This window comes from Castanea sativa, chromosome 2 (genome assembly GCF_040712315.1).
Source record: "Castanea sativa cultivar Marrone di Chiusa Pesio chromosome 2, ASM4071231v1".
In the NCBI taxonomy this organism is placed as follows: Eukaryota; Viridiplantae; Streptophyta; class Magnoliopsida; order Fagales; family Fagaceae; genus Castanea; species Castanea sativa.
In genome coordinates, this window is record NC_134014.1 from 12,806,100 (window position 1) to 12,877,541 (window position 71,442).

General features: G+C 36.6%; 6 protein-coding genes and 1 pseudogene across 11 annotated transcripts in view; 2 read left to right on the forward strand and 5 right to left on the reverse strand.

Moving 5' to 3' along the window:
- Positions 1-5,625, reverse strand: part of LOC142624720 (uncharacterized) — a 10,054-nt gene extending 4,429 nt beyond the window's left edge. Inside the window, exons 1-8 of one of the 4 annotated variants that reach the window (XR_012842367.1) lie at positions 4,858-5,625; positions 4,182-4,399; positions 3,829-3,955; positions 3,419-3,487; positions 3,197-3,319; positions 3,013-3,114; positions 2,713-2,927; positions 1-2,116 (exon numbers count right to left, since the gene is read on the reverse strand). The exon at positions 1-2,116 is cut by the window's left edge and continues 214 nt beyond it. Coding sequence is in view for 3 of the 4 variants with exons in the window: in XM_075798441.1 (XP_075654556.1) it covers positions 289-2,116; positions 2,713-2,927; positions 3,013-3,114; positions 3,197-3,319; positions 3,419-3,487; positions 3,829-3,955; positions 4,182-4,399; positions 4,858-5,427 (3,252 nt within the window). In the remaining variant the exon portion in view is untranslated. The remainder of the gene's footprint in view (positions 2,117-2,712; positions 2,928-3,012; positions 3,115-3,196; positions 3,320-3,418; positions 3,488-3,828; positions 3,956-4,181; positions 4,400-4,857) is intronic. The other 3 variants (XM_075798442.1, XM_075798443.1, XM_075798441.1) reach the window with 3 other exon arrangements.
- A 3,525-nt stretch (positions 5,626-9,150) lies between these two features.
- Positions 9,151-11,185, reverse strand: LOC142624899 (LEAF RUST 10 DISEASE-RESISTANCE LOCUS RECEPTOR-LIKE PROTEIN KINASE-like 2.8). Its single transcript, XM_075798629.1, has 3 exons — positions 10,459-11,185; positions 9,367-9,408; positions 9,151-9,269 (listed from the first exon to the last, which is right to left on the reverse strand). Exons 1-3 carry the CDS (start codon positions 11,183-11,185, stop codon positions 9,151-9,153), a joined length of 888 nt encoding a protein of 295 aa, XP_075654744.1.
- Positions 11,186-25,081: 13,896 nt separating this feature from the next.
- Positions 25,082-27,667, reverse strand: LOC142626346 (receptor-like protein kinase ANXUR1). Its single transcript, XM_075800168.1, has one exon. The coding sequence runs from the start codon at positions 27,665-27,667 to the stop codon at positions 25,082-25,084; it is 2,586 nt and encodes an 861-aa protein (XP_075656283.1).
- Positions 27,668-30,215: 2,548 nt separating this feature from the next.
- LOC142624068 (dirigent protein 11-like) lies at positions 30,216-30,773 on the forward strand. Its single transcript, XM_075797571.1, has one exon. It carries the CDS (start codon positions 30,216-30,218, stop codon positions 30,771-30,773), a length of 558 nt encoding a protein of 185 aa, XP_075653686.1.
- Positions 30,774-31,755: 982 nt separating this feature from the next.
- On the forward strand, positions 31,756-36,431 carry LOC142623467 (uncharacterized). The gene is made up of 13 exons (XM_075796892.1): positions 31,756-31,835; positions 31,911-32,056; positions 33,318-33,366; positions 33,454-33,600; positions 34,113-34,249; positions 34,347-34,416; positions 34,620-34,710; positions 35,100-35,169; positions 35,303-35,398; positions 35,523-35,622; positions 35,718-35,804; positions 35,897-35,988; positions 36,077-36,431. The coding sequence occupies exons 1-13, from the start codon at positions 31,784-31,786 to the stop codon at positions 36,212-36,214; spliced, it is 1,275 nt and encodes a 424-aa protein (XP_075653007.1). The 5' UTR covers positions 31,756-31,783; the 3' UTR covers positions 36,215-36,431.
- A 41-nt stretch (positions 36,432-36,472) lies between these two features.
- LOC142626582 (U2 spliceosomal RNA) lies at positions 36,473-36,698 on the reverse strand (annotated as a pseudogene).
- A 23,392-nt stretch (positions 36,699-60,090) lies between these two features.
- LOC142626078 (vesicle transport protein GOT1-like) lies at positions 60,091-65,264 on the reverse strand. Of its 3 annotated transcripts, none has more exons than XM_075799853.1 (9): positions 64,960-65,117; positions 64,695-64,755; positions 64,524-64,585; positions 62,935-63,026; positions 62,711-62,791; positions 62,465-62,562; positions 62,299-62,380; positions 60,872-60,951; positions 60,091-60,548 (listed from the first exon to the last, which is right to left on the reverse strand). In XM_075799853.1, exons 3-8 carry the CDS (start codon positions 64,552-64,554, stop codon positions 60,913-60,915), a joined length of 423 nt encoding a protein of 140 aa, XP_075655968.1. In that variant the 5' UTR covers positions 64,555-64,585; positions 64,695-64,755; positions 64,960-65,117; the 3' UTR covers positions 60,091-60,548; positions 60,872-60,912. The 3 variants fall into 3 exon arrangements, with proteins under 3 accessions (XP_075655968.1, XP_075655969.1, XP_075655967.1); XM_075799854.1 differs by lacking the exon at positions 60,091-60,548 and adding an exon at positions 60,633-60,718 and having other exon boundaries at positions 64,960-65,099; XM_075799852.1 differs by lacking the exon at positions 60,091-60,548 and having other exon boundaries at positions 60,633-60,951; positions 64,960-65,264.
- Positions 65,265-71,442: the final 6,178 nt, after the last annotated feature.

A 71,442-nucleotide genomic window follows, 5' to 3' on the forward strand; every position in this document is an offset into this window, starting at 1 on the left:
TTCTTTTCATGCCTCAGGCAGTGAACCTGAGATGCTTGTAAGCTTGGCCCAGTCAAGCCATGCTGACACTCGAGCACATGAAGACATGCACAAATGGTTAAAAAGCTTAACAACGGAAAATCATATGGAAAAATGAAAGTAATATATAACAAGGGGGAAACAAGGTAGAGTGAACATGCAATGAGATAGCATTAACCAATATAAACAAGACTTGCCCAACATATGTGGATCACTCATATATTCAAGTACAGTGATACAAGGTTTTGACCTAGATTTCCCCAACTTTACCTTTCCATCCCCAACAACAAAGTTAACTGAATCCCTGCACCTCAGCACTGCCTGCTCATGCTCATCTCTATTTATAATCTCAGAACTTCTATTAATACAGTTGGTGCTACTTCCTTTTTTTATCATTTTGACTTTATCTCGCTGTATTTGCATTTCATCATTAAGCACCCTATCATGTGCAGATCCATATCTTGCACGAATCTTTTCGTGCCTAGAGATTTTTTCATAGGAAAGGGATGCCTCTTCTGAATACATTTTGGCATCTTGATGCCTTAAGATTAATTCATCCTTGGTCCAGTGAAGGACTCTAGATCGCCAGCTATATCGTCTCAGCCCCAGATGGCCCTGATCATCAGGATATACTATACGATCTTCTACATCATCAGCATCATTATAATTATCAAGCCAACCACCGTCCCTAACTTCCCCAGCGCATATATGTCTTCTACGTCTCCCGAATCTTTCACTTAATCTTGAGTCATATGCATTATTTCTTGGAGACATGTTATCATGCTGATATCTTCCAGCTGAATAAGATTCTCTGTAAAACTGAGAATCTACTGAGTCACGATCCATCAGTCTCCCATAGCCATCTTCGGTTTCCCCATACCAAGGGTTATCCAAGTCTAGGGTGGGACTGTCACCATACCTACCCCTTCTGCCAGAGCTTTTCAATTCTCCCCTACCATATGGTATTTGTCTTTCATATTTTTCATCCATAGAATCCCTATTGCTGTCAGCAAATGAAGCAGATCTCTTATATTTTTCTGGCACAAAGTTATCTTCATGTTTATAATCAAGCCAATGAGAATGGTTTGTTCTCTTCCTAAGTTGGGGTTCGCCATGCTTGCTTCTCCAGAAAGTATCCCTTTCTTCAACACTGCAAGAAGAATACCTTGAATGCAACTGCGACTCGCTATAAGTGAGATGATTAAAGTAATCAGTAGAGTGTCCTTCCCCATAATAATACCAATCTCTATCCCTGTCTTCACTATATTCTCTAGGACTTCTTTGTTCATGACAGTAATCCCTTTCATCCCATTTTTTTCTAACATACGAATCAATCTCATTTCTCAATCTGTAATTACCTCTTGAATAAGGAGGTTTTCTGTAAACTCTCTCATTGTCGTTGCCCATAAACGTTTCACCACTATAACGGCTGGAAAGCTCTTTTTCCCTATGATATGGAATATATTCTCGGTCTTGAAATCCAAAACCTTGATTCCTTTCCTTCCATCTGCTACATTTAACCAAGTCATCCCTGTCACATAGGTCCTCTGCGACCAACAAGGGGGAGGCAACATTATTATCTGCAGTGTGAATTTTAGGTTTAGCAACACTGTTATCTCTCCTACTGCGATGCTCCTGTTCCTCTCGAATGGAACCTTTATTTCTTGAATTGCCATCACCTGATTTTGATTTGATGTTGCCGCTTCTAAAGTTCTTGTCACAAGATGTGAGAGACTCTGGTAATTCAGCACTAGAATTCAGTGATGACTTTCTAAAAGGACTCTGAGTCTTCTCAGTATCAACATAAACACTATTTCTGGAACCTTCGGAATCACTTCCATAACAGGACGAGTCCAGGCTAAGCTGACCACGATCGTCAAATGATAGTTCTGTTTCCATCATACAAGGATCTGCACCGCAGAAATTCCTGCCAACCTTACCCTGTGTTTCGCTAACTGTTTCCATTACTTCAGTGACTCCTGAAGGGCCAACCTTCAGCTTTTGATGGTGATGCCCATTCGCATCAGGGATCTTTTCATCTTCAAGATTATCAGAGCTCAGATTCATTGGGTTATATGCAATCGCCCGCTGGGAACACCTGATTATACAAAGCAAAAATACTCATCCAATTGGTGGCTTCTGGGGAGGAAAAAAGACTTTAAAGTACGAAATGAGGCTCAAGGCACTAAGTAAACTATTATTAACTGAAAAATTTATAAGAAGCATCACCACAGCAACAAAAATACTTTAAAGAAAAGTAGTTCTACAATGTAATTTCAAATTGACTTTGAAGATATCTACAATTCACATGCATTTTTTAAGATTTACATATCCAAGTTGCTATCTTCATAATCTGGTTGAAAGCAAGCATCCACAGCAGCATGGCATATCCATTATGTTCGTAAAGCATATAATAAAAAGTACGCATATTAATGCTTACACAATTGTGATTCATGGGATTCAAAATTGGGAAATCTAAGCGTCCTACAAAATTATTACACCGTGGTAGGTCCACAGACAACGTCTTATAATTGCACCACAATGTCAGATATTGACAGCCTTGTCCCAGCCAAGTCAACATAGACAGATGAAATTCATATAGATGTATTTCTAGAATAGACATATATGACTAAATTCCTAGTATAGACAGGGCTATCAGGATTCAGGAGACCAACATATAAATATAATCCAAACCTTTTCAGAGCAGAAGGCCTGTCTGATCTTCTGATATTGCCTTCCAGAGATTCTACAGATGGTTTATCTCCACCGGCATTACCAGAACAGTGAATATCCCTGCTATGTCCATCAGAATCTCCCTTTTCAGATGCCTCATGTACAGGGCTATCTTTATGGTATTCTTCCTCCTTGCCAAAACCAGAGGAATCCTCAATGGGGCCCTGCACAGTAATCTGCTCCCAAACATGCTATAAGTAATCAGACAATGGAATATAGCTGATGCATAAGCATTAGGTCAAATTCAAAATGACAGCTAACCTGTATCACAACATCAGAATCCCGAGTACGTGCACGCCTTAAATCTGTAGACGGCTGGCGTTCGCTAGTGCTGTCTTCAACCAGAATTGCTCTACCTCTTGGCTGAAAAAATCAGAAGTCAATAAGTAATCATTTCCAAAAAAGAAATTTGGGGGAGGGGAGTAACTTTTTAATTTCAATATACCATTTCAAACTGTCTCACTTTGTTTGATGAAGGTGAAACTATCCTCTGCAATCCAACTTGGTAGCTTTCCTCCACCATCGGATTCTGGCGTCCTCTCTCATGCTCAGTTTCAGCTTCATGAGCCTATTCTCATAAAAGCAAGAGATGACAGGAACCTCAATATTCGATATATCTTAACAACTTGTCTGATATAAAAATTCACCTAGAAAATTTAAATCCTACCTGGTTAGTTTTTGACGACTCATATACAGGGATCCCAGTCTGCAGGAATGCTTGCTGCCGAATTTGCTCCTGCAATGCATGTCAATGATTCTAATTATCAGGGTCTGTGAGGAGAATCTAATGAAAACCAATTGAAAACTTATTTATCCAAAAAAAAAAAAAACCAACTGGGAACTTGTGCATAAGCATAGTTCCGCCAACAACATATCAGACATATCATAAGAAGTTCCAGATAAAAAATCCTACCAGCCAGCAATAAATATATTATTTTATGCCAGAATCCAGACTTAGGGAGCCTTTTTTATTATTGGTAAGTTACACATGCCCAATCTGGGGATAAATCAAATTGGCAAGGCACATATTATACAAGGCGAATTGAGCACATCAAGCGTGTAATTGAAGTTCTTTACCAGAGATTTGCAGTACTGCTTCCAAGTGTCTTCATTGAAACCAAAATTGAAGAAATCTGTAATATCTACTCCAGGAAACCTCCATGGCTTATCCTCAAATGTATCAATATTTATATCAAGTATAGTCCTGGAAGGAAGAAAAAATGCAGGATTTTTTTATCAAGACACTATGGAATATTCTAATATGCAAATTCAAAGAGATTAGTAAAGGTCTGCTTCTCAATCAATTATTTAAATGGGGCCTTGAGAAAAATGGGAGGCACCACCAACATTAATGACCATGGGAACACAATACATGCTATATGGCACTAAGAATCAGGTTTCTGAAGAACCAACATCATAGTGAAACTAACCTATACCAAGGAAGGGAGAAACCATATCCACTTTGACCCACAACCGAATTGGCTGTAGCACGAACTTGAGCAACCTGACTTGCGATTGAGCCTTTGTGCTGGTTGCATGTAGTATCATCCTGGTCACCTCTATTCAACGTGGAAGGATAGGAAGCCATTCCCACAGATCCATTCCCTTTTATATTGCTTGGAAATACTGATCCATGAGGTCTCATGTACTACACAAGAGCACTCCAATTAAAAAATGATCATGAGTTGTTTAAGGATTAAACAGTTCTCTCAGTTACACAAATATTATTACTCATAACAATAGATACAGAGAAATAGATAATAGGCTTTCATGTGGGGAATATGAAATTATAACTTTAAGAATGATCATCAAAAATTACAATGCCATTAGTAATTGCATCATTTTAGAATAAGATTACCCAAAAAAGAAACTATAAACACCTTTGATGTCTTTTTCACTGATTATGTAATAGCATTAACTCATTATTAAAGCAAAACGCACATGAGTCTAAACAGTTGGTACTACTGAACTGAATTAGTTATTATTCTATGTCTCTATCTAATTCAAAAACCATAGCACTACTCCACATTGTAACAGATAAATTAAACTTGCAGATTTCAAATTTTACTTCATTCAAAGAACAATTCCACAAATAGACAAAACTACCTTGTACTGTGGATAATGCGAATTATACCCACCCCTCACACCATTTCCTCTCTCCCCATTAAAGCCCGGCTCCAATCCATCACTGGATTGATTGCCCCGCTTCTGAATCTTACTGGGCCCACTTCCCTCCTCAACTACAACAAAATCATTCTTAACATCATCATCATCATCATCATCATCATCCTCATCCTCATCATCACCATAACCACCACCACCACCTCCTACAACCCCTCCATTCCCACCATTCTTACAATCCTCATCGTTCAAAACTATATTCAAATCATCCTCACTATCACTATCACTCCCACTATCCATATTCAACTCCGAACCCATTGTTTTCTGTGCCGAACCGTTGTGGACCTCATCAGATATCTGCGAATTGGAACCCAGACCCTGGTTAGGGTTAGGTTTATTGGTAACACTGTTATCTTGTTGTTGTTGTTGTTCTTCTTCTTCTTCCATGGGTTCAATGTACGAATTGGCAAGGCCTGGAATGGCATTGATGGCTGAACTCGCTTGAATTTCAACATCGGTGTAAAGATCACCGAAATCATCGCCGAACTCTTCCATTTCAGTTTAAACCCTGGGAAAAATCAAAGTGAAATTGTTTTCCGTATAGTTTTGGGTAAGGAAAGAATAGCCTCCATGTGTTTGTGTTTTTTTCCAAATGGAAAATAGGAAATCTCAGAGGCTGAGAATCATAGTTGGGGTTTATAGATAATGAGATGCCCTAAAACCCCGAAAAATAAAAATGCATTAAAACCCCAAACAGGGTTTCGGATCTTAAACCCTAGCATAGCCAATGGTTGATTTTATTTAATTTTTATTTAATTTTATTTTTGAGATAGAGAGGGTTTTGACTCTTGAGGGACAAGCTTGGTGATTTTTTTGACATGGCCTTTTTTTTTTTTTTTTTTTTAAGTCTTATTTTTATTAATTGAAAAGTTGTCAATCTCATTGGACTTGTTTGGTAGTAGTGTTTAAGTATTATTATTCAGTTTTAAGTGTTGTGAAAATATGTGCTCTAATGTTATAAAAATACGTGTCGAAAGTATTATTGTTATTTAAACAGTGAAAACTATTGTTTAAATAACGTTGCCAAACAGCTCTTGAATGAATAAAAAACATTTTAAATTCAACAACATTAGGACACAGATTCAGAGATTATTGAATTTTCTTTTAAAAATGTTAGAAAGTTTATTTAAAAACTTAAGAGGAATTGTCTAATAAAATAGCGGCAAGACAAGAGGATAAGTGGGTGAGTCCTCTAATCCAACAAGAAGTTATTTTTACCTATAAATTTAATTAGGTTAGTCTTTTAGGGGCCGTTTGGATGCTTTTTTTTGGTCACTCAATTTTCGTCACTCAATTTCCATCACTCATCACTTTAAAATACCATACCTGTTTGGCACCATCACTTATCACTTTAAAATACCATACCTGTTTGGCACCATCACTCACTTCTCATCACTTAATATTTTTCACATTGTTTGTGGGTCCCATACCTGTCACTCGGTGCAGTTTTTTGCTTCTTTTTTTTTTTTTCAATACCAAGATCACCTGAACCCAGTGAAAAAAAAAAAAACCCATAAACCCGAACCCAGTGAAAGAAGGGAAAAAAGAAGAAGGAAGAACTGAAGAGCGAAGACCGAACCCAGTGATAGAAGAAGGGGAAAAAAAAAGAAAAAAAAAAAAGGAAGAACTGTGAAGATCGAACCCAGTGAAAGAAGAAGGAAAAAAGAAAAGAAAAGGAAGAACTGTGAAGACCAAACCCAATGAAAAAAAAAAACTGAAGAGTGAACACCGAACCCAGTGAAAGAAGAAGGAAAAAAAAAGTCAGTTGGTCAAAAGGTGCGGCTGAGTTATGACTAGTGGGTCCCTCATGTGTGTTTAATTAAAAAAAATGTCATTGAGTTATGAGTTATGGAAACTGAAAACAGCCAAAATGTGTTTTCAGTTTCCATAACTCATAACTCAAAAATCACAGAACTGATTGATGGAAACAAAGTTATAGTACTCTCAAACGGACTTCTCGCTATGGATCCCACCATTTTTGAGTTATGAGATATGAAAACAGAGTTATGAGTTATGAAAATTGATGATCCAAACAATCCCTTACGCTCTGTTTGTTTCAATGGAAAACCTTGTGTAAAGATAGTTTTTCTTATTTTCTAATGTTTGGTAGCATAAAAAAATATGAGTCAAAGGAAAACTATCTTTGGTCAATATAAAAAGTATGGCTTATTTTTAGAGATTATTTTCCATTAAATTTTTTTGGAAAACAATTCTATCTCACAGCAAGCTAAATAAGGGAAGTTAAAATGTTATTTTTCAACTTATTTAAAGTTGTTACCAAACATTGGAAAATGAGATAGTTTTATAGAAAATGTTTTTTTAGAAAATGACTCATTTTTTAGAAAACATCATTATTGAAACAAACAGAGCGTTAGTATCTTGAAATTTTGGATTTTATCTGAAAAATTCATCTTAATTGTTTGGGTAAAATAATAATAAAAACTATCTTTAAGGTTTAGGCTAATCCTAGGTATTACCAAATTTTTTCAAAAATATCAATTGTACTTCATTTCCTTCTACATCTTTAGTTGCTATTTATTAGCCATTGGCTACCAAGACACTTCTTTAGGCATATAAGAGCATTCAAAGTAAAATTGCAGATCATTGTAGCTTAAATTTAAATTCTTTTTAGTTTACCTCCTTTGCTGTACAATACAATTTTAGAGCATTGGTTGCTAAATTGACTAAAAAGTGATTTAGCAACCTTAGAGCATTCACAGTAAAATATCTAAAAAATTTAGCTTTTAACAATTTAAAATACTATTTTATCTATTTTAACAACTCACTTTATAATACACCCTACAACAAAGGTTTTTTTTTTTTAATTAACATTCAACACATTAAAATAATATAAATAACACAATAAAAATAATATATCTAACACAATAGATAACAATCACAACACTGTTACCGCCGCTACTGCCACTAAGGCAGCCACAACCCACTGTAAAACAAAACCCCGCCACAACCAAAACAACAACCACCATAAAACTCATTAAAAACAGAGCAACATAGCCAAAAAATCCAAACAAAAAAAACCAAGCAACTCCACCAAGAAATCCACCATTATAGTCACTCCCGTTGAGAAAAGCCCAGCACCAAACCAAGAAACCCACTAGCACCAAACCAAGAAAAATACACTTAACCAAACCCAAAAAACATAGCAACTCAGACCTAGAAAACACAACCAAAACCCACTACCATCGGCAACCCAAACCCACGAATCCACTAGCACTGTCAACCCCACTAGCAACCCACTATAGCAAGAAGGTATACCCAAAAAATCTAGGTTTACCTCTTTTGTTGTGGGGTGTATTTTTGGTCTTTTAGTTGCTAAAATGACTATTTAGTCATTTTAGCAACTTATTGTGAATGCTCTTATCGAGATGTTCTCATAATTATAGTATAGTCACTATGCTCTCATACATTTATTTTCAGTTTTTCTATCGGCTAAAATGTCCATTTTTTCCTGGTCATGTCCAATATTGGCCTGTATGTTTCCAAAGAGGCATCTTGAATTGGTTCACTAATTGGTACAAAAAATACTGACCGTACAGCCCGTTAAAAAATCGGCAACTTTCGTACATGCTCAAATTCCCCCAAATTTCAAAGAAAAAAAAAAGACAAAAATGAAAAATCATGAAGATTGGGCTCAAAAAATATTTTGTAGGTTTAGGCCGTGACTTCTCCCCCTGGCTTTAGGGGTTTGGGCTATTGGGTTTAATGGGTTGGCTGCTAATCTGGGACTTGGGTTGTGTTTGAAATGGGCTTTGTAAAAATGGGCTCGAGCACTTTGAATTCTGGTTTGACGCTTCACTTATTTTCTTCTCCGGAGTGTCCCTCTCCGCCGAGCTATTTGTTGACTAGGTTGTGATGATGAGGCTAAAAGGAAGAGAGAGGGTCCTATATTAACTACAACAGCAGCAACTTACACAAGATACAAAATGGAAATTGCAAGGCAGAGTGGAGTCATATATATGAGATGAGTTGTGACTTTGCAATAAGTAAATTATGTAATATGACACAATGGTTCTAGCATGAAAATTGAGACATTGAAAGCAGTTTATGATAATATTATGGTGCAAATCATGGAATTATGGAACCTCAAATTAATATTAATTTATGGATTCGAATCAAAATTTTCAAAAGATTCAGACAATACCACTGAGTCACGATTCAACAATCGTATTATGTGAATTGAGTTAAAAAAAACAAGTCTTATTTTCCACTGCTTGGTATTCGATCAAAAACTGGTTTGTACACTGCTACTTTCTTTTTATTGATGAAGTAGAATAGTGTTGCCGCAACAATAATGAGACCGCCAAAAATCACAGCACCTGCAAGAGGATGCACATGGAGGATATTAGCAACCAGAATCGAAGCATTGGGGATGGGTTTTTTTATTTATTTAAATTTTAAAGAAGCATTGCTTACCAATTGCAACAAAATTCGGTTCAAACCTGATCATAACACCACCTGAAACATTACAAACAATCGTTACATAACATGAATCAGTCTAAGTCGATATAAACTAAATAATGAAATAACGGAAGGGGACATAGTAAATTGAGTGTAAACAATGCATCACAAATTGTTTGCATCACGAATACATGCAAGCAGTTTGCATTTATGATCAAAGATTGACATTAAGTACATTTCTTTTTTTTTCTTTTTTTTTTCTTTGAAAATGAATTGTTAAGTACATTTCAAACCTTAAAAATTTTAATATGTTTCATTCAAACTTTTAAAATATTTCATTTACAGCTTAAAACTTTTGAACAAAAAAAAAAAAAAAAAAACTTTTAAACCTTCTAACATCACAAATGCTCTTAATGTGAAGGTCATGCAACACAATCCAGTTTAAATGAAATTTATTCTTTATTTCAAACTATAAGATTTAAATGAAACTATATATCATAAGTTTAAGTGAAACTTATCTAATAAAAAATCATCAGATTGTTATGGACTTTTTTTTTTTTTTTTTTGAGGAAAAGATTGTTATGGACCTTCTTCTCAAAAAAAGAAAAAAGAAAAAAAAAAAGATTGTTATGGACCTATGGTGTGATATTAGTTATGGGCATTTTTTCTTTGAAGTTTGAATAAATTATCCTTCTGCAGGATTAAGTTTGAATAATTTATCCTTCTTTCATTTCTAAATATTATTTTTTATTATTTCAGTCCTTAAAATTTGACATTTTTACCAATTGATTAATCCATCTATTATTATTTATCTATAAAATTATTATAAAAAGTAAAGTTTTTTTTGTAGTGGTACTCGATTATATAATATATTATAAATATATATAAAAAAATTTATATATTACTTTTGTATACATGTATTCTAATATGTATAACTGCTTCGTAAAAAAAATCCATCCAATGTCAAGATAAAAAAAAAGTACTTAAGACTAAAAAAAGTGTGAAGAGGGGGGGGGGGGGGGGGGGGCGCGGGTTCTAATTTAGTTTTTTCTTTCTTTTTCCCTTTTTTTTTTTTTTTTAAAATATGCAAATGAAAAGAGCAATTACCGTTGACACGACATTTAGTTGAATCTTGTCCATCCTTGCAAATGCAAGAGAAATTTTGATGTTGACCGCTGCTAACTCCACAGAATCCACCGCTGGCTTCACATGACTCACATGCACCATCTGATTTCCATGTCAGCTTAAACCCATCTCGTAGGGCTTGGCCAATCAACCCTCTAGCCAAAACTCCATCTACCTCCTTTGCAATAACTGGGACAGTGACAATGGACTCGCAATATGCATTCCAATCAAACTCTGGTTCTGCTCCCACCATGAACACGAATGAGCGCTTAGTACCATAGTCAAGACACGTTATAGGAGGATGTGAAGGTGGGTATAACGTGCAGTTATAAAAGAAACGTAACATAGTGTTGCCTAAAGTATAGTTCAACAAAGAATAGGTGCTTAGGTTAAGATCATGAGGTATTCTTGGACAATTTGTGTCTTTAACTTCGAGGTAGTTGAGGGTGAGGGTGTGATCAGAGTAGTTGATTGCTTTAATACTGTAGAAGGTGTTAGAGAGATGGAGGGTTGTTGGGTTTTTATTATTGCATGAGAGGTTAAAGCCAGGGTATCCACAATAATGTTGAAACATTTGGTTTTGGTGCCAGAATGGGTAGCCAATGGTGACACCATTGCCACAGTCAAAAGATGGACAAGTAGCATTGATGTAGGTGAAGAGGAGGTTGATGAAGAAAAGAGAAGGAAGATAGTGTACCATAGAAGCCATGAATGACCTTGGCATACTGTGTTTGTTAGGGGATTTTGGCAGTTTAGCATTTGATCTCAGAGAGACAAAAGTGGGCTTTAACAAATTTGATCTAGGCTGTTAGTCCATTATTTGATATTCTTTGTTTTGTTTCTTTGATTGGATTGTAATAATATTAGAGAGAGGGTCCAAAACTGAAGTCAACGGAGTAAGTAGCTAACCAAGAAAAAGTCATTTTATTTTTAGAATAAATCATTTGTTTATAGCATTTTTCTTTTTTAATTATTGCTAAGACATCTGTTTATAGCAGTTGGTGATCAGAAGATTATAATTTTTATCATGAAGCATGTGTCTTCGTCGGGGTCAATCATCAATCCTACTCGTACAATATAGCTTAGCTTAACTTTGAATTTTTTTTGGGTGTTGTCTATTATACGCGAACTATAACTCTTAAAGTCACAATTTAAGTCATACTTTTAGTTAATTTTTGGGATGCATAAAATGGTTTATGTGTAATAAGTATTAACGAAAGTCTTGAGCACTTCATATTAAGATCAAGATTTAAGGGTGATGCATGTTACATTTTACGATACCCGAATTTCCTCGGTCTTGACGAAGACAAAACCCCAATCTTTCCTTTCCAAATTATCAACACCCTATATCAAGTCCAATGACCAAAAATTAGTGCAAGTTCCAAATCCATTTCAATACCCAAATGCAAATCCAACATCAGTGATTGATTGACTGACATATGCCACCTAGAGGCAGCAGCCCTAAAATCACTTCATACCACATCTGACTCATTGGTAATCAACTCCCTATTGGCCAACACGACCACTAACCCCTACCATTTTAATATAAATTTAAGAAATTGTGTATCACTTTTCGCGTTACCCAAACCTTATTGGCTTGTTTGGATTGAAGGAGAAGGATGAAAAGTATAATAGAGTAAATTTGGCTCAAAATTAACTTATTTTTAGCAAGATTTACTCTATTCTACTCCCTCTCCTCTCTCTCCATCCAAACGGGCCCTATAGCTTAATTACTAATTTATGGTGTTTTCAAAATTCAGGTCCAAATCTCTCCACAATGTCAATTATATATTTCTTATCCAAAAAATAAATATCAATTATATATATTTTTATTTATAAAAGTTAAAAATTATCAATTATAAATAAATTTTGCTAATATATATTTTAAGGGTACATAATAATTAATTATTTTTAAAAATAAATGGCTAGCTACCCATCAACCAAACCTATTATAAATAAAGGGGAAAAAAAAAAAAGAAAGAAAGAAAAGAAGAAGAAAATTATCTGTCACTTGCGGAAGCCAGGTCCCCAAATCAGGGACCAAATAAGCAAGTCTCTGTACGATGCATGTGACCAAGAGCCGCCAGTCACATTATAGTTTTTATGGTAAATTGGAATCCCTTTTTTACCATTGGAAGCATTAGTTTCAGACCCTGTTCTTCCCAAATTGGCCAAATTAAACTTATCATTTTACATTAAAGTCCAGGAAACTGTCTGATTTTTTACAAGGGCCTCGTAGTCCAACTAAAATATTTTAGCCAACGAACGTACGTACTTACTTCAGTTTTGTCGGAATATCGTACGTTATGCGCAACCCAGCCATGGGTATGCACCATGCATTATTGGCATGCGCATGGGGTTCAAAGTCCACGGCCACTGAAATGGCTAATCTCGGCAGTGCAGGGTCGAAGTTGTACAAACTACACAGTACACACACCTGTTATTTTAGTCCCTATAGGCTATAGCTGGCTAGGTATCAGGAATCAGGATAGGTTTTGCCTCCATGCATGTGATTCATCACGTGGGACAAAAAGAATACTCTATAATAAATAGGGTTAGTTTTAGATTTTTTTTTTCTTGTCAACATTATACGGTACGTGTACCATTCATAATTTTGTATTAAATGTGTATATATACTCTTCATTCTTGTAACATTTTAAAATGTTCAAATATTAATAACTATTTTCTCTATAAAATTCATTAATATTTTAAAATTATGCATAGAACATAATTTTATTAATTGAATATTTAAACGATATCTGATTAATATAATATTTGGTGTGCATATTAAAATAATGAAAGATTATAAAGGATTTGTGAATATATTACACTAATGAAACTTGATTATATATGTAACATTTTTATTCAAATGCAAAATCATTTTTAACTGTTTTAGCTTTTCACCGTTGCATTTTATGATTCACTAACCCCAACTCCATAACTAGTCACATGCCATTTTTTTTCTTTTACTCTTTTCTTATAAAGAAACCAATGTTTAAAATGAACAATGAAAAAGTTTAGAAAATCAAATACATGACATACTACAATTGATGGAGTATAAAAAAGAAACACTAAAGGAAAGGTTTTTCTCCAAAGAAAAACCCTTCAAACTCATTCTATATCTTTTTATTAAATGTGAATTTTGAAAATCTAACTATTAAATTGCATGCTTTTATTATATCTTTTATACTTGCAAAATTTTAAGAAGATTAAAGATCAATATTTGTTAGCTGCAATGTTCTGAACAAATTCTGAAATTAGGACTCCGCCACCCTTGCTATGTCATATTTAGATGTAACCCACTGGCCATTCTCATTCAAAAAACCGTGGATGTGATTTTTCCTTCTTTGTTGGCTTGTTTTTTGATGGAAGTATTTAGTATGTTTATCCCCCGCCGGTAGCCAAATAGACCTGGACCTCTGCCTCCAAAATAATTCTTTTTGGAATAGCAAGGAATTTATATCACTCCTCACCTTTTGTATCACCTCCCAATTTTCGGCCCTATCCATTGAATTCAAAACTTCCAATTCTTTATATTTTTCATCAATCTTTGTTTTTGAGTTACCCAAGGTTCTACTCCACTCCACCAAAGCCCCACTACAATTTTTTAATTTTCTCAAATAGCTTGTACATTGGGCTACCCGTGGGATTCCATCCATTCCACACTTCATGTATAATGTTGGCACATGTTGGGTGTGATGCCCATTGTTCCTCAAATCGGTTTGGCTTTTTTCTTTGTCTAGCAACCTGTGGGTCTCCCTCAGTGGTAAGTAGAATGGGATTGACGTCAGAGTATGCTGCTTGGAGATGGTGCTCTTTGCTATGAGGGAATAAATCTCGCCATTCAATATTTGCACATGCTCGATCCAAACTCTCTTGAACAAACTCATTACCAGGCCTGTTGTTTCTCCAAGTGAAAATATTCCCATTGAATCCAAGATCAATTAGCCCACAGTGGAATAAAGCACTCTGGAAACTCCTCCATTCGTCGAAGAGACCGAGGGACTCGCCCTTGCTTTTCATCCAATGATAGTATTTTATTGTAATCCCCCAAGCACAACCAAGGCAGAGAGTCTCTAGAATGGAGTTGCCTCAAGTACCCCTAAGACTCATGTTTCCGATGCTCCTCTAGTCTCCCATAAAATCCAATTAATCGCCATGGTAAAGAGCTACCATTCATTATATGAGCGTCTATATGATTTTGAGAATAGGTTTGCACATGTAGGTCAACCCTTGCTTTCCATAACATTGCCAGGCCACCCACTCGACGAACACACGAAACTGCTAACATGGAATCATAGTGTAATTCCGTATGAATATTCCTCATCTCATCCAGAGTTTATTTTGTCTCCATGAGAAAAAAAACGTCGGGAGCTTTTTCCCTCACCAAGTGAGAGAGGACAATGCCTGTGTGGAGGTTCCCAAGCCGCCAGTAGTTCCAGTTTAGGACGATCATTGTGCTCGGCAGGGCTGATCAATAGCCTTTACCGTTTTGCTTTTTGGATTTTTGATCTATATCTTAGGTTGCTTGTTGCTGCCTTCATCTTCACTTTCATGTCCATGTTTCTTTCCCATATTCCCACTAGTTTTTTTCTATGTCATTGCTGCCCATGTGATCCCTGTTAATTCTATTCCACTTAGGGACTTTTGCTCTAAGAGCTTTAGTGCCCTCACGTGTCCCCTTTCTTCTTCCAAAAATCTTGGCATATAGTAGGGAACGATGTTACCAATACTGTCATATCAGTGTTACATTCTAGTCACTTTATTCATAATATGAACTATACCCACAATGTCCTCATACCAAAGATAAATGAATCTAAAAATGTATTTGATTATCGCCCCATTAGCCTAGGAAATGTTGTATCCTAAATTGTCTCTAAAGTTTTAGTGGACTGACTAAAACTTATTCTACTAAATTTAATATCAGAATCACACAGTTCTTTTGTTCCTAACCAATTGATTACTGATAATACCACGGTAGCTTTTGAGGTGTTACATAGAATGCGGAATAAAAGAATAGGAAAGAAAGGGAAGATGTTAATTAAACTAGACATCAGCAAGGCCTATGACCGTGTGGAGTGGGCTTTTCTTAGGAAGATCATGCTTAAATTGGGGCTTGATGAAGGATGGGTTCAACTAGCCATGGCAACTGTGCAGACCGCAACATACTCAGTGCTCATAAATAGGGTACCACAAGGATACATCTCTCCATCTCGTGGTATCAAACAAGGTGATCCACTCTCCCCATACCTCTTCCTATTGTGCACAGAAGACCTTTCTTCTCTAATAAAAAAGGCAACAGAAAGACAACAATTACATGGCATTCTATCATGTATAAATGGAGTGTGCATCTCTCGTCTGTTGTTTGCGGACGATAGCTTCGTCTTTTGTCTAGCAACAATGGAAGAAGGGCGGCATCTCTTAGAAATCCTTGAAAGATATGAAGTAGCATCGGGACAAGCAATAAATGGATGGAAAACTTCCATCTTTTTTAGCAGAAACACAAGACAATCAGTTAGAGAGGATATCTAGGCTCTTTTTGGGGCTAGGGTCATGGAGGATTGTGAGACTTATCTTGGCTTTCCTATGGTTGGTGGAAAAATCAAAGGTTAACCCGTTTAAAGGCCTTCAAGAAAAAATAACAAAAAGAGTGATGGAGTAGAAGGAAAATTTTATTTCTAAAACAAGAAGGGAGATCCTTATTAAAATAGTGGCTCAAGAAATATCTACCTACATTATGAGAATTTTTAAAATCCCTAAGGCCTTATGTGACACAATAAATTCAACACTTGCAAAATATTTGTGGGGCCAAACAAAGGATGAGAAGAAAATACACTTAATTAACTGGAGGAAGTTGTGCAATCCAAAAGATAGAGGTGGGATGGGATTTAGGGATGCCCAAGCTTTCAATTTAGCATTGCTAGCAAAGCAAGCTAGGAGGCTGATTCACAACACCCATTCACTATTTTTATGGGTGTACAAATCAATGCATTTTCCTAACAATTCTTTTAAGGATGCTGAATTGGGGAGCAATCCTTCTTATGTATGGAGGAGCCTTTTGGCTGCTTGGGAAATTCTTTGGGAAGGGTCCAGGTGGAGAGTGGGGGATGGTAATACTATTGGGGTAACCACACGTAAGTGGCTCTCTCACAGGCCGGACTTCTTGGGGGAGCAGTAGATGGGACTAAAGGTAAAAGTCCTGATAGACAGCAACGCAATGCAATGGGATCGGGAGAAGATTTTTGATCTCTTCGCACAAAAGATACGAATAGAAATTATGTCCATCTCTTTGCAATAAAATATAGTGGGTCGGGATGTATTGGTCTGGAAAGAAAATCAGTCTCAATTGTTCTCAATGAAATCTGCCTATCGTGTCGTTATTAGGATGAAGGAGCAGACACGGATTGAGCTCTCCACAACAAACACTGAAAGGCTTATATGGAGGAAGATATGGAAGTTGAATGTACCTCCAAAATTCAAGATGTTTCTTTGGCGTGCTTGGGCAAACGTCCTACCAACCAGGGAAAACTTAAATAGGCAAAGAGTTGGGCAAAATCTGTTGCCAACAACTCGAATCAGTTGGACACCTGCTGTGGGAGTGGCCGCTAGCACAAAATGTGTGGGCACTCTGTTGTGGTGGACTCCAAAAATGCCAGAACAACCTATGTGATTTTTTCCTACTGTTTCAGACCTTGCTTGATAGATTATCAAAGTCTGATTTGGAAAGGTGGGCAGTGACATCGTGGGCAATCTGGAGTGCGTGGAATAAATTCTATTTTGAGAGGACCCAATCTCATCCCAAGGATATTTTGAATGGGGCTATCGGTTACCTGCAAGAATTCCAAAAGCTGCTGAAGGCACAACAGAGCACATGAAGCTAGCTGCAACAAACCTCGGCTTGATTGGACTGTGTTTATGTTATTAATGTATGGTAGTCTCACCCTTTGTTTTGGCAGTGGCTGAACAGGGTATACATTGTTACGGTGTAAATGGTTTTGGATTTTCAATTTCAATAAAGTTCTATCTTTTATCTCAAAAAAAAGAAAAAAAAAAAAAGACTAATAACTATGTCATCAATGAAATTTTTAAATTTCAAGTTTTTGTGGTATAAAATTATGGATAAAAAATAAGTTTATTGATCGAATAGTAAATAATATTCGATTTGGACAAAGTTTGACATGTGTGTTAAGAATATAAAGAAAATACATTTCAACGGTTAGATTTTCAAAATTCACATTCAATAAAAAATATGGGAAAAATTACAACTTACTCACCTGTGGTTTGACTGAAATTTAAGTTGTCTACCTGTGATTTGAAATTTGACACTTCACCCACCTGAAGTTAGTTCAATTAGATTTTCTTAACCCATATCTATTAAAAACATGGATAAATATGTGATTTTTCTTTACTTTTATATTTCTCTCATCCAAAAACACAAAAACCATAAAATACAAGATCAAAAAGAATTCAACAGAATACTTTGCATCATGAGATTTCAAACCACAAGTAAGCAACTTAAATTTCAGTCAAATCTTAGGTGGGTAAAGTGTCAAATTTTAAATCACATGTAGGTAACTTAAATTTCAGTCAAATCACAAGTAGATAAGTTGTAATTTGACAATTTGCTCAAAGATATATGAAAAGTTTGAAGAATTTTTTTCCAAACTAATTTGGAAAAAACCTTTTCCAAGACTATAAGTAGAATTATAGATTTCTCTCCTATGCATGTTTTTAGTTATTTTTAAGTGGGAAATTTGGGTATGTTTAAGTAATCATATATTGTATGATTAGACTAATGATCAGATTAGTTAAAATACTTAAGCTTTGATAACAGAAATATTATAAGACACCTCAAGGATGTACTATAGATATTGGTTCATCCGGTAGACATTAACATGTATATTTGGTTTTATTTCAATCTCTCAATATTTATCATTACTATAGAAAATTTTAGTCATACAATAAATCCAATATGGATACACTATATAATGTAATATAAACGTGTTCGTAATATATATATTGTTCAAGATTAATAAATTTGGTTTGATCCTGATTGAACCAATTTTGTTTCTGTGAAGCTCCTGCCTAGGGAAAAAACCAATTATGATAGCAATACAAGAAGCTGTTTTTTTATTTTTTATTTTATTTTAAATGTGAGGTTGGCTATCTCTCTCTAAAAAAAAAAAATTGGAAGAAGTGAGGTTGGCCTGAAATCATCTTTCTTGTTCGGTGGCTTAGATTTGAAATGCATGCCTGCAATTCATAAATCCAACTCACATGGGATAAGATAAGTCTCTTTTTTCTTGAAAATCTAGGTTGCTAAATATAGGAATACGACTATATGTTGCACAGTATGATGCAACAATTCGAGGCTGAAAGTTGAGGTTGAGCTTCACCATAAAATAAAATAAAAAGAAGTTGAAGTTGAGCAACCGATACAAAAATAATATGAACCAACTACCTTATGCTCACACACACATCAACTAGATTCCCTTTATAAAAGGCAAAGAGAGCCTGAAACATTGCATTAAAAAGAGAGCATTCAGCAAAGCAACATGTTCTATTGTTCCAATTGTATAAAAATCGTGGCTTTGCCCTTATGGCAATGCAACATGACTAGGAAGTAGGAACTGTTTGCTTTTGATAATGAGAAAACCTTAAAGGTTTTTGATTCTAAAGAAAGAGCTACCTTCCTTTCTTGCCTTGGCTATTTTTTTAAGTTCCCTTGGGATGCATGAACCCGGATCTTGCTCACTTTGTGCAACCTTTTGTCAACACAAACACATATGATATTATAAGCTTGTTTTATTGATCTAGTGGACAAAGTGATACTATGGTCACACTTAGATAAAATATGCCAACTTAAATTGCCTCTCACCCATTTTTTTTTTATATAGCAAAAAGAAGAAGCTTGTTTTATTTTATTTTAAAAAATAAACCGTACAACTCCTTTAGAAAGGTGGAAAAAGCTCATTATGGAAGAATGAGAGGAATAAATGTAAGTGAATGTATTGGTGCAATCCCCAAGCTTATCCCAAAAGAAGTTCTTTAGCCCCAAACTAGTTTAGACACTTGAAAAACCAACATCCAACCCTTTCCTTAACAATGTGGGATGTCATGAAACGTTAATGTATTTAGATATTTTATGTTGATGGGTGAAAAAAGAAGAAGATAATTAATGTAAATTGCATGTAAATATAATTTGATTTATCTGAATGTACCAGTATCCTTACCTTTACCAAACCGGCAATGAGTGATTTTACCTTTCGTAAATATCGGAAATAAGTCTATAGACGTAGGCTTAGTCAAATAAGGAAAATTTTCCTTCTTTCGATAGTGCAGGAGGCTATTCCTACAAATTTCTACAGTTGGGCAGTTTGATATGCTACCAATGCTACACTGTACACCATTCTATTGCAGCTCAGAAGTCATGGACCTTTGTCGTTTCTCAAGATGCTGGTTCTAAGGCCTTGAGATGAGAAGACAAGGAAGCAGGTCACTCAGTGGCACAGAGAGAGAGAGAGAGAGAGAGAGAGAGAGAGGTCACTGGAATGTGGAATAAGAAATTAGGATTAAGAGCTGAGCACTTGAGCGTGTGTGTATGTGTGTGTGTGTGTGTGTTTTTTTTTCTCAACTTTTGATATATTTGTTTTGATTGGAGCATTTGATATATTGGATCATCACTTTTATTATACATCGATTAATAAGATATGTCAACAAAATATGAAAATTGTTGTGTCCAGATACACCATACTTACTATTTTTGTTTTTTGGCCAAGAAATTGGCTTCACATTCTTGGTTATGAGCTGCAAAGACGGACGTGTACATTAAGGGACACTATTCAGCAGAAATAAAAATAAAAAACTAGTTAGGGACACAATGCTCTTTGACTGTGATTCTGTGAGTAGAATTAGTTTGCTTTGAAGTTAGGATCTTTGTGTGTCGGCATATTGTGTGCCAAAATTTTCATGTTTTTGAACATTTAATTTCTTTGTAAATTGTATTTTGGGGTTTCCCAAAAAAAAAAAAAAAGTATTTGTGAGTCAATTTATAATTGTGTTGAGGCTTCAAGAGCTGAAATTGAATTGGAGTTGAACAAAATGAAATTTTGGTTGAGATAGCCTGTAATTCGTTTTTAAATAGCAGTTGTGATAGCAATAACGTGGACACTTGATCTTGCAAAATGGTCAAAACTGGATAGAATTCAGTTATGAATTCTCCTTTTGTTCTAGCCTTTGCCCATCCTATGTATACCGTATTTTCTACAAAATTAAACTCTAATTCTCATATGAAGTGTTAGAGAAAACCTAGCAAATTAATTCTCTTTACATTTTCCTTCTCAAAATAGCTATATTCCATGAGATGAGATTAGGACCATCACACTTATCATCACACTAGTTGAAATGTGAGTGTTGATTAGGGCCACTACAGATAGCCAAGAAGAGTTGGAGATTGCAATTGAAGCTCAATTGTAGATCTAAGAGTTAGAGTAGAGAAAGGACTTGCAAAGTTAGCTGCAAGCAAGAGTTTAGACTTTGGAGGGTTTGAGTACATAGTTACTACTTGACTTGGAGGGTTTTGTAAGTAACATGTACCATGTTATCTATTCTAGTTGTTCATTTTGGCAATGAGGCTGCAAAGAGGCTTTTATGTCTGACACTCGGGTTTTCTTTTTCGATTTGATTACACATCCATGTGTTATAACTGTGTCTAATGTGTGTTTGGGTTTACAATTGTGTTTTTATAAGCCATTATCCATGCTTATATTAATTGGTTAACCACTTGTATAATTTAACTTAATTGTTAGATTAGCCTAAAAAAAAAAAGTTGGTCATACTTTCTACTTTATTAGGTTGCCGAATTTCTTATTGATAATTGTAATTTTCAGGGAGAGTAGGAGGGTAATATTTAATGGTTGGATGATGTGAAATAGCTTTTGCTTTTGTGCATTTAATGGCTGCTGTCTTTTGTCTTGGAAACAATTAAAACAGAGAGAAATTGGATGAACGAGACTGATAGGATGAAACTGGTGGTGGCCCTCACTCTCCCTAGCCTTTCTTGAAGAACTTTGTTTAAAAGGAACCACCACACAATTCTTGTACATATACCACTAGGGGTCACCAATAACATAGAGTACTCCATACCCACCAACCCTCTCACTTTTTCTTTGTTGTTATTGATTGATTTTCACCAAGCAAAATGACAGTGGCAGAAGTGGAAAATGAGCAGTCAAACTGCCAAACTCTGAGAATTATTACACTCTCTAACTCAAAAACCATCATGGTCTCTTGTCATGTGTTCTTCCTCCACTTGATCATGCTCATCATTGTATTTTGCAGTCTTGGGATACATTCAGGTGATAAGAAATTTCTCTGCTTTGTTTCTAGTTCCCTTTTGAGCTTTGTTTTTAGGCCAGTCTTTTTTCCCCCCTCAAAATTTGAGGAAGAGTTTACATGCCTTTATAATCTTCTGCAGCAGCTTCTAGTAATGAGTTCATACATTCATCTCATGGAGATAAAAACCATTCAAGCTGCAGAACACTTTTGCTACATGGTAAAGATTCCATGTCTATGACACCATTGTGGACTATAGTTTGTTGTTTATAACTTATATTCATCCGTGCAATTTTTTTTTTTTTGGGGTTAAACTTTTGAATTGACTCATGTATGATATATATACTTCCCCAACCCTGTATATTAATTACTTTTGTTTTCTTATTCATGAGGCACTTGCACAAACAGAGATATAAGCATCTCGCAAAGCAGAGATTCCACATCTGGAATCCCTCAGTACATAGTCCAGATTGTCAACACCTGTGTTTCTGGATGTGCCCCTTCAGATATTCATCTCCACTGTGGTTGGTTTGCCTCTGCAAGGATAATAAATCCAAGAACCTTCAAGAGGCTCTCTTATGATGATTGCTTGGTTAACGGTGGAAAGCCTTTGAAGACTAGCCAAGTCATCAGATTTACTTACTCAAACTCCTTCATGTACCCGCTTGCATTCAAGGCTGCCAAGTTCTGCTGAACCCCAAAACAAGTCCAAATGAGGCATGAAATAATAGAAACAATTGCACCATGCATGATTGAAAAAAAAAAAAAAAATCCAAAAAAAATTTCATGAACCTTACCATTGTAACAGCCTTTTCACAACCTAGCGTTAACTCTTTTTAGAACTCTACAAATCCTTGTTGGGTTCCTTCAATAATATCTTATTTTGATAATCGTTGCTGTCAAAAGTGTTATAGCTAGCATCCCCATGATATACCTTGAAAGTTCCATTACTGGGAATTTAGTCTTCCCTAGTCAAAAGCTACTGTTTATGTACCTGCATGGCAGACAGAAGGTCTGAAACTCGGTGCTTCATTTGCAGTCCGTGTGCTATCAGTGCTGTCTCTCTCTCTTCTCAAGGCCTTAGAACCTAGCCTTTTCACTTTTGTTTCCTTTTGCCAGAGAGAGAGAGAGATAGAATTTTGTCTTTTCTACTTTATTTTTCTTCTAGAGCTGAAAATGGGGGGGTCTCTTTGCTAAATAGGATGATTGGAGCAATAGGGCGAGTGTGTCAGCCGTGCCTGGTTTGTGGGGAAGAATTCACAAAATATTGAATTAAAGCTGCGGCATTGAACTTTACTCTCTCTCTCTCTCTCTGTGCAGTTGGCAGAAGAGGTTGGATGTTAGCATCAAGGCTCACAGCTCAAGAGCAGAAATTGAAGAAACCAAGCACACCAGAGGAATACCCTGGTTGTGATCTTGAAGATTCCTTTTTGTTCTTTCATATGTATGCGAGTAGAGACTAGAGAGTAATCCTATTGTCCATAAGAAAATACAAAAAAAAGATAGTGAGTTAACTTTTTTTTAATCTAGGTCTGCATCTTTTTGGCTGTCTGATGCCTTGGTTATCTATAAATATTCATACCTCCAAAGGGGTGTGCTGTCATTTTCTGCATAATGGTATTGGCATTGAAGAGCAGCACATGGTTGGAATCAGGACTAGAATGCATATGATCTAGGAATAGAAAGCCTCTGCATATTGGGTTCCCAAATGAGCTTCATGATTTATCCCTGTTTTTCAATCTAAAGTCTAAACCATTGAATCTGAGAACTTCCACTGTTGACAAACAGTGCAGAATTTTAGGAAACATTTTTCACAGACTTTTTTTTCATAATTGAAATGTGTCATTTTATAATAAAAGTAGTATCAATAATAAATTCATATGAAAATGATAACAGATTATGTCGACAATTGTGAAAAATGTTGGCATTTTTCAAAATTTTCACTGTCTTCTACTTAGCATAATGTGATTGAATCTTATAAAATGGATGTGACTTCTATCATGATTTACCATTTCAACATTTTGTGAAAATTTTTGTATCTTGCAATTACTCTTTTTATCAAGACTTGAAGTCACGTTTTCAGTGCATGTAAATCTGTATGCAACAAGTATTTTCCATTTATCAATGCTTGAGCAGTACTGGCCTACCTTTTTTTGACGAGAAAGTGAGCACTGGCCTACCTGATTGGATTGTATGAGCCTCTCCATAAATATACCAAGATGGTCAGCAATATAATTAAGATGTTGGGATACCTGCGGCAGTCCCAGGACGAATGCATCACGATATGTATGTGCCTTTTTTTTCTTTTTTTTGCTGAATGATATGTATGTACCTGTTAACCTATATCCTTTCTGCGTAAACAACTAAACATGTCATAATTTATGTATCCAAATTCATAATTAGGGCCAATGTGCTTCAGTCCCATCACATATTATTCCTTACTGTGCACATATTCGCACGGGGGCACGCATGTTCAATAAATTGTATTACAATGCCAATACTTTATGATGATGCCCAGTACTATGCAGTTTATTGGGGACCTAGGAAGCAAATATTTATCCCTGTTCCCTGTATTTTCTAACATGTTTGGCACGCTATGCATGTGTGGACCTCTCAGTCAGATCAAGCTTTGATTCCAACTTGGAGGACTATCAGTTGTAAAGGCTCAAATAATGTAGCAAGTGAGTCAGCAATGTATCTATTTGGTTCAGCTTATTTTCATCCATAAATAGAATGCACAACTTCTTAAAGTACAAATCCAGGTTCACCTTTAGCCACCAGTAGAAGGCATCACTTTATCCAAAAGCTTAAGCTCATGAGTTTGTACCCAACTATGTCGTGAAAAATTTTAAGATTATGAAAAGCTAGTCAAAATGCTAGATTTCTGCCTATTTTTGTTGAAACAAAAATACAGAATTAATGGATACAGAAGCTTGAAGCAGAAACCAATCAATAAGCAACAAAATGTTTCAGATTTTCTCAACCAAATTTGAATGCAAATAAACTCAAAACGGAAAAGAAAGATTGGAAAGCTGAGGAGAGTGATAGGAAGGGGAAACTAGAAGAAATGACAAAAGAAGCACATTAGAAAAAAGAAAATTAAGTATATAGCAGGCAGAGAGAGCTGGGAATTTGCCTTACTAGAAGTTTGAAAAGGAATTAAGAAAAACTAAAAGAAGAAAAATACACCAACAATCTAACAAATATTCCTATCCCAAAAAAAGAAAAGGACCAAAACAAAACTATGAACTAAAAATTTACAAAATTGGCCTCATCTTCCACTAGGATTCACTAGCTGTGAGAAAGCTGCATTTGTATTCAAGTCATCCATGTCCTCAATTGCTGCAGTTTCCTCCTCAATCTTCAACATATCATTATGTTTAGCATATGCACCATTTGCCTTCTCTTCTGCAATCCTTCCTGCTCCATCTGGATTTTCTTGTAATTGGAGTGCAAACTCAAGGTTCCATAGCACATCTCCCATTGAAGGCCGATAAAGCCCATGATCAGACAAACACTTCTCAGCTGTCTCAGCAAACTTCTTCAAGCATTCAGAGTTTATCTTTCCCTTAAGATGAGGATCAATAATATCCTCAAGAATTCCTTTTCTCTGGCAGTGCAAAGCCCAATCTGCAAGACTAACTTGTTCCTTAGGCAAGGTAGCATTAAGTGGTGGCCTAGCACATAACACTTCAAAAAGGACAACCCCAAAAGAATAGACATCAGACTTTTCTGTCAATTGTTGCCTGCGGAAGTATTCTGGGTCCAAGTACCCAAAGCTACCTTTCACCATTGTGCTAACATGTGTCTGATGAATATCAGGACCTGTTTTTGATAGCCCAAAGTCTGAAACCTTTGCTACCCAAGTATCATCCAATAAAATGTTTGTAGTTTTCACATCCCTGTGAATGATGACATACCTGGATCCAGTATGAAGATAGTGAAGTCCCCTAGCAGCTCCAATACATATTTCTAACCTTTGCTTCCATGATAAAGGAGTTTTGTTGCTCTTATAGAGGTGCTCCCTTAGAGTCCCATTGGCCATGTAATCATAAACCAAAATCATCTCTCCATTCTCTTCACAAAACCCAATCAAAGAGACTAAATGCCGGTGTCTCAGCTTTGAAAGCATTTCAATTTCAGTCTGAAATTCATTAACTCCTTGTTCTGAAGATGGGTTTGATCTTTTAATAGCCACTTTGGTCGCTCCATCAATAATACCTTTGTAAACCTTGCCAAATCCTCCAACCCCAATAACCTCTGATTCATCAAAGTTCTTTGTCCCTTGTTTAATCTCTGATAATGAGAAATGCCTACATAGTCCTGCTGCCAGAGAATATAGGTGGCTACTGCCTACACTCTTGCCAGAGATTGTTGATTTGCTTGTTGATCTCTGGGAACCGCCATAGAGTGGCAACCAATTACCTGTCCTAGAATCCATTTCATTAGCATTGATCTTGCGGTAGACAATGAAGCCAATAGCTGCAACAAGAGCAAATCCAGCAGCCCCTCCAGCAACAACCCCACCAATCACCAGAACATGACCATTGGATCCTGATGAACTAAAACTCTTTACTGCCTCAGCTTCAGCCTGAAGCAGCATTGCTGATGGCTCAGGATTTGGCCCTGCCAAGTTCCCACTTGAGTCATTGACCTTAAAGATCTCCAATCCATTAAGAAAGGCGTCATAGAATTCCGGCTTCAATGATACAGAAGGGTGCAATGCCACCCAAATTTGTTCATCACCACCACTTTCCCTAACATAAGTTGCATAATCCTTATACACAGGCACTCCTGATGATCCGGCCCACGCAATGACATCAGCAGATGGCTGTGCTGTTCGGTTGTTCACATATATATCAAACACTCGCTGATTGATCTTGGTTTCTTCGAACTCACAGAAATGGAACCTAACAACATAAGTAAAATTTGCGTCAACCTGAAACACCCATGTGAGATTATAATTCTGATTGATTTCTGAACTTGGTCCCATTGATCTCGCTGTGCTATACACATTGATAGGTGCAACGTACTCTGGCACATCAGATGAATATTGAATGCTAACATTACTATCAGCCTGTGAAGTGATTCCAATGGCTGCACCATATATATATGGTGAATCATCATACCATATCCGTGTAAGTCCAGAGTCATTGGTTGCCGGAATATATTGTCCACCAACATTGAGCCTAAACATTGTTTGCAATGCAGAGTTTTGAACATCAACAGATTGGTCAGAGAACCCAACCAAAGTTGCAGGCTGAAATATATCTGGCATGGGAATTATCTCAATGCCATTGACAAAAGCAAATGATCCAGCATGTTTTGAAGAGGGTGTGAAAGTAATACTGAGGCTGCCAGATTGGACAGGAATGAGAGAGAACTCTTTAACAATATATGCTTGTGTGAGAGCTTTAGCTGTAATAGACGCACTAAAATTGTTAAGGAGAGTGAAACCATTTGCGGCAGCAGAGAAATAGGAATCAGAGGAATTGAGATTGCTATAAGTTGATGGATAAAAATGGAGTCTGATCCAGAGGCGCTTCTTCGGTGAAACAGAGAACTTGTATGTGTATTCAGACTTGAAAATTCTTGCAGACATATATGGGACTTGGGAAGGCAGAGAAGGGTCTTGGTATTGGGCAGTAGCTATTACTGTGTTTTTGGAAGAGGCAGCGAATTTGGAATCTGATATCCATTTTCGGCCATCAGAGTCTGTGCCGCCACTCGAAGAGCCACAGGAAAGGATATAAGGATCTGAATCTGAGGTATTAGAAACTTTGCAAAGAACATGGATGGTGTTCAAGGTAAAAGAAAAGAAAAAGAAAGAGAACAAGATGTGGGAATTGGATTTCATGGCTTAAGGGTGAAACCTTTTTAGGAAATTAAGAGTGAGGAACAGAATTAATGATAAGATAAAGAGAAGGAAAATATGATGCACAAGAAAAACAGAGTACATGAAAACAGGGGACCCAAAAAAAATGAGAGAAAATGTTTACCTGCACACTTACAAGAGTGAGAATAAAGATAATAAGAAAAGGCTATTGGATTTCATAGCTTAAAGGTGAAACCAGTTTCAGGAAATTGAGAAATAAGATTCAAATATTAATAAAGGGAAAATAGGATGCACAAAATAACAGGGGACCCAAAAAAATGAGTGAAAACTGTTTACCTGTGCACTTAGAGGAGTGAGAAAATGGAATTTTTTCAGATTAAATACAATGATGTTTTAACCTGAACTATGTTTTGGTGGCAAAAATGTACAAAGTTATTGAATTAGCTGAGATTTGCTGGGAGAGAGGCGTGGGAAGCAGAGGAAGAAGAGACATTCCCTGCATTATTGCACTATTTTGATTTTCTCTATGTTGTTTACAGGGTCTAAAGGGACCGTTAGCCGATAGGATAGGAGGTAGTGAGGGAGTAACGGCTAGAGAGAGCACCAAATGCTAGTTACATTTATTGCCCTTCAATAAAGGCCTATGAATAGGCCAACCAGTTTCTGAAGTAGAAACTGATAAGCTATTGCCACCTCAAATTTTTAGAAATTAAAGGATATAATAAGGAGTAAATTAATAAATATCACACACAATCCAATATATTCCTATTATTAAAGGAAAAAAAAAAGGTTCATAAATCTCAAAAATAACAAAAGACAGAGATAGGAAAAAAATTTCTGAAGAACAATCAAGGATGAAGCACACGAAAATATTATACTATGGGAATCATTGGAGTAATTTACTATAAAAGAAAAACATGATATTTGGGATTGATTATTGAAGAGCAACATGCTAATTCATATAAGAAGATGAAGAGTTCTGAGCTGAGACCAAATACGGGTTTAAAGAAGAACCTTAACTCGAATGTTCCTCTAAGGCCAAGCACCTTCCTTTATATATTGGTTCTTAATGTTTTCTTCTGTTTCTTTTTTGTTTTTCCTTGAGATTTACTATTGATTTACTGTGAAAAAATTAATGTAAATAGATTAGGATTTTATTTAAGTGTAGAACTAATGTGGCAAAAGTTAAATTAGGTGGAAAAAAGCATTATTTTAAGGGAAACGCTAGGAATACAAATTTTTTTTTCTCAAATAATACTTTTCTTTTATGTAATAGGTTATCAACACTAATCACAACGTGCAAAATCAACAATTATACAAAATCCTAGCCAAATGAGTTCTTGTAGAATTTAGGCTAAAATTCAATTTAGTTTATGAATTTGTACATCAATTGTTACATTAGCCCTTAAGGTTTAATTTTTGTTAATTTAGTCATTCACTTTGTAAAATGAGTAAATTTGATTATTTTGTCCAAATCTATTAGCAAACGATGTAGTTTAATTTTTTTTTGTTTTATTAAAAATTTAACTGAAAACATTTATGAGTTGCTCCATTTAATAGATCCTGTATCTTGATAATTCATTTTGAGAAAATGAGGGACTAAATTAGCAAAAATAAAATTTTAATAATTGAAATAAAAGTTAACATACTAAATTGAATTTTAACCTAAAATTTTTAACTTCCTATATATTTCAGTTTCTTATTGTCTTTGCCACACACAGATTACCCATTTATTTGTCATGCTAGTGAAAACTTAGTATGAAAGGGATTGAGATTAGGTGCAACTATTGCACTGTGTTAAAGACTTTCAAGAGTTGAGATTCAAATTTAAAAATTTTACTTTTAATTTCAGTTCTTGGATCAAAATTTTTTTTAACCTTTTCACTTTTTACCTTTTAACTATTTTTTTTTTAATTTATAAAAGTAATAATATACTAATTACAATCGCAAATATCATCAAGTTGTAGTTGTCATGTGTAATACTAGAATAACGATTTCTCTCTAACATCAAAATGGTACGGTGCAATAGCCTGCACTGTATTCAAATCCGTCTGAAAGAAGAGAATGGGGTTTGGGATAAGGGGCTCGAGCCCGTACTTTGTCGAAAACCAGTATGAAGTATGAATGACCTATGGTCTAGGAACATCACTAAATGCATGAGCTTTAACTATAGCCTATAGCCTATAGCCCACCTGGTCTGGAATGGTTGAACTACTCAGCCCATAAGATAAGAGGTTCCAAATTCCAAAACCACACTCATACACCAAAATTGAAATTGCAATCCGATCCACAAAAGACAATGTCATTTGAATATGTATATCATTGTCAACATATTGCTACAACACATAGAATTATCATATAAAATTGAATAATGAAAGCATCAACATTAAACAACAAAAAGTAATGCCTAGTTTTTCCCAACAACCTTGTCATTTTCCACTAAAAAAAAATCCCAACAAAGAGGCAAAGCATCTTTACCTACATCATCCACATTACAACATAGTTAAATTAAACACCAAACCAAACCTTCTTCTCCCAAAGTAAACAGAAAACCCAAAACCCAAAAGCCATGTCTAATCCTCTGAAACTCACCATCACCACCAATTTCTTCTTCCTCATCTTCACCATAACCATTGTCTATGTGACCTACACAATCCCAAGGCTCCAACTCCAACAACCCAAGCAAACCAACCTAGTCTTCTACGTGCATGACTACTTAACTGGTCATGACATGTCAGCAATCACTGTGGCTGGAAAAAGTGGGCCCTCCTCTAGCATCTTACACTTTGGCACAATCTTGGCCGTTGATGATCCGGTAACTGAGGGCCACAGCATAGAATCAAAAGAGATAGGTAGGGCCCAAGGCTTTTACATAAACTCTCAGTTGGATGGCAAAGGCTTGCACTTGGTTTTCTCTGTGATTTTCACTGATGGAGATTTCAAAGGAAGTACTTTGGAAATTCAAGGAGCTGATATTTTTACTATGAAGGAGAGGGAGTATGGTATTGTATCAGGGACTGGTTATTTTCGGTTTGTGAAGGGGTACGGTGTTATGGAGACCGAGTTCATGGACATAGCTAATCTTAGAGCTATTCTTAAGCACAATGTAACAGTCAAGCACTATTAATCATAATATAAAGTTGCTAATTCGATATCTTTCGCATTTACATAATTTGTTTTTTACCTTTTATTTTGGCAAACAAATTGATCATTTTTGTTACTTATTTTGCTGCGCTTCATATGCTTTAAAGGTAGTCATATCACGTGTTAGGGCCAAGGCATAGGGCATTGGTTTCTTGCCTACCATTTTCAAGCCCCATTTTTTTTTTCAACTCTTTCTTTTTTGAAGAGTTTTTGTCATTTTACAAATTAGAGAGAAATAAGTTGTACTCATAAATTATCACTATTTCTTATAGGAAAAGGGTGAATTTAATTCAATTGAACATTCTCCCTTATATGTGGGTTCAAATTTCTCCTAAGCAAGATTTAATATATGACTTTTTAACTTTTTCTTTGATTGATAGATAACGAATTTTTAACTATTAAGTAAAAGATAAAGGCAAATATAGATTTGCACTCACAATTATCTATCTTTTTTTTCTTTCCTTTTTTTATGACTCAAAACCACCTATCTTGATGCAATGTTAATCAAAGTACTGCTTATCAAAAAAGTTTAAATTAATAAAAAATAATAAATATAATCACTTAAACAATTATTTTAACCAATTCTTATATATCATAGTATTTTTTAAAAATTTATATTTTATTTATGTGCTTTTGGAAACCAAAATTTCGACATCTTGAAGGGATGAAATTAATTCTCATCCCCAACCAATCTCATCCCTATTTTTTCACAAGGAATCCAATAATTTTAAGACTCCCAAAGTCACACATCTCAAATTATCGACTTTGTAAACACTTTTTGTAACGCTTGCCTGTAGCATAATTAAATGAGGAAAATCGGTATTAAGCACCTGTCTTACCATTGCAGGCCCACATAGCAAAAAAAATAAAAGCCCACTTTCTCAATTGGGCCAAGAAGAAAGCCCAATTATCTAACCGCCGAATTCTGTTAAAAACGGATAAACATCTATCTCTTTACTGACACTCTTCAGTGTTTCTGAGTTGCACTCTGGGATGTCTTTGAGATTTTCTTGCAATTCCACAAGCTTCCCTCAACAACATCAAGGTCCTTCTTCTTCTTCTTCTTCTTAATAGTCTTTCATTCATTCTACGTCTGAAAGTTCTATGTTTTGAATTTCAGTGAGAGGAAATCTTAAAAGCATCAAAAACCTTGACAAGGTTAGAAACCTCGTCAAAACAGTTGGGGTTCCTTCATTAACTTCTTCTCCTCTTGAATCCCTCCGAAAGGGAAACTGGGTCAAGCTCATATGTGGTGCAAGCTTCGAGGTATCTAGTACAAAACCCTCAAACCCCATTAACCACAACACCACAACCACTTCTATATGTTAGAATACTAGTCCAAATGAGTAAATTTTTGCTCTTTCTTGTTAGCTTAAGCTTTTGGGATATTCAAATAATGTCTTCACTCTAATAAACAAAAATAAGTCCAGGGACATAAAAATTTTCACAATCTTTTTTCACAATTCCTAAGGTTAAATGGTTTGATTGGTTGTTAATGGCCCATGTCAAAGCCATGTTGCTCCTATCATAACTTGTCCTGTCACTAATTCTGGAAAACTTTGTGAAAAATTTTGTGCGTCTTGTGTTACTCAATTAGAAATTCCACTGGTTGACTTCACCTAAGGGCGGAAGTCTGCCCTACGCGTCTAGTAGTTACGCCATATCGCCTGCAATAACACTAACCTTTGATATCAGGAATTTCTCACTGGAGGTGAAAACCATGTACATAACTGAATAAGGTTACTATATATACTCAATGAAGTGTTGCCAACAAAAAAGCACATTTGAAAGCTCACTTATATTGAAAGTTGGAACAAGAACTCTAAAATGTTGTCATGGCTGTTACTAGCTGTTAGAGACACAAACATTGAATTTTCCCCTCATTTTTCTGCAAAATCCTGCAGAAAATATACAATCTTTAATTGTCTCACTCGAGCAAGAATCATCTTGATTAAGCTAGATGGCCATCCCATCCAAGCAGGACTTTCTCGCTAGTGCTAGATCCTCTGAAATCTCTTCTCAGCCTGTACCTTGCTTGAGCAACATCAGGTTATAAATTTCACTTGTCTTGTATCTCGCTTAAGCAAGGTTCATACATAAAGTCTTGCCTGTCCCTTGCTTGTATGTTGCTCAAGCAAGATTCTGAAACACAATTTTATTTCTTTTAGTCATTGTTCTACCACTAAAGTAGGATCACTTACATATTACAAGTTACAACCAACGTATGTATACTCATATATAAAAGTATACAACAATAAAAATAACAAGCATAGAGACAAAATTTTTCACACCTGCTAGCTAAAACAGTGTGATTGGTGTTAATAAAAGTGTTAGTAATGGCTCATGTGAAATGGATGTTGCCCCAATCATAAGTTGTCATGTCAACCAGTCTTGGAAAATTTGTTTCTCTAGCATTACTCAATTAAAAACCACTGGTTGGACCACTTATTAAGGGGATGTTTGGCCCAATTGTGTAGTTGTTATCGTCACATCGCTTGCAGTAACACTAACCTGCCTCTCTTTATAGGATGTTGTCGATATCAGGAATCTCTCACTTGTTTACACTCTTGCTGGAGGTGAAAACTCTTGAAAACTAGTGTTTGTATTTTTGTGTGCGTGATGTAAGTGAATGTGAATTACGTGTTTTACGAATGGTTGTGCAGTTGATTGCATTGACTGTGCTGCTGATTCAGCGGTCGTGAGTGCAGTAAATGATGGAATTGAATCGGCTAGAGACATAGTGGGCCTTAGAAGGCCTTGGGTAATGATCAGTGTCAATGATGACGAAGATCTTCACTTTCGAAAGGCTGGTATACATGCCTCCTTGCATTGGTTTAATTAGTAGTATCTTATTTTATCAGCACCAGCTAGTGCAGAAGCTCATGTAATATAATGTGTGTTATCAATTGAAGTGAATAATATTTGCAGGTGTTTTTATACCATAGATACAAATTATCATGTTATTTATGTAAATCAGACCTTGGCTTGATACACACTTATGACTAACGAATTAGCAGGTTTGTCAGGAGTAAGTCAATCTTTAATTCAGCTCAATCATGAAGACAAATATTTTCCTGGTATTGTTAGACAAGCAAAGCATTAGGGTCAATGAAGCACTTAATGTCATGGATTTAAAAATTGTAAAAATTAGATAGGTCATAGTATATTTTTGGTTTATCCAATGCAGTATGAATAAGGGAAAGCCTAATGTATCAGGTTGGAAATTTGGGTAGGTCTTGGGTGCTACACTGGCCACTTAAAAACAGGCTCATATATGAATTCTTTTGCAATTTGTTTAATCTGACTTCTGGCCACTTAATAGAGTTTGATCCAGAGGATTGTCCACTTGACTGTTCAAGGCCTTGTGAGATTGTTTGTCCTGCTAGTGCAATATCACTCAATGAAGGAAACTCTACATTAGAAGTTTCAGATGGTACCAACGCATCTAGAGTTTTAGAGGTTTGTGTTCTTGATTCATTTTGATATGATTTCTAACTGCACACCCTATTGTTCATCATGGAACACATTTGTCATTTGTACTTACTATAATGTGCAGGGTGGAGTTATAACTGAACGCTGTTATGGCTGTGGCCGTTGCTTTCCAGTTTGCCCCTACGATAATATAAGTGGGTGTTACTTTCCTTTGCCATGCTGCTGCTTTTCCTTAATGTAGGTTATATAGCCTCTTTTTTATTTCTTTTTGAAGCCTTGGTTAAGACTCCAATCTTAATCACATTTGAAATTATAAACTTGTGTATTCTCCCTCTTCTAGTGTTTTAATTTAGATCTCTTTCTTTATTTTCACATTTAATCTTGCAAACTTGTTTAGGGGTGGTTACATATATAAGAGATACTACTGCTACAGCTGATCTTATAAAAAGAAATGGTATTGATGCTGTGGAGATACATACAAGTGGAAGGTACTATTTCATGATTATATTAAAAATATTATATTGTAAAATAGATGGTATATAATTTAACTAGCTGAGGGGAGAAGGGCAGGGGATCTATTATTTTGTTTTGATTGCATTTGCAACTGAACTTTATCCTCTTTAATGACACAGGTAAAAAGACTGAAAAATATCTCCTCAAAAGGAGCCTGTGCCAAATCTAACACTATGCATATGATTGTAGTTGTCTCATATCAAATGTTATGACAAATTAATATGCTTCACTGCAATACCTTATGAAGGATAAAGAACTTTTTCTTTGCCCTCAAATTCTAGGAAATAACCAAATGTGACTAAATCAAATTGAGTTTCATCCAAATCTTGGCATTGACACACTGTATGAACTGATCCCTCTGTAGGCAGAGTACTTTCTTTGAAGAACTTTGGGATGGCTTGGGAGATTCAATTTCACATCTGAGACTTATAGCAGTAAGCATGGGATATGTCCTCTGTTGTCTTAATGTGTGTGCATGTGTGTGTGTGTGAATGTTTGACACTAAGCTGTAAAGCAGTTTCCTGGTGAGTATCTTGAACATTGTGAATTAATACTTTCTGGCTCCAGGTTAGCTTACCTAATGTTGGGGATTCCACCATATCCTCAATGAACACAATGTACTCTATTATGGAACCTAATCTGCCTTGCTTCAATTTATGGCAGGTCTGTCCTCTCTTAACTGTAACCCATTTGAACTGTTTAAATAATTTTCAAATGATATCATCAATCCAAATTTTACTTTTCCCTTCAAACAATCCATCTATCTAATATAGTTCATGAAATGAAGTTGGATGGCCGCCCCATGAGTGGAGATATTGGACGAGGTGCCACAAGGGAATCAATTGCCTTCGCTGTTCGATTGGCTGCTGTGAAAGACAGGCCTCCTGGTTTGTATTTGGATTCCCTAAGTTCATAGAGAATGCGTTAAGTTTCGATTTTGCTTTTGGTAAGGTGTCAGTTCTTTATACCTTTCAAATGGTAGGTTTTCTTCAATTGGCGGGTGGCACCAATGCTCACACAGTCGATGGATTAAAGAAAATGGGACTTTTTCAAGCAACATCCATTACTAGTAATTTTATCACCCTTTTTCCCCCCTATCTATCTGTCTTTCTGAGTTCTATTGTATTCTTTTGATGTTTCCCTTCTGTTATTTGTTACCAGAGAACTCGAAGGATGAAATACTAACAGCCAGTTTGCCTAACTCATTACATGCTTTAATTGGTGGCATAGCTTATGGCGGCTATGCAAGGAAGGTTGGCCACAGTTATATTCAAGGTGATTCCATTTTATAAGTTTTCCTCAATTATATATATTCTATAACTTCTGCAATTCCATATTCAGATTGTTGGAAGGGTCTTGAGTTCCATGCAATCACAGTATGGTGCTGCTCGCATTGAGGATTATCCAGAACATCTCTTGGAGGCACTTAGAGAAGCCCTTGCTTTAGTTGGAACAGTCAAATCCTATGATCCATTTTAAACATGTCAGTAGTAGTATTAATTAATAATCATTTTTTTTTTCTCTTTCTATTTCATTATATATCCCTAGTCAACTATCAAACAAACCAAGCATTCACCAAAAGAATGTATATGTTATATTTAGTTTTTTAGTCTTGGGTGCACAAAACTCTCACGAATCTGGGATAGGTAATGTAATATTCATTCAGTCTGAATGCCTTTTTTTACCTTTTGATTTATGGGCTTGATGGTTCATGGACCTTTCAGTGGGAGAGCCATGAACAGGTTTTTTATATCACTTAGAATTGTGCTTGTGCATTACACTATTACCAACACAAAAAAAAAAAAAAAAAATCACTATGGTCCTTGAAACAAATCCATTTAGGCCATAGACCCTCGAATCACTTTAACACTAGATTTAGTGGGGTGTGCCAAGCCCAAACTTTAGTACAACTCTAGCAGCAAGCTACTACACTTGATCTTAGCCAAAAGGCCGAGAAAGGTATGATTTTGGACTTGTTAAGCTGGCTGTTTTACATTAAGTCCGATGCTTCTATTTTATTGTGCCTGTTGGATGTGGGACTCACTCAATTCGAAACTGTTTGTTATTCTTCTGCTCCTAACAATGTTTTTGAACTCCTCCAACTGTTGGGCACCTCTTGAACTCTCAAGCCTTTAATAAGCCTTCCAAATACCAAGTACCAAAGCAAGAATAACAAGCCTTGCATATGTGGAAATTGGAAAATCTCTATTAGCCCAATTGTATGCGTCCCGTTTGTGGCAGCCTTAGGGAACTAGTATACTCTATCCATGACCGAGTTTCAAACACTGCTCTGTAATTTACTATTATACTAGATTTTATAAACATAAAACAACCAAGTCTTGTCATCTCATATATAAGTATTAGTATCTAATTGAATTGGTCAGACCGAAAGGTACTTACTAAGTTTCAAAGACCTATTACTATTAACTTGGTCCTCATTTCCACCAAAAATCCAGGCCATACCAAAGTAAGATAATTTTGGATTTAACTCTTTGTACAACAAGACGTTACTTGCCTTTAGATCTCTATGAATAATCTGTAATCTAGAATCCCAATGAAGGTAGAGCAGGCCTTGACCAATTCCTTCAATAACTCCAATCTAGCAATTTTTCTCTATGCGGATCTAATAAATTTAATCAAAAGAAACAAGAGAAAGAAAGTGAGGACTAAACTTACAAGGCAATGAACATGAAGTTTGCAAAAGAAGTTCATTAGGTGGAAGTCATCAAAAATATGTTTCAAGCGAAGTACCATAATACATTATTTCTGCCCACAAATTTTTTTTTATAAAAAAAACGTAACATATTTTGTAATAAGAAATGGTATCAAAATTAATTAACCAACAAGAAATGCATCCAAAATTTTGTCCCTAAAATCATAAGGTTAAGCATTTAGGGTTTAGTGTTATCCTATATGTTATCCTATATATATATTTATTTATTTATTTATTGTAGTTGCCAAAACCTAGTTAGGTCATAGTATTTTTAGGACACAACTTATTTGTACGAGGGCTAAGTCTTAATCCTACAATTAGGCCCCAAACTTCACTGGGATTTTCCTCTTTCCCTTGTGTTTCCCAGTGTTTCAATTCTCTGTCTCTCACTCCCCAGTTTTTCCAACCACTCAACCCTTACCCTCTTCCTCCTTTTATAGGCTCTTGTGAGTGGGAGGATCATCATTATTTTCCCACTTCACACACACATTCCTACATTCATCAGAATCCCAAGGGGTCCTCGCGACTTTAGAGGACTTTCTTGGAACTTGTTCCAAACGCTAGACAATGTTCGGGAGTGGTTCCCCAATGGCACTGCTAGACCCCGACTACCGTCTTGCTGGGTGTGTGATGCACCCCGACTTTCTCGTTACTGACCCATTTCTAGCTGACCACTTAAGAGTCTCCCAAGTCGTCTTCCCCTCGGTCACAGTCTTGATCTCGGGGTTGGGCCCCTCATGATAAGGCCCAAGTCCAACTTCCTCCTAATGTACTAAGCCCAATCTGTTTGATGGGCCTTAGGCTTCAGGTTGGACTTTGACCAAGGGGGCAGGCATGGCTGCCTGGGCCCAACTCACCTACAATAGCCCCCCACGATTTTATTTTTGCGAAGTCTAGTACCTTGCGGTTAGCATTTGTTTCTGCCCTACCTAAGGTGAGCGTCAATCACGTCTTAGGAAGACCAACAGTCCACCTTTTAATGTAACAGACAAGACAACTCGCTCCTTTTCAACATGTGGCAGAGTTTGAGATAGTGGACGATCCAGATGGCCTGACGCTTCGTTTACCAAGACGCGCGTGAAGCGAAATGATGGTCCGCATTGATTGCAGTTAGGCAGTTACAATTAATGGCCCTTGCTTCTATAAATACTAGCCATAATCCTCGTTTTTATTTTCTTTAGTTCCTTTTAAGTTCTAAACACTGCCTCCCTCTTGCTCCCGAGCCCTAACTCTCCCTACAAGATTACTCCCCTCTACAAGAACTCACTCTGTAAACCTTCTTTCCCTCAACTATCTCCTCTTAACTTAGTTAGATTCAACAATATGTCTTTTGCTTACCTTTTGAAAACTAGGGAAAGCGTAGAATCTTTCAGAGTCAAATATAATATTCCTCGTAACGTTGAAATTTCATATTGTCATGAGGGAGATATAGAAGGCCAGAGGCTTCCCCATGTAGTATTCTTTCCTCTAATGTCCATTCTTGAGGGCGAGGTTAGGTTCCCAGTAGATCCTTTACTGCTTAAGACCCTTAGTTTTTACAGCCTTAGCCCCAACTAATGCTTACCCAATTTTTATAGGGTAGTTAGCTGTGTGGGGTGTCCGAACCACTTGTATGGCCTGAGCCTTACCCACCATGACATCAATTTCTTGTGCGCCATTTGGGGGAGTCTAAAGCTCGGGTATTACCTTTAGACCCGAAACACAACGGTTAGAGAATCCAATAGGAAATCAGCGGGGGAATATGTGAGAGTGAACGGTAATTGGCTGAATGGTAAGCTGACCTGCCCGACCTCACCTCGTCAAATAGGTCGATACTCTCTCGTCCCAATCCCCAAAAAAATCGTGTCTCCTTTCCCCCTTTTTGACTCATTAAAGTAATTACTTTCATTTACTTACCATTTATTATTATTATTTTCGCACTAATTCGTACCCCTCCCCAATTACAGTTTCCAAGAAGTTTTGGCTAGACATAAGCGTTGTGCGCATCTGAGAGCTCAACTTTGTCCTTCTCTCGAAGACATTCATGCACTTTGACGGGCAACTAAGGGCCTCACACTTGATCCTAGGTTGTGTGTCGTCCTATACAAGCTATCAGGGTTTCATCGAGTGCCCTGACGGTCGGCAGCCTGCCATTGTCATATTTGGATGTTCGGCTGCCTGGGTTCTTGTAACAGGCTCACTTCCAAGGAAGCTAGGCACCTAGGACCCCGACTAGTCAAACAAGACTCTCTCGAACCTATAGAAGACGATTCAAGGGACACTGTCTTCCACGGTCGAACGGAACATATTCCTTTGGAGGCCCTCATCCTAGGAGATCCTGTTGAAGAGGATCCAACTGCCGAAGAGTCAAATTCTAAGGAGCTCATGCTTCCCGACCAGGCATAAGAGATGGTTCAAAAGAGGTCCATGGCTTTGGACCATTGGTTTCTAGCTGTGCAGGCATCGGGAGGTTAGCCTGCCACTTGGTCCAGCCTCCAACAAACCACACCACCTGCTTCCTAACAGCGGAGGAAGTGTCAAAATGGCACTAGCGGTGCTGTGGTCGGGGATAATACTCCACTCGCTGCCGACCTCCCCACTCTAAACACTAGTTGATCATCCGTTTGATTGACTGATAAGACCCCTTAGGAGACACAACCCCTGAGCCAACCTATCATAATTGGCTCCCAGGTAGTGGCTTCTTCCTCATACACTGCAGCCGGGTGGGAGTGCACCTTCCACTTGGGGGATAAAGTCCTGCCCCTAAATTCCTATCTCAAGATATGAAGGAGCGGCGAGGAGAGCCAAGTATCGAACAGCCTCGAGCAGGCCATACTGCTTCCAACTGATATGGAGCATTATTCAGGCTGCCAAGATGAGGACTTGGTGCTTAAATTAAAGTGGCACACTATAGTAGTAAGTTTTATATTCACCAGAACTTCAATTGTGTTGTTGCCTCGGCCTCTTATTTTCTCTTTGAATATCTCTCGATTTACAAGTGTTACCAATTGGGATTGAATAACCCCATTTTATTTTTCTGTTAATTTAGGTTGCCCAATTGACCCATGTGGTGGAGGGCCAGCTAAAGGAGGCGTAAAAGGTGACCGATAAAGAAAAGGCCCTGAAACAAGTAGTCGAGGCTAGCCTGCAAAAGAAGACCTTGGGGATGAATGTGATGGAACGACGGGTGACTACTACCAAGAAGGCGTTAGAACTGGCCAAGCAGAAGGCTAGTGAACTTCAGGGTAGGCTCAGGGAGACTAAGCTTAAGCTCGCGGAGACTGCCAGCATTATCTCCGCTCGGGACAAGGAATTCGCCGACCTCAAAGGTGGAGAAAAGGCTCGGAAGCAAACCTATTACAACAAGGGTTTTAGGGACGTCGAAAACTCAACTAGTCTTGTGATCTTTCCAACTCGAAAGTTCGAGTTTATGGAAGGCTGGATGGCTGCAGTTAATGTAGTCGGCCTCCTTAATGACTCCCTCTTCAGGAATGTTGACTGAGTACCCCTGCCTGAAGACCCTGTGGTTGAAACCAAGGTTGAAGAGTAGGGAGAGGACAGCAACGATGAAGAGGAGGGCACCAAGAGTCTGGAGTCCAGAGAGTTATCTAAGCAGATTGATTCTCACATAGTGGTGCGAGACGAGGAAAACCTAAGAACCATTGCTGCCGCCTTAATCCCGGACACTGCGTAACCCACAAGCACCTTAAACCCTCCGCCCACCAATCCTTCAACCGACCAAGAAGGCCCCGCATCAACTCCTCCGACTGCCAATACCCCCAAAGTTTAAACTTGCTAAAAATATCTGTATTTTGTTATTTTCTTTTTCCTTTTCTTCTTTCCTTTTTTTGTGTGTTTCCCTATATGGGTTAGTGCTCGTGTATTAAACTATTTTTCATTTGCTAAATTTATATGAGACTGATGGTATAACCTTCTCCTTATTTTATTATAATTGCATGAGATAGGATAATGCCCTTCACTTATTTCCATCCAGCTTTTACTAACTCGATAATTATATTAATACTTTGACATTCATATCAAAAATTGCGTCAGTGTTACTGTCGGTTAGCACAATAATCCGAGCGTTCAATAACAAGATCAAATTCGAGATTAATGTTAAAAACTTGCAAAGTGTATCATTTAGTAACACAACAAATAATTAAGATGTTTGGTAGCAACATCTGCGATTTGATATTAACGTTAAGAACTTCAAAAGTGTTATTGTTCAGTAATGTCATATGTAATTTAACATTCACAGTATACCACTTTCATACACCTTTATTAGTTAATATCAAGTACGCATTTAAAAGTAAGGGCATAACCCAATCATTAACCCAAAGCAGGGATGTTTGACGATCGAAGAATGGGTTTATGCCATAACCTATATTCAGAACTGAGCAAAGTTGTTGACGTTTCTGCACAGCCAATGGCTAGAATTGGGCCAAGGTTGCATTTTTGTTCTTAAGGAGACCTTAAGGTTTTCATCTGATCAGTGACAGGAGTCAGGCCAAGGCCAAATTTCTGTCGTTAGGACAAATGATATGGTTTCCACCTGGTCGGTGACCGGAGTCAGGCCGAGGCCAGATTCTGTCCTTAGGATAATTGATAAGGTTTTCACCTGGTTGGTGACTGGAGTCAGGCTGAAGCCAGATTTCTATCCTTAGGATAAATGTTAAGGTTTCTACTTGGTCAGTTACCGAAGTCAGACCGAGGCTAGATTTCTGTCCTTAGGATAAATGATAAGGTTTCCACCTGGTTAGTGACCAGAGTCAGGATCAGTAAATTGAAAGGTAATAAGTACATGCACGGGTGCTTCATTGTTCACTTATACTTTATACAAGATCAGTCAACTGAAATTCATCTACTTTCAGCGTCCTTGCCAACTTACAAATTAAAACACGCATTCCATACACTACATTACATTCACTGGTAATATTTCTTTGGATTGTAGATGTTCCATGGTCAGGGTAAGAGTCTTTCTTCCAAGTCTTCCAAGTAATAGGCCCCTACTTCGGCCATAGCTTTTACTTGGTAGGGTCCTTCCTAATTTGGGGCCAATTTTCCAACATATTGATCTTTCATACTCCCAATGGCCTTTCGCAAAACGAGGTGTCCTGGCACAAACTCCCAAGGCCTAACCTTTTTGTTGTACCTTTGATCTAGCTTTTGTTGATAGTTAGCAAGCCGCACAGACACCATATCTTTTCGCTCGTCCAAGGCATCCGAATTCCTGACCATACGCTCATCATTATGGCCCTACGTAAAGCCTACAACCCTCGAACTTGACAAACTAACTTCAGCTAGTATAACCGCTTTGACATCGTAGGTCGTGAAGAAGGGCGTCTCACCTATCAACCTTCTAAGAGTTGTTCAGTATGCCTACAGAACGTTCGGCAATTCTTCTACCTAGTTTCCCTTCGCTCCATCTAGTCTCTTCTTCAAACCATTCACAATTGTTTTATTCATCATCTCAGCCTGCCCATTACTCTAGGGGTATGTGGGCAATGGTACCTGTTAGTTATCCCAAGGCTTCTATAGTACTCTCGAAAGATCTTGCTATCAAAGTGCAGCCTATTGTCGAACACTAGAGCCTAGGGAATCTTAAACCTTGTAACGATGTTCTTCCAAACGAATTTCTTCACATTTACATCCCTAATATTCGCCAAGGCTTCGACTTCCATCCATTTGGTAAAGTAATCTATGGCCACTACCACATATCTCCTGTTCCTAGAAGCTCGAGGGAATGGCCCGATTATGTCTAGCCCCTGTTGGGCCAAGGGCTGAGGATCAGGTTAAGATCTCCCCCTAGCATTGCCACACACCCCTTCATGAAGCTCGGCCAACAACTCGGCAGTTTTGCTTGGGTGAAGGCACAACAGGTATGATCCTTCAAATGACTACCTATACAACCTCCCATCTTTGGATAACCAAAAACGAGCTGCTGTTCTCCGCACCTTTTCGGCTTCTCTGATATCATTTGGCAGGGATCCGTCGGATAAAAAGACTATGTAAGGATCCAACCAACTCGGCCTAATTCTGGTGTAGCCACTATCACTGTCTGTTGTTCGATGCTCAGTTGCTCTAATAGTTCCACAGTAATCATACGGGGTATGCAATCATCTAAGGAAGATGCTAATGTGGCTAATGAATCAACATGACTATTCTGGCTTCTCGACACTCTTGTTGCACTAACCTTCTGGAGATCTGCTTGCAAGCTTTCGAATATCTTTAAATATTGTGACATACGGCGGTCCCTTGCCCCGAAGCTCCCTTCCGTTTGACTTACCACCAGCCTTGACTCCGAGAAAATTTCCACTTCCTTCACTCCCAAACTCCTTGCGGCCCCAAACCCTGCAATGAGGGCCTCATACTACGCTTCATTGTTCGAGGCTCGAAAGTCGAGCCAGAGCGACCTCTCCAATTTGACTCCTTTGGGGGATACTAACACTATCGCGACCCCTTAGCATTAGAGGCCCCATCTACGAATACCTCCCATTGACCAACTTTAATTTGACACATTCCTACTGAGCTCGGGAGAGGAGGGGTAAATTCAACCACAAAGTCTGCGAGCACCTGCCCCTTGATGGAGTTCCTTGGTTTATAATACACGTTAAACATCCCCAATCATGTCCCCCACTTCACTATCCTTCTCGTGAAACCCGATCTTCTTAATAAGGACTGCAAAGGGAACTCGTTTAACACACATACTGTGTGAGTTTGGAAGTAATGCGGTAACTTCCTTGTGGCATACACCAGGGCCAGGGCCATTTTCTCCAATGGCAAATACCAAGTTTTTGCATCCACTAAAGTCTTGCTAAGATAGTACACAGGCCTTTGTATCCCCCCATGTTGCCTAATCAACACCGAACTGACAGTGTGGTCAGACACTGCCAAGTACATGTACAAATCCTCCTCCGGGTCAAGTGGGGATAAAATAAGCAGGCTGGCCAGATAGGACTTCAAATCTTTGAATGTCGAGTCGCACTCTTCCATCCAATGAAATCCCTTCCACTTCTTTAACAGCTGATAAAATGGTCAGCATCTATTCACCAATCTCAACACAAACCTATTCAATGCAACAATCATGCCAGTAAGCTTTTGGAACTCTTTGGGATTGTTGGGCGGGTGCAGTTGTTGGATAGCTGTTACCTAGTCGGGGTTCACCTCTATGCCCCGAGTAGTGATCTTGTATCCTAAGAACTTACCCGATCCCACTCCAAAGGCACATTTCTCTGCGTAAAGGCGTAACTTGTGTTGCCTCAAAATGTTAAAGACCTTCTCACCCCACTTTCTCCCTTGTCTACACCACCATATCATCGATATAAGCCTCCATTGTAGTGCCGATCAGCTCTTTGAACATATGTGTAACCATCTGCTGATACGTAGCCCTCGCATTCTTCAATCTGAAGGGCATCATCGTGTAATGATAATTCCCTTTGAAAGTTATGAAGGCAGTCTTTTTTTGTCCTCGAGGGCCAAAGCTATTTGATGATAGCACTAAAATGCATTTAAAAAGCTCATATGTTGGTGCCCAACCATGGCGTCCACTAATTGGTCTGTCTTCAGCACCGAAAATTGATCTTTCGGGCATACTCAGTTTAAATCAGTAAAATTGATGCAAACTCTCCATTTTTCATTCTTCTTCTTAACCATCATCATATTAGCTAGCCACTCAGGAAAAAACACCTCCCGTAGGGCCCCCGACCTTTTAACTTTCCCATCTCTTCCTTTACTACTTCCACATGGGGTTTCAAGGATCTCCTCGGTCATTGCTTCTTTGGTAGAACCTTGGGATCTATGTTCAACTTATGCATAATAAAATTCGGGTCTACCTTGGGTACGTCATATGGACTCCAGGAAAACACATCCATGTTTTGTACTAGTGCCAACAAAATTTTCACCCGATCCTCATTGGACAAGCTCTTCCCAATTCGGAAACATCTGTCAGAAGATGGCAAGATCAGTATTTGGACCAGTTCCTTGGGCTCCGTAATTGTTATAACGGCTCACGGTCAGCTTGTTCCTTCTATTTGATTTCATGATTTATTGCTGCCATCAAGCACTGTCTGTCCATCTTTTGATCGACTCAAACCACCGTGATGCCGTCTACCACAGGGAATTTAATCTTTTGTTGCAGGGTTGACAGTACTACCCCCATGGCATGGATCCAAGGCCTCCCTAGCATTACCGTGTAAGGTGAGAAAGTGTTGACTACAATAAAATTAACCTACACCACCTTCCCCTTAGTCACCACTGGCAATTTTTATTTGCCCCTAGGGGGTTATAACTCTCCTGTCGAACCCTACAAGTGAGGTATCATACTTACTTAAATCTTCTGGTTTCAGCCCTAGTCCCTTGTACAGATCGAGCTACATTATCTCAGCCTTACTCCCTTGATCAACCATTATTCTCTTTACCAGGAATCCACCAATCCAAGAGGTCACCACTAAAGCATCATCGTGCAGCTGTGACGTCCCTTCCAGGTCAACCTCGCTAAAAGAGATCAGGATGAGGCTTACTCGGGCCATCTTTTCATGTCGGTCCACAGTTTCTGACTCAAATGAATGTACCATGCTTAGCACTCCCTTCCGATTGTTTAAACTCATGCCGCAGGTAGTCGCATAAATGACCTCGATAACACCTAAGGGAGGTGGAAGGGCTTGGTCATTTCGACTTCCCGATCCTTGCCCAAAATTGCCCCACTCATGGCCGATTATGAACTCCTTGCGATATCCTGCATTCACCAGCTGCTCTAGGTGATCCTTTAGCACACGGTATTACTCGATGGTGTGCCCCTTTTTCCCTATGGTATGTGCAATACAAACTTTGATTTCTTCTAGTCGAGTCCCCACCCATTTTTCTTGGCCATTGAAAGTATGGCTCATTTTTTATGCGTACCAGGATTTTATAGATAGGCTCCTTGAGCGCCACATTGACCCTTTCGGCGTGCAGTGTCGACCCCTTCCCGAGGGCCCTCGGTTCTCTTCTGACCTTCTGCTAGAACGTTTCGAGGTGATATTCCTTACAATACTAGGATGAGGCAGGTGCTTTACCCTTTCCCTGTAGTTTTTCATCCTCTAACCTCTTGTATTCTTCTATCTTTCTCATCAACTGGTGCATGTCTTCGAGTGGCCACATAGTTAAAGAGTCTCTCAAGTCTGACTCCTCGGGCAATCCCAAACAGAAAGTGCTAAGTGCTACTTGTTCATTCCCTCCCCCCCTAAATGTCATTGTACAACTCCCAGTACCTATTCGTATAAGATCGGAGGGTCTCATCGCTCCTCTTCCTCATGGATAGTAGCACTCCTATCGGCTGGGGAACTTTATTGCATATGATAAACTGCGCCCCGAACGCTTGCATCAATTCTCCAAAATTCTGAATAGATCTCTTTCTTAGGCCATTAAACCAACTCATTATCATTGGTCTAAGACTGGACGGAAAGACTTTGCACATCAAACTGTCATTTTGTGAGTACATCTATATCATTTGTACATAATGACTTACGTGCTCAATAGGGTCGGTCTTTTCATCGTAAATGGTGAATGGAGGGCAGGCAAATCATCTCGGCATTTTCGTACGTTCTATTTCTTCTAAAAAGGGTGATCGGGCAGCCCTCCTCAAAGCTCAACTCATGGCGTCTAGCACCATGTTGTTGTGCCTACACTGACCATAGTGGGGAGACTTGTTATGTTACGCCACAATTTCGCGGGATCAGTCCCTGGACCTTCGCGAACCACCCCTTATGGATGACTCTTCCGCTTTGTAATCAAGATCATCGGAGGACCCTTCCCGATCCCTCCTATAGCGCCTCCCCCTTAGCTCAATCTCAAGGTCATTGACCTGCTTGCGAAGATTCTCCAACTCTCGTAGCCGATCTCTTCGCCGGAACCGCTCAGGGATATTAGATACGAATCTCTCCCCTTGAAAAGACCCTTCATATGAATCCATTCTAGTCTTGTGCCATCCTGCATGTCTTGCTGTTCCCTTCTGCACTCCCATTCCTACCTCCTCTGTCCCCTTAAAGAGGCCCTGGACTGATTTCCTCCTACAGATCCCTCACCTTCATATGGACCTTCCATGTTTGGGAGGCACCAAGCTCATTCAAAGCCTCTGGTGGAGTAGGATCCCCAAGCTTCACCTGGATTCTCCTATTTCCCTTTTTTTTTCCCAATGTTTCAACTCTCTGTCTCTCACTCCCTAATTTTTCCACCACTCAGCCTTTACTCTCTTCCTCCTTTTATAGGCTCTTGTGAGTGGGAGGATCATCATTATTTTCCCACTTCACATACACATTCCTACATTCATAAGAATCCCAAGGGATCCTCGTGACTTTAGAGGATTCCTTTGGAACTTGTTCTAGATGCTGAACAGTGTTTGGGAATGGTTCCCTAATGGCATTATCTGACCCTGACTACCATCTCGCTGGGTGCGTGGTGCACCCCGACTGTCTTGTTACCGACCCACATCTACCCGACCACTTAAGAGTCTTCTAAGTCGTTCCCCTCGATCACAGTCTTGATCTCGGGTTTGGACCCTTTGTAATAAGGCCTAAGTCCAACTTCCTCTTGGCGTATTGAGCCTAATCCATTTGATGGGCCTCGGGCTTCAGGTTGGGCTCTAACCAAGGGGGTAGACATAGCCACTCGGGCCTAACTCACCTACATATATATTACTAAAAACCTAAAATTCTTCATCGTCTTGTGTTTTTATACTTTTTATTCTTTGAGCACCATAGTAGGAATAATCAAATTTGCAATTTTTAGTATTATGTTTCCTATGAGATTTAAAACTCAACAACGTAAGTATGCATGATTATCTCATAACTCTCCCTGTATGCGCAAGTGGGTGCACACAACAATGAGACTCAATTCTCCCTCTTACTATTGGCTTGAGCAATTTGTTTTAAAATAAGGATTTAAAGTGCCAATTTAATTTGAGGCAAAAGCCTGATAAAATCAAGTTGCCCGTTAGACCTAATTCAAGTGTAATGTTTTTAATTGAAAAATGTCAAATCACTTACAAATATGTCTCACCATTGTTTAGTTAGTTATGTAGGCATTAAGAGTAACAACAGTAGTGCTCAATAAAAATTTAATGGGCCAAAAGTGCTCATTTGATGCGCTTTTGGTCTCTCAAGTTTCCTAATAGTACCCACTATTATGAGTGTATATTAAACCCAAACATAAACATAAACATAAACATTAATAAAAGTAGATACACAAACTAACATACAAAATTCAACAATTAATAATTTTGTAGAAACATAAAATAGCTAAATGAATAAATATTTACGTTAATAACTTAAATTAAGAGTTTATATAAAAAATTCATGAAGAACAAAGCTAATGAGTTTTATTTGCATATTTCTCTTTTGGATGACATATTTGTTTCCTTGAGTTGTGTTTTTGATAAATAAATTTAGGGTGGAAAGTTATTAGGTATTTATAAAAAAAAATTAGATATTTTGTTAGATTTTTCCCTCGTCTTATAGATTTAGTTATCACAAAACATCAAAAAAAATTTAATTAGTTTATTTCTTTTGAAATTTAAAACCATAAATTCTTAATTATTTATACTAGTTGAATTCAAATTAATCTAAGGTCACAGTGAATTCAAGATCTTAATTTGCCATGAGAAAAATCTAACTTGTTAATCAACACATATTTATGGTTTTTCCTAATCATATATAGAAAGTTTTGAGAAAAAACCCAAAAATATAATCAATGATGCCATATAGATATTTCATACATAACAAAATAATAATTAATTACCAATTTCCAGCCCGCAAAGAAGTCCTTATACACTAATAAAGATGGAAAACTGGAGTATCACCCAACTTCCATTTCAAGAGGAAACTGTGTCCCATTAAAGAAGAAACCTGAATCCATGCCAATAATAAGCCATCCTATAGAGTATTAGAGTATCACTAGTATTTAGTGACAATACTCCACAAAGCTTTTATTTATGGGAATTTAATTGTATTTACAGAAATTTATTAAGTATTTTGTTAAATTTTGTCTGGGTTTTATAGATTTAGTTAATTACACCCTAAACTATCAAATTTTTTTAATAGTTGCTTTTTTCTTTAATTTAAAATTTACAAAATCTAAATTATTTATATAGCCCTATTAGCTATCTATACCTATATAGAAACTAGGAAGATAAAACATTACTCAAATCATAAATCCTAATTTACATTTTCTTTGTATAAAAGATGTATCATTTTAAATTTCCTAGGTGCAAGTATATTGCCTTTTACAATTCCTATCTAATGATTGTTAGTGCCTATGCAACTTCTCATTAACACACACACACACACACACACACACATTAATACATGTAAGCACATGCGCGAACACATACATACAAAAAAACATGAACAATAACATATGCATGGACATAAACATAAACTAAAATACTAAATTAAAATAAAACATCCCCCTGAAAAAAAAAATTAAAATAAAACACACACACACACACACACACACACACACATATATATATATATAAGAAGAACAAATTTAATGAGTTTTGAAAGATTATTACACTAATATACTACAAATTTCTCAACACTACCATATAGCTAAAATCCGGTAGGTTCATGAGAACCAACTTACAATTTCCCAAATAAAGTCGAAACCACATATTTCATTAACAAAACACAAGTTTCATCTTTGATTCCACTAAAGTGTTTGTTGCAAGGTGATACATATTATATTATGATTGAGACCATTATTTTTAAGGATTTTTGTTGCAGTTTGTTGTCTTTGGTTTATAATACAGTTGGTTGTGTTTTGTCTACTTCTGGTTACTTTACTGATCTATAATTTTGGTGGGTCAATTCCCTGGGTTTTGATGTGCCTTTAGATGTATGAATTAAAATAATGCACATTTTTAATTGGTAAACTAGTGGCAAACCCACGCGATGCATGAGAATAGATAATTATTTTGTAATTTTGATATAATGTATAATTTGTTTTCTTATATTTGTTGAAGATAATTTACTCTCCTAAAATATTAAAAAATTTCTAAACATTTTATGTTAAGTGGTCTATATTATTCTAAATTATGTTATAGTGTGTTATGTTTCATAATTTTTTTTCTTTACAACTAAAATTTTTAAATTTCAAATATATTATTCAAAATTTTAATTCTCTTAAAATAGATTATTATTATGATAATCAAAACTCATCACAAAATTACACTTGATATTATTCAAATAATTGATAGGCACATTCAAATACATGCCAAGATTGTTTTTTGATATATATTTAAATTCTCACTACCAAAATGACTACGCATTAACTCAAACAATAATTAAACAAAGATATAAGTGGGAGAGAGAGGACTTGTGATAGGGAACTCAAAAAACACAACACCAAAAAGTATTAAACCAAAATAGACTTATAAGAAATACAATGATTCATCCACTTAAAGTAAAGTTGCAAGAAAGAATGAAAAACAAAACAATCTTAATCAAAAACTTAAAAGGTGAAGCATAAAAATATTATTTCCCATATAATATTTATTGACATAATTTTGTACATAAGCTATGTTAGAAATTTGACATATTTTCTTAAGATCCAAACTTTCTCTCTTTAATATCAAAAGCATAGAAAACGCATATAAAAAATGGATAAGCCAAAGAAAAAATGAAGCAACTACTTTTAAGACCTAAAATACAATAAACCCATATTTTTTGGAGAAATAAAAAAGGTTACCTATAATACCTAAAATATAGAAAACGTATCTCAAAATTTATAATTAAAAAAAAAACACAAAAAATGTGAAAAGTTTCCCAAACCAAACCCCTACAAAACTATGATTTAAAACCTAATATATATATATATATATATATATATATATGTATGTATGTATGTATGTATGTATGTATATATCCAAAATTTTCACCCTCATATCAAACAGAACAAATGTATATAAACACTTTTAGGACCCAAACCCAAAGCCTAACAAAACCATGATTCACTGCAATTCTTTTACTATATTCTTCACCATGGCTTTGAGAGTATTTTTGTTGGTACCTGAGATCTCTGATGGAACATCACTAGCAAAATTAACCAAAAAAACCTAAAGAATATGGGGGATAAAAAAAAAGAACTAACTTGAGAGGGACTTTCCAAATTTGCAAAAGTGGGGTAGAACAATTGCAAATATGTATAGGCAACAAATGAGTAGTTCGAAAATAATTATAATAGCAATTGAACGGTTTATAACTGTTTGATTAGGGAGAGAGAGAAAGTCATAGAGTTGAAGACAGTTTGAATTAAAAGTCAATTGAATTTATGGGAAAGACAAAAATTAGAACAACAATAATTAAGAGAGAGAGAGAGAGAGAGAGAGAGAGAGAGAGAGTAATATATATCTATACTATATATAAGAGGATACTATATCAACTAGACTTTTATGTGGTTCAAAAATACCCTCATTAATGAATGGGTAACTTCATTTAGAAATAAGGTCATAAATGTTAAATAATTAAATTTCATTTTGAATTCAAAAACAAAATTCCTAAAATTTAGGATTTTTTCCCCTTCATATCCAAAAAAGAAATTACAGTTACTACTTATCTCTAAAATTTATCCTCTTTATTTGTTTGAAAAATAAAAATATATATTTCTAAATTATAATATATACAAATTATTAACCTTTATAAAATAAATATATAAAAAGCCTCTGAGCACACGCTCATGCGTGTGCTCAGAGGCTAGTGTGTGTGTGTGTGTGTATTAGGAGAAATTGCACTTTACCCACCTGTGGTTTGACCCGTTTTAATAGTGTCCATCTGTAGTTTAAAAGTTATCACTTAACCCACCTGTGGTGACCTCCGTTAGACCCCCGTTACCCACCTCTGCCCTTTTTGTTAGAAAATCTCATTTATTATATAAGCCAAAATTAGAACCCATATAGAACCCTAAAAAAAGAACGAGCTCTCCCCCTCCCTCTACCTTAGAACCCCAAACCCATTTCCTCTATATCAAGATCCCTAAAAATCTCTAAACCCATTTCTCTTTGTAATCCAATTTCCAAAGTGAAATCTGAACGTGTCTTCTTCAAGTTATTACTTGGGTTCCAGTCACCATTGATGCTCTGCTGACTATTGTCAACTATGGACTGCTTTGACCTTGAACAATTTTGGGAGAAGGTTTTATGGGTGCAGCTACTATGATGTGGTGAGTAACAGTTGGTTTTCAGATTTTTTTTTTCCTTTTTTTTTTTTTTTCTAGTTTTGTTGGTTTTCTAGATTTTTTGGCTTTATGAATAACCCTAATTTGATTTTGTTTGTAGGATGATGAACCTACTTGTAAATACTTTAGGTGGTTGGATGGGAAAACATGTAAGTGTGGGTCTGAAGTTGCACCCATTGTCCTTGCAAGATTCAGTATGTACAAGAATCAAGCAAGAGTTGCAGAGGAAAAGGAAAATGAGGCTAGTGATAGGGAAACAACAGCTATTGAGAGGGAAAAAGTAGCCAATTAAAGGGAAGAAAAAGCTAGGGTTAGAGAGAGAATAACTAAAGAGAAGTTACAAAAGTATAAATTTGCACTTGTTGTGTCATGGGGTTTTTTGTTATTTTTTGTGTTTTCTAGTAGAATAGGAGAATTTGGAACAAAGCCATTAAGTCTGCCTTGAAGGCAAGTTGTTGTAGTTATTGTATAATTTTGGATACTACCACTTTTGACAAGTGTATTCCATGTATTTGGCAATATGTAATGTTGTTGTTTATTTGAATAGAGTATGCAATGTGTTCTTTATGTGATGTGTTCTTTTTTATATAATATGTTTTTGTTTATGTACTGCTACCTTGTTTATGTAATGTGTAGTGCTACCTTATAATGTGTTCTTTATGTAATGTGGTCTTGTAAATTGAATAGAGCATGTCGTCTTGTTTATGTAATGTGTAATGCTGCCTTGTAATGTGTTCATATGAAATAAGATCTTGTAAATTGAATAGAGCATGTTGCCTTGTTTATGTAATGTGTAATGTTGTCTTGTAATGTGTTCTTTATGTAATGTGTTCTTGTAATTTGAATAGGTATGCAATCTGTTCTTTTTTATATAAGGGGCAATTGTACATGCACCCCACAAGATTCCGTTTACATCAATTGAAGAAGCATAAAGAAGTATGTTTTAAAGCAAGAGTACCATTCCATACATATATAATAAGCATTGTTCAAAACAAGTGGACTCCACCTAACATTAATGGTTAAACACTGCCAAAGTACTTCAATTATAGGTGAACTTGTCCCTACTAGGACAATAACAAAATAACTTTACAATAGAAAGTTATGCACAATAACAAAAAAGTGGTGACACGTCACTATCAGACATGCACAATAACAAAAAAAAGTAAAGTAAAGTAAAGTTTTTGCTTACACATTCTCTAATCTTCATTTCTTAAAGACTTTGCCATTGTCCTTGTCCTTGCCTTTGCCCTTACCTGTTGAGAACATTGCACCAGATGTCTTAACTCTTAATCCACCTCCTCTCCCATATGAGAACAGATGACTGCTCTCAACTATCCTTGGTGGTACCACCCCTCTTGGAGGCTGCAAAATACATAGCAACTTCATATTAAGATCTAATCCAGTGTTTTATGTAAGTATAAAGGGTGGTGTTGGTGTTTATGTATATACTTGAGATAGAGGTTTTCTTATGTCCCATGTTTCCTTAGGAGTATGAGAGATGGGCTGGATGCATAAGAACCATTGAGCTGTGGGTGCTTTACTTGGTGGTGGTCTACTTGAATCTGCTGGAGATTGTGGTAGTTTGCTTAAAGTTGAAGTAGATGTTTCAGTTGGCTGTGTGTAGACTTTACCTGTTAGCTGCCTCAGTGGCTGCTTTTGTGGTTGGTTGACTTGCTTGATGGGTGGTTGGATTTCTTGTTGAATGGCTAGCTATCCCACTTGATGGTTGACTGGTTGTCTACTTGGCTGCATTGTTTATTGGTCTAGGTGGGTGCCTTGCTTGCTGGTTGGCTTCCTTGTTTATGGATCTAGGTGGCTGCCTTACTTGAATGGTTGTTGCCTGTTTGACCTTCTTATTTGTTAATCTTGTTGATTGCCTTGCTTGCTGATTGGTTGCTTGGTTGGCTGCCTGGGTGGTTGGCTGCTTGGGTAACCTTCTTGGTGGTTGCCTAGATGACTAGCAGTGGCTGGTTAGCTGGGTGGCTGCCTTGCAAACCTCCTTGCTGGTTGCCTAGGTGGCTGACTTGCTAGCTGAGGTACTAAATTTGCACCCTGACTTGGTTGGTTAATACTTGCTAGTTGGTCAATGCTTGTTCCTTGTCCCTACAAAAAGAATTGTCTTGCATCAGAAATAGATTTGTAATATAAATGTCATAGATTTGTAATACACATTCTTGCTTTACTTACAAATTTTTTTTGCCTCTCAAGCTCTATCTCCTTTGTCATGGTGCCTCACCAGTCATTTCAGTCTTACACCTCCTTGAATGATGCCCCTCCTTATGGTAAAACCAACATTTTATAGGTCTATATGACCTAGAAACTTTTTATGGGTTGTTTGGCTCATCTGCATCTTTCTTCCTTTTCATTGGTGGCCTACCTAGAGGCTTGTACACAATTGGAGCAACAGGGGCAAGTTGGTTGGTTTCAACCCATTCATCTTGGCCAGGCAGTGGGGTAATCATCTCCTTATATGCAGCCACATAGACATCCTTTTTGTAGCATGCATGCACATAATCCTCAAGCCTCTCCAGGTTCTTATAGATTGTTGCAACACCATGTTTACATGGGATTCCTGTCAAATCCCAAACTCTACAAGTACAACACTTTCTTGTAAGGTTAACCACATACCTCTCATACTCATTATCAACCTCATATATATAGCAACCTGATGAACAACAGAAAATTACTTAGAATCAACTTTCAACTGCTTAAGCTTCTGCACTATGTTTGGACATATGTCACTAGTGAATTTGTCAATCCCAGTCCTTTTACTGTACATTCTACTCATTAACCTAACCCTAATCCACTCTAGCATGGCAATGATAGGCTTATCCCTAGCTTCTAGTATCCTAGAATTAAATGACTCACTAAGATTGTTCACATAATGATTAGAGATGGCCCTTGGAGTGAAATGTGACTTGGTCCATTGGGTTGGTTGAATGTCTGCTAGATACTCCCATGCTTCTTTGTCCAGTTCCTTCATATCTTGCATTCTCTTCTCAAACTCCCTAACTGTTGTATTACCTTCTGCCTATCTGAAATGAACATCATATTCAACTCATCTGGCCTCCTAATATCATCTGTAATTGTTTATAAAAACCACATCCAAGCATCCTTGTTTTCTTGCTCAACTACACCTAATGCAACAGGGAAAATATTGTCATTCACATCCCTTGCAATTGCTGATAATATATGTCCACCAAACTTGCCCTTCAAGTGGCAACCATCTAATCCTACAAATGGCCTACACTCCCCCCCCCCCTCAAGAATTCAACTTTATGTGCATTGTATCTCACATACATCCACTTGAACTTTGGTTGTGTGTTAGTCTCAGTAATCTCAGTTTGCAAAATCAGCTTACTCCCCACATCAGTTACTCTTATCATCTCTGCATAGTCCCTAAGCTTCCCATACTACAACCTCTCATCACCTAGCATGAACTCTCTAGCTTTCCTCTTAGCTCTATACACTTGATTTATACTTAAGTCCACAGAAACATACTGCATAACTCAATACTTCACACCAGAAATGCCCGATTAGGGTTTTTGTTGAAATCATCCAAGTACTTCCTAGCCACATATGTAAAAGTAACCTGGATATGCTTGAATGTCCTCCCACATGTACAAGTTGGAACCATGATCTTTATCTAGAAGGTTAACTCCCCTGCAATCTGTGATGCATATACCCTCCAACCGCATTCATACTTGCAGTGGATAGAAACTTTGGTCTTTTCATTAAGATTGAACTTAATGTCCACAGGCTTTTTCACTGCATATTCCCTCAAGGCAGCTCTAAACACCTTCCCATTTGGACCTTCATACCCTTGCATAACTGAGGGTTACTCATGCCAGTCTTCTCATTAAACTCTAGACATCTCACCCTTTCATTCTCATCCTCAAAACTGTTAATGCTCATAGTGTCATCATCATCAAGCGCTTTTTCAACCCAATCATTATCATTAGCAGCTTGATCACTAGTAGCAGTTTCTGGTCTCTTCCCATTATCTGTAACTGGCTCCTTCGAATGCTTTCCTTTATTTACATTCTTAGTATCTCTTTGATGCTCTCTCATATTGGGCAGTTCATTATATAAAGCACCAAATATGTCATCAGGATAATCTGGTCCTTCATACCCTTCATCTAGCCAATCAGGTTCATCCATATGAACATCTTCATTACCAACAATTTGTCCATGGGTAGCATGGTCATCTACATGCACAGCTCTACCAACACTACCATCCCTTAAACCCTCAACAAGTTCCTCACTAACATCATTTTGGTCAACCACAAATGATCTAACAGAGACATTATTGGTCACCTCCTCACAATCAGTATCATCATCTTCATCATTCATTTCCCATGGCTGGTCTACTGCAATTGGTTGATTTGGTTCAACTATAGGTTCTTCAATAGAAATTGGTTCAACTTCAAGTTCTACATAAAGTGTGATTTCATTTGTTGGCCATTCAGCATGTAGTTCACACATGTAGGTCACATCATCATCTGAAGTAATTAACCTTAACCCTTGCTCTAAGTTACTACTAAGTACTAAATAATAAATCCTACTGTTAATGGGTCCCCCTACCTCAGCACAAATGTCTTGTATCTCAAAATGACTTAGTAGATCTGGATTAACATTACCCATTGTAGATACCTCACCACCTACATACTCTAAACCAGGGTTCCACTCAAAATTCTCACTATGGTGAATAGCAAAATCAAAATGAATTTCAGTAGCCATCTGTCGGAGTTAAAACACATGCACAAACAACAGTAATTAAATACATAACCAACACTTGCACAGAGAGCACCAATCATTGACAAAAGCAAAATAATTTCAGTTGCACGTAAAACACCATTTAACATGGGGTCAGAGACAAGAAACACAACCAACTAAACCATTTGTCTCCACTGGACCACAGACAACCTAAAGATGCATCTAACCAAAATATTCCTAGGGATCACAGTCATCAATGTCAACTATAAAAGAACAAACACACCAATGGTAAACCCAACAATGGTAAACCACTAATTTTATGACAAAAAAACTTTAATTTGAATCACCTTTATCAATCATTACATATTGAAAAAGAACAAACATAACAATGGTAAACCCTAGAAAGTCATTTCATACTAGATATAGAGGAAAACCCAAGCTTCGACACACCTTCTCCTTGCTTGCAAGTGTTCGGAGATTTCACTTTGGCAATCAAAGTAAAGAGAGAAAGGGATTATGAGTTTGAGGATTTTTGGGGGTTCTAAGGTAGTGGGAGAGCGAGAGCTAATTCCTATTTTTAGGGTTCTATTTGGATTCTAATTTTGGCTTATATAGTAAATGAGATTTTCTAATGGAAAGGGCAGAGGTGGGTAACGAGAGTCTAATGGAGGCCATCACAGGTGGGTTAAGTGATAACTTTTAAACCACAGGTGGGCACTATTAAAATGGGCCAAACCATAGGTGGGTAAGGTGCAATTTCCCCTATATATTATGTGATGTAGTAATAAATGGGAAAATGTTAATTGCAAAAGGAAGGGGAAAAAAAAGCTGGTGGGGCCAATAACATAGTCACTGATCTGGCTTAACAAGAGTGTAGCAATAATAAATACTTAATACTACGCTTTAGCTTTTAGATATATATAGAGGAAATGAGGGAATAAAATATTATTGTATTCTCAGAGTATTGTACAACGATTTTGAAAAAAAAAAATTTAAGTGTATGTATGCTAACTTATTTATGAAACAATGAGTGTGAAGCTCAATTTTAGTTATTTAAATTTGTAATTGTAATTGTTGCCCAAATCCCTAGATTAGATCCTCAAATCCAAACACAAAACGTGTTTAACTCTTTATATACAGAACTTATGTAGGTTGTGCATCATTGTTTAAAAATTTTGCAAAAAGTGTAGTACTTGGTAATAATACTTGTAGCTCTCTCTCTCTCTCTCTCTCTCTCTCTCTCTCTCTCCCCTTTTCACCATAGCATTGTGCGTTGCTAATAAGGGCATCATCAACGATGGCCGATCTAGCTATGAGTAGACATGAGGCACCAAGGTGGCTGTGGGTTGCCTTGTTAGGTGTTGGCTCGTGGTTGGATGGGAGGTTTGAGTCAAGAGTCGCTGGGCATTGGGGTCATGGGTCACAGGGTGTTGGGGTAGTGTGAACAAAAAAAAATTCTATATTAATAAGATGTATTATAAAATAAGGAGTGATACATAGGGTGTATTGTAAAAATGAATTGTTAAAAGTAGAAAATCAAGTTTTTGAAGAGGTAAAATCTAATTGAATTATAGATAACCGAATGTGAAGGCTCTTAACATTTCCAATAGTATCTTTATCTTGTCCCCCAAATTTGTACCTTCTTTCTTTTCTTTTGGACACCATTAGGGACATAATTGCAAGGATGGTAGTACAAAAGTTGAATAACAACAATGGTGTGATGGTGGGTTTGGTTTTCAGAATACTTAATGGCGTGGCATCCAAAGGTGGATTAGGGCATCCAAGTTTAAATTTGAATGAGATCTAGACAACAATTTGGTTTGTGTTTGATGGATATTAGATAGCAAAAAAGTGAGCGAAGCTAGGGATTTCATACAATAAGAGCATTCGCATCAGCCTAGCAACACTTTTAGTCAAATTTGGCATGTAAAACTATTTTAACTTACACATTTGTAGATACTCTTATGTCAGACTCAATATTCTACCTCCAATTTTACATTAAATACCTATTTTATTCATTATTAATTATTTATTTCTCTCACTATTTCTCACACTCGCTCTTCCAGTCTTCCTCACCAAACCCCACTATGTCACTTTCTTGGTTTCTCACTCTTCCTCCATGAACACCAAAGCTCTCTCTTTGTCAATGACCACCAAGCCTCTCTCTCTTCCTCCATGGCCAATGAACCCATCGTCGATCTGGTTGTGGGTGGATTGGCTAGGATGCATGGTGGTATTGATGGCGGTGACGGACAGCTCATGGGGTTGGGCTCACTGGGTCTTTGAGTTGGGGCTTTAGATGGCTATTTGTTGCGTTTCTGAAAGCTTGAGGTTGATTTTGGGAGAAGGGTTTAGTGTTGCAAAATTTGAGGTTAATGGTTTTTTTGGTTTGTTGGTTGTCTGATTCAAAGTGGGTGGAGCGGATCAGAAGGTGGGTTGTAGATCTGATGTGGGTTACTGCCATGGTGGTGGATCGGTGAGAGAGAAAGGTGAGAGAGAGAAAAAAGAGAAACAACCAAAAAAAAAAGTCATTTTTTAACATCAGTTATGAACAGTACCTCACCTCAAGTAGCATGGTACTGTTCATTGATTATCTTTTGATGCGTGATTAAATTGAGTGTTCGGCTATTTTTTTAACATCAGGGTAGTTTGACTAGCCTGCTATGAATGCTCTAACCCTGCAGCAGAGCGCTCGCTTACTACCGTGAATTATTATTATTTTTTTAATTGTCATTTTAAATATTTCAGGGGAAAAAAAGACTTCCCCTTTAAAAATTAATTTTTAAGTATATAGATCATTTGATGTCTATTACATTCAAGTTGACCAAACAAACAATCAGCAGTATATTGTCCGAAATAGCTACAATCCAACAGAAGATCTTTCATCAAACTGCCTAAAATCACTTATATCTATTTTGGTCTAATCATCACACACCTATTGGACTATCTGTTACACGATCAGAGAAAAATTGGGGGCACAGCTCGAATAAATGGTACCAACCGAAAACAATACCAAAAAGAAAACCAGTATTGTTATAGCTTTGAAAGAACCAGGCATTTCCTACCATTGGCAGATCTTCGTCTTCATAATCATGAGCAACAATAAGTCAATGATAGCAATAATAATAGATCAGCTAGTCTATCTTCTTCATTTTCTTTTTTTCTTTTTTGGGTTTGGGTAGTCATTTCCAGTGGGATCTGGCCAAAATACACATAAATGAAGTGAAATTCCCCAATGCACCCCATTTATTCATAAAGGTAAGAAGAATCACAAGTCAAAACTACACACAATCAATGGTAACTTGAATATTAGAACATGCACAAGAGTGGTTAAGTCTGAAACAACTTCTGATCCAGTAACATAAACCCTGGAATAGTACATATTAAAGCTCAGATTAACTTTCCTTTCTTTTGGTAAAAGATAAATCTCATCTCAAATGAGTATTCTTTTCTACAGCCACCACGTCAACCAAATGAAAAAATTATGGGTCTCGATTTGACTGTATATTACAAGAACTTACAACTGGGCCTCTCTGCAACTTTTCTGAAATCTTTTCCTGGCTTATACAGGCACCCGCTTACCCCGATACCGGTCAAAGAACTGCACATGGAAAGAGCAAGCAAGCTTACTTATAAAAATTACACTTTGCTGCAAGAGTGAAGAGTAAGGACTATGGAGAGATTAGAACCACGTAGAACTAAAAGTAATGCTTTTACACCAACTAAAGTGAGTGCAAATATTTAAACAGCAATACATCCCCTTCATTTGAACTGGCACTATTTTCTACATGGATGTTAAATGCAGCAATTCTCCAATAATTTTCCATCATTTTGGATGGTACTAAGGGTTGGGGGTGGAGGGAAGATTGAATATTCTGAGTAGTCAGTGTTGCACCAATGTGAAAACCACCCCCCCCCCCCCCCCCCCCCCACCAAAAAAAAAAAAAAAAAAGAACAATGAATAATGTAGCTTGTAGGTGACAAGAACCTCATTATATGATTATGGCATATCAATTTAACTACAATAAATTATCAATCACATCAAGAATTAATGAGATTTGTTTATTCATCTGATCCACAATGATGTTTAACAGCTTAATTGCATCTAAACCGGGAATCAAAGTCAAATACAATTAGCAGAACCCCCCCCCCCTTCTGGTTTTTTTTTTTCTCTCTCTCCTTTTGCTCAATTCTGAGCAAACACTCTCACTGCTTAGAATACATTGTCAAATGTCCAATTAATTCCTTTCTCTTGTATTTCCATACTTTGCCATATAGATAATCACTTGCTAATTTATAATGGGTGGCATTGTAACCAGCCTTGGCTAACTAAAGCCAAGCTCACTCAGACCCAACAAGGGTTAAGAAATAATTTATATGAAAACTGCTCCTGGCCCTATCAAATACCCTTTTTTATAAGTGCTCCTGGCCCTATCAAATACTCCCTTCATCCTAAATTAAGTGTATTTTTTTTCCTTTTTAAGACATCCCAAAATACATGTCCACCTTTTAAAAGTGGAAATTAGTTACCAATTTCCTATGTTGCCCTCACCTTTTTTGAGCAAACAAAAAATTCTTATTAAAAGTCGCAGAACTTCTTATATGAAGTAAATGACAATTTCAGAGGATCACTATATTGTCATATTAATCTATAAAGCACTGCACCACAAGCAAAGTCCAAATGTTAATCTATAAAGCACTACACCACAAAGTTTTTTTTTTCTTTAATTGGATAAATAAAGCACAGCACCACAAAGAAGAATAATTATGCTTTCGTTTGTCTAAATGAACTTCCACAAGACTAATTGCTTCAGTCTTTGCCTATATGGTCTTTTATGAATATTAAAGTCTAGCAAACATTCCGTTAAAGAAATAAAATAAGATATTACAGTTTGAATTTGAAACAAAAATACTATAACAAAACATTTGAGTTCCAAAATAAACATACCGATCTAATATATGGCTGTTGGATCAACCAACCAAGAATAGGTATCCTTTGCAAGAAAACTGCCATTGTTGGCCAGAAGCCACTGCAAAGTATATTCCATAATCAACTTTAAAATTGTATAATGACAGATTAATGTGAAATACATGGAAGTAAGAATTATACAGACCTAAAGAGTACAATGAACCCGTATGACTCCAAAATCATGCCCACAATTGGCCATCCAATGACAACAAAGAAGAAGCCAACACCAAATGAAATTGTTCCCTGTACAAGCAGAAGGGGGAAAAAATAAATGGTGAAAAAGACATGAAGCCATGCATGCATGCGTATGAAAGTGTTGTGTGTGTGTGTGTGTGTGTGTGTTTGTGTGAGAGAGAGAGAGAGAGAGAGAGAGTGTGTAAAGTGATTAAACCTTAAAATTTTGACGCTTCATGAAGAACTGCATGGTAGACTTTGGTCCAATGGTCAGAGTCACCCCTGAGAAGAAGAGTATCTGATTAAGTACACACAAAAGTAAGACTGTTAAATAAGTATCATGTCAACAAGAAGCAAAAGATATATATATATATATATATATATATATATTGAAAAATAAAAGGACCCCAAGCAAGCAAATGCTAAGACTGAGACACTTACGTTTCCCATGGCAAGCAACCCCTTGTCAAAGAAGAAGATAATCCCCAGGAATGAGAAAAATACACCAAATCCAGTCAGTCCTAGTCCAATCTCTGTTTCATTTCACAATCACAAGTATTAGGGGCGTACGAATTCAAATAGACTGAATATGAAAGCACCAGGCACTCCTACCATGTTTTAAAGAACACGGATACAAGACAAGCTAATTCACATGAAAGTAACACATTTACATCTAATTGGCCCCAACATGAATCAGAGATAGACGAACTCAACATGATTCAAGAATCAAGGCTATGTTCATGTGTATTGAATGTCTCAGATAGAAGAACATAAACCTAAGAAATTTTTTAAGCCCCCAAGCAAAAGGTCCAGCAGTACAAGAAAGGAATATGACTTGATCACCTAATCCAAAGTCAAGTCACTTGAATCCTATTCCTACTACAGTCCATAGAATCATCATTCTAGTTTTGAAGTGGGGAGCAGAACTATATAAAACTTAAGATTGACTCAGATTTAAAACCATCTCAGGGTACTAAAATGCTTATAAACATATCGGCATACGAGGGCCTAAACTCCCCCATAGTAATCATAAAACATTCTTCTATGACTGAAATGCAAGGTCTGCCACCTTCAAGAAAGACCTGAAGAGAATCACCACAAAGTTGGTTTGGCAAAGCTGTGGTAGCTACTGCTCAAAACTCAAGAAAGCATGCAATATTTTAAGACAATCAGCCCTTGTGCAAATGGCACTCCTCTCACAGGTGTGGGTGGAGGGAAAGGTTGCGGGTTCAAATCCCATGGTATGGTACTATGTGTGTAACTTATCCATTAAAAAAAAATTCATTGCGCTATAGTTAACTAGTACTTCCTTCTCCAATTATTATGCAAAGGAGGTTAAGGTCGTAAGTTCAAGACCCACTGGGGGATGATAGACAAACGATAATGGCATCCTTTGTGATGTCCTATGTCTGTGATTCAGACACCCACCTACCCCACTATCTACCTATCAAGGGGGATAAAAACCTTATCCATTTAACACAAAGTATGTCACCTTTTAACTGATTCATAAACATGTATATATTTCTCAATTGACACTTCCTGGTGTTTCCAAGAGATACGTTCAAGATTCAAGTCCCCCCGCCCACAACTATCGAATTACCAAAGAAACATGTATATACTTCTCAACCATGGAAACATCATAAAGCCAGTTAACGAAACTAAATATTCAGTGTCATAACTAAAAATTAAAGACCCAAAGCATCAGAGTATTTCATATAAGCACTAACTCAATGCTGAAAGCAAAACTTAAAGGAAGATAATTGCAAGATTATAATTATAAATCTTCTTAAGCAAAGTACATGTACAACCTCGATGAACTTAGGTTAGGTCAATTTTATCTACATAACCAAAATTTCTAAGCTAATCTTTCTCAAATGTACTTATTATAAGCTTATTCCAACTCTATTCTCAGCAATACATATCATTTCCATATTCAATCAAAGCACACAAAATAAACACTGTAACTTCAAAGTTTCTATATCTCTTTCTCCAAAAACATAACTAATATATCAAAAAAAAATTGCACTCACTCTTTCGGTCATTCATCTCGAAGGAAACCATTTTTTCGATGATTCAGATAAGCCTAGGTTCACTGCACCACAAAAGAGTAATATTCGAATTGAAATGAGAGAAAGGAATAATCGAATTAGGGCTTGGATTTGGAAACTACTTATTCATAGAAGATCTGGATGTAATAGTACCAGTTCGGTGAATCTGAAGAAAGAGCGAACTCGATTTGATGGCGAAGATATTTGCAAGGACCTACAAAAAAGAGATTTAAATCGAACGAATCGTTAGAAACAGAGATTAAACTAAGTACAAAAACTCCGTTTGGTTGCCGAGAAAATAATAGAGAAATAGGATGTGAAAACTTAGCCCTAAGTTTTCTCTTTCATTCAATACGGATTTCTCAGTAACCAAACAGGAAGGGCAAAGTAATTGCAGAGAGAGAGAGAGAGAGAGAACCTGTGAGTGTGATGCGCACAAACGCACAAAGAGAGAGAGAGAGAGAGAGAGAGAGGGAGAGAGTAGCAGAAATGGCTAACAGAGAGAGAGGCGCGTGAGAGTCACGAAATATGCGTATCAGTTTCTATAAGTAACGAACTTGTTATAAAGAACATTTTATTTATATTTATATAGTGCCAAAGCCTTATGGCCTAAGCCTTAGCCGAGTGATGCTGTTTAACCAACTGAAAACGAGGGAGGACGGTAGAGAAGCTGAATAGAAATTTCTTTGCAATTCCAAAGGATGCTTACAGCATTTAAATTCTGTCTCCTTCACTGAGACTATTGAATTATAAATAAAGATAATTTTTAATTAACAATATTAGAAAAAATTTGATACTAATTTCTTGAAAAATATAAAAAGTTGTCAAAATTTTTAATTATTTTTTCCTTTTCTTATAAAATTTTAAAAATTATATATCCTAACCCAATGTTTATAAGATATCGGTTTGCATTTCTCATTAAAGTAATACATTAATAATATCAAATTCAATACCAAATTGTACCGTGAAAGAGAGAAATGAAAGCTTTTTTCAAACCAAATAATAACCTCTCGATTCTCTTTAGCAGCGCTAGCAAAAGTCTAGTATCTTTATAATTATGGACAAAATTTGGCAACGTACTTGGTTGTAGCCTAAAAGCTACAACTTAACTAAATATTTATTTTTTTCAATGTAAATTTTGACAAATTTACCATTGGATTACATTTTGAACAAAGTTTAACTACAAAATTGATTATAGCCTAAGACGACAATTTTACTCAGTATCATTAACACTATTACAAATTTTGAAAAGCTAACCATTAGATTGCATATTCATTATATTCTTAATAAACCTGTCAAATTCTGTGTTGATCAGATATTATTTACCATATGATCTATAAGATTATATTTTATGCATAATTTTAAATTACAAAAACTTGCAATTCAAACAATTCTTTGATGATATAGTCATTGATCTTCAATTTTTAGAAATTTTGCAAATACAAAGGATATAGAAAGAAAATGCAATCCGATGGTTTAGTGTCAAAATTCACCTTCGACAAAAAGATATTGAGTAAAGTACAACCAATTTTGTAACTAAACTTTATCCTTACTTTTTCTTTTTATATCCTATATGCTTGCAAAATTTCCAATAATCAAAATTGAATAACTATATTGTGGGGGATTAGACCTAGAAGGCCTAAACAAGCCCACTTAATTGAAACCCAAAATAGGGTCTGGGGCCCATCAAGGCAACTTGTTGTGATACACGTGGAGGGAATTAACCCCGGGCCTTATAACCGCGGGCCCAACCCCAAGGTCAGGATGACAAGTAAATGGACACCATGCCGAGAGAGTTTAAGGTGTTCGGCCTAGGCATTGACGGGTAAAGAGGAAAACAGGCACAAGACACTTACATGGCAGGGTCGATAACCAAGGGCAGGCTGAGCCTGTGGGAACGTTCACTACCAAATACTCATTAGCGTCTGGAACAAGTTCCAAGGGAATCCTTTAAAGTTGTGAGGATCCCTTGGGATTTTGAGGGATGTGGGAATAAGTATGAAGTGGGGAGGCAATGATGAAGACCCCACTGGCAAGAGGCTATAAAAGGGAAAGGGGGACAAAGAGTAAAGGGTTGGAAAAAGTTTTGGGAGAGGAAGGCATAGAGGGGGAAACACTTGGAAACACAAGGCTTGAGGGAAAATTTGATGAGGGTTGTGAATGAAGGGCAGGGGAAGCCTAACCAGGCAAAGCTTAGAGCCTAATTGATAGGATTGTGTGATAGCCCACTTATAAATTAATTGGGAGCCCAAACACCATCATTCCAGCAGGATTTGGTGCCCATATATATTATCAATCAAAAGTTTAAAAAAATCTAATTTTTTAGTTTAAATTTATGTTTAAAAAATAAGTTTATAGGTCAAATATCAAATAACATATGATTAGCACAAAATTTGACATGTGTATTAAGAATATTAAAAAAAAAAATGCAATCCAATGGTTAGATTTTTAAAATATGTATCTATGTTAAATTTTTTTAGTAGGAGTTTTAGTATTAGGCTATAACAAAGTTTGTAACCAAATTTTATCCTAACTCTATTACATTTCAAGAGAAAAGTGATATTATTTCAATCATAATTTATCACGTAATTCTAAGGACCGCTGATGGCCGAATTGCTAAAATAAAAAAAAAAAACATATCCTATATATTTATCTAGAATATCAACCCCAAAATTAACACTTGTATTAGTTTATTGAAAATCATAATAAATACTAAAAGTTTTGAAACCAAAGCTTTTGTTGCTATATCATCTCCAACAATTTCTCCCTATACTTTGAGCTCTTAAGTATATACGAGTCATAATCTTTTTATTTATAAATTACACTAACTTTCTGATATTTTACAAAATGACATCCAATTTTTTTTTTAAATAACATGTATCCCAAATGTTTTATAAAATGACACTTCTTATTTAGGTTTTTATAATGTGATAGTTAAATCCATACCCTTTCAAACTATGATTTCACAAACAAAATATTCTATTTTTATAAAAAAATTATAACCCAAGTTATGGATGAAATGGCATTCTTCTCGGTTAAGTTTTGTCGTCCTTAAGGTATATAACAATTATAGGAATTGATTTTAGAAATAGAATATTATGGTAATAAAAACTTAGCCATAGCATTTGTAAAAGCCTAAAAGGAAAATTGATGTAATTTACTCATATATCTTTTGGAAATGATAAATTTTGATGAACTAATTATATTTTTTATCTTCCAATATCCGTTTATAATATAAAAAAGTTCAATCCAAGAGCTTCTAAGTAATCACAAATATGTCAAGAATTTAATAGCTTAATTTATACATTTCAATGCACAAAGTGTTGTGGGGTTTAGCGGGGAAAAGAGTTCGAGATGTCAGACAAGCAGAATATTGTAATTATCAAAAAAAAAAAACTCACAAATATCCAGACACCTCACAAGGTCACAGTCTTTTTTTATTTTAATTTGATGGAACTAAAGGTCACAATCTAATATAAGTATCAAGCACCTGTACCTTTGTAGGCTTTCGGCCCATAGGGAAAAAAGGCCCACATTCCCTGGGCCATGCAGTAAGCCCAGTTCCCAAACTGCGGAATTCTGTTTAAAAATTATCCGTTAAAACGGGTAAAATATCTTTGTGTGTGTGTTACTTCTGAGTTGCACTCTGGGCTGGCTTTGAACTTTTCATGCAATTCTACAAGCTTCCCTCAACATCAAGGTAGGTCGCTTCTTCTTCTGCATTCATTCATGATTCCCTTAATGAAAATTTCTATGTTTTGCATTTCAGTGAGAGTTAATCTTAAAAGCAGTATAAACCTTGATAATGTTGGAAACCTCGACAAGACAATTGGGATTCCTTCATTAAGCTCATATGCGGTGCAAGCTTCGAGGAATCTACAAAAACCTCAAACTCCATTTACCACAACCACCTACTATATGTCAAAATAATGATTAAATTTGTTCCCTAACTTAAGCTTTTGGGATAAATTAATTGTAGCAAGCATTTCTGAGTTGGAACAGTGTCTTCACTCTAATATAAATAATAATAAGCTTATGAACAAATAATATTCACAACCCTTTTCGCAATTTTAAAGTGTAATTGTGTGATTGATGTTAATAAAAGTAGTGTTAGTAATCACTCATGCAAAAGTGATGTTGCACCAATCACAGCTTATCATGTCTCCAGTTATGGAAATAAATCACAGCTTATCATGTCTCCAGTTATGGAAATAAGTTGTATCTCTAGCATTGCTCAATTAAAAATTCCACTAGTTGACTTCACCTATTAAGGGGAAGTCAGGACAGTATCACCTGCAGTAGCACTAACTTCCCTCTCTCCATTGGATGTTGTTGATAACAGGAATCTCACTGGTTTACACTTTTTCTGGAGGTGAAAACTCTTAAAAACTAGTGTTTTTGTGTGTGTGGGTGTTATGTAAGTGAAGGTGAACTATGTGTTTTGGACAAATGGATGTACAGTTAATTGCATTGACTGTGCTGCTGATGAGGCCTTGGGTACTGATCAGTGTCGTCAATGATGATGAAAATCTTCACTTCTGAAAGGCTGGTATACAAGCCTCCTTGCTTTGTTAACTTGTTGCATTTTATTTTATCAGCATCATCCAATTCAGAAGCTTGTGTAATATAGAGTGTGATATAAAATGAAAAATATTTGCCGTGTTCGTTTTACAATATATGGACATTATCATGTTATTTTATAAAGTCAAAAACTTGGTTTGATAAAGAAATTTTTTTTCTTGATTTATTTAAACAAGCAAACATTAGGGTCAATGAAGCAGTTGATGTCGTGTGTTCAAACATGACAGATTAGATGGACCATAGTATACTTTTGGTGTATGCAATTCAGTTTGAATAAGGGAAAGCCTAATGTATGAGGTTGGAAATTTGGGTAGGTCTTAGCCTCTTAGGTGCTACATTTACCACATAAAAGAAGGAAAAAAATATGTATTATATGAAGTCTTTTGCAATTTGTTTAAACTGATTCTGGCTACTTTATAGAGTTTGATCGAGAGGGTTGTCCACTTGACTGTTCAAGGCATTGTGAGATTGTTTGTCCTGCTAGTGCAATATCACTCAATGGAGACTTCACATTTAGAAGCTTTCGGATGGTACCAATTCATCTAGAGTTTTAAAGGTTTGTGTAGCTGATTCAATTTGATGAGGTTTCTGACTGCACACGTATTGTTCATCATGGATCACATTTACCATTTGTAATTTAAATTACTGTGCAGGGCGAACTTATATCTGAAAGCTGTTCTGGCTGTGGCTGTTGCTTTCCAGTTTACTGTAACATTAGTTGGTGTTACTTTACTTAGTCGTGCTGCTGCTTTTCCTTAATGTGGCCTCTCTTTTCTAGTTCTTTTTAAGCCTTGGTTAAGACTCCAATCCTAATTCCATTTGAAATCATGAAGTTATATGTGCTCTCTCTTCTAGAGTGTTTTAATTTAAATCTCTGCCATTATTTTCACATTTAATCTCAATTCATCATATAAAGAGAAATGGTATTGATGCTGTGGAGATACATACAAGTGAAAGGTACTATTTCATGATTATATTAAACAAACTATAATGCAAAAATATATAGTATATAATATAATTCAAGCCGATGAGGGAAGAAGGGGGTATGGGATCATTTTTTTTTTTTTAAAGTTACATTTGCAACATATTAAATTACCGATTGTTCCAAAAGTTTAAGCTTTTAGGAAATGATGAATTTAATTATTTAACCATAATTCTAACACTCCCCTTCACTTGTGGGCCTAAACTTCTCCTTAAAAAGTGGGGGCCCAATAAGTGGGAATTTATCATTTTAAATGAGAGGTAAAGCAAAGCTAGGAATTGGAATTAGGATCTTCTGCTCTGATACCATGTTAAATTACAGATTGTCCCAAAAGTTTAAGTTTTTAGGAAATTGTGAATTTAATTACTTAACCATAATTTTAACACAATAGAACTTTATCCTCCTTAATGACATAGGTAAAAAGACTGAAAAATATATCCTCAAATGGAGCCAGTGCCGAACTAAAACTATACTTTATTATCTTTTGAAAGTATGATGAAAGATGCATGTATGATTACCCTTGTAGGGTTGTAAACCCTTAGGATGTAGGTAGGATTCTATTATGTGAGTGAACCTTGGTTGTTCTGGCAACACCATCACATGGTTCCCTACTTTTCCCTCAAGTTTTGCTATTTCATCTTTTGCTCGATTTCTGGTCTAATTTTTGTGCTGCTGTTTAGAGGCCTTTCCGAGCTCCGATTTCTTCAAACAAGCCACTACCATTCTCTAGGCAACATACTCATATTGTGCTTAAAGTAATGTTTAGAATCCATTTAGGAAAAATGGATAGAAAACATTTTTAGGTGATGGGAGAGAGTAGAACATAAAAATATAGCATAATATATATATATATATATAAGAGACAATATTGAGTGCAATAAATAAAAAAGCGGGGATGAACAATATATAAAGCATGAACAAGTCAATAAATGCAAAAATTGAAAAAGAAAAATGGAGAAGCTTCTAGAGGTGACAGCTAGTGTTCAGCAGAATGAGAGCCACGTCTCTCTCTACTATCTCTATAAATATCTCCCCCCAACCACCCCCTCCCCCTTCTTTTGGAAATACACGCTACAAGACACAAAATTTTCTAGAATATAATCTTCTCTCTCTCTCTTCACTTTAGTTTTTCCCTAGGAAACCCCTCTCAAAATTTCCAGCCTCTCTTTTCCTTCATTAAAAACCTTTTGGGTAAGTGGGTAAGTTGTAAAGGAATGGGTTTGCTTCCATATAGGTATACCCATTCCCCTTTTCTCTTGTTCTTGTACTTGTCTCATCTCAAATGCTATGAGAAATGAATATACTTCACTGCAATACCTTATGAGAGACAAAGAACTT

What these genes read in the sequence shown, in the direction of transcription:
- LOC142624899 (XM_075798629.1), bottom strand. Translation starts at nt 11,185, where the DNA reads ATGGCTTCTATGGTACACTATCTTCCTTCTCTTTTCTTCATCAACCTC. An exon ending in AACTAAATGTCGTGTCAACG is followed by an intron (nt 9,409 to 10,458) that starts GTAATTGCTCTT and finishes GTAATGTTTCAG; the next exon opens with GTGGTGTTATGATCAGGTTT. An exon ending in ACCGAATTTTGTTGCAATTG is followed by an intron (nt 9,270 to 9,366) that starts GTAAGCAATGCT and finishes ATCCTCTTGCAG; the next exon opens with GTGCTGTGATTTTTGGCGGT.
- LOC142626346 (XM_075800168.1), bottom strand. Translation starts at nt 27,667, where the DNA reads ATGAAATCCAATTCCCACATCTTGTTCTCTTTCTTTTTCTTTTCTTTT.
- LOC142624068 (XM_075797571.1), top strand. Translation starts at nt 30,216, where the DNA reads ATGTCTAATCCTCTGAAACTCACCATCACCACCAATTTCTTCTTCCTC.
- LOC142623467 (XM_075796892.1), top strand. Translation starts at nt 31,784, where the DNA reads ATGTCTTTGAGATTTTCTTGCAATTCCACAAGCTTCCCTCAACAACAT. An exon ending in TTGCCCCTACGATAATATAA is followed by an intron (nt 34,417 to 34,619) that starts GTGGGTGTTACT and finishes AAACTTGTTTAG; the next exon opens with GGGTGGTTACATATATAAGA. An exon ending in TCAAGCAACATCCATTACTA is followed by an intron (nt 35,805 to 35,896) that starts GTAATTTTATCA and finishes ATTTGTTACCAG; the next exon opens with AGAACTCGAAGGATGAAATA.
- LOC142626078 (XM_075799853.1), bottom strand. Translation starts at nt 64,554, where the DNA reads ATGGTTTCCTTCGAGATGAATGACCGAAAGA. An exon ending in TGAAGCGTCAAAATTTTAAG is followed by an intron (nt 62,563 to 62,710) that starts GTTTAATCACTT and finishes CTGCTTGTACAG; the next exon opens with GGAACAATTTCATTTGGTGT. An exon ending in AACAGCCATATATTAGATCG is followed by an intron (nt 60,952 to 62,298) that starts GTATGTTTATTT and finishes TTCCATGTGCAG; the next exon opens with TTCTTTGACCGGTATCGGGG.